Source organism: Somniosus microcephalus, chromosome 18 (assembly GCF_052327205.1).
Source record: "Somniosus microcephalus isolate GS21.2 chromosome 18, FLI_Smic_1.0, whole genome shotgun sequence".
In the NCBI taxonomy this organism is placed as follows: domain Eukaryota; kingdom Metazoa; phylum Chordata; class Chondrichthyes; order Squaliformes; family Somniosidae; genus Somniosus; species Somniosus microcephalus.
Window position 1 is genome coordinate 32,735,758 of NC_141004.1, and position 72,089 is coordinate 32,807,846.

A 72,089-nucleotide genomic window follows, 5' to 3' on the forward strand; every position below is an offset into this window, starting at 1 on the left:
ATCAAAGAACAATTAGGTGGGGTCACATGTTGCAGATGCTGGGGTCTGTATGAAAAACAAAAAACAAAGAACAATTAAAAAAAAAATTTTTTTTTGCTGGAAATCACAGCAGGTCCGGCCGCATCGGTGTAGAGAACAAGCCAACGATGACTCGAGTCTGGATGACTCTACGTCAGGTGGGGTTACATGTAGCGTGACATGAACCCAAGATCCCGGTTGAGCGCGGAACTTGGCTATCAGTTTCTGCTCGACGATTTTGCGTCACGCTACATGTAACCCCACCTGACGTAGAGTCATCCAGACTCGAGTCATCGATGGCTTGTTCTCTCTACACAGATGCGGCCGGACCTGCTGTGATTTCCAGCAAAAAATTTTTTTTTTTTTTATTGTTCTTTGTTTTTCATACAGACCCCAGCATCTGCAACATTTGACCCCTGGTGACCCCACCTCATTGCTCTTTGATGTAATGTTTTCCTGACTGACCTGTTTGGACACCCTCCACACCTTTGATTGCTGTGATTATCTCTCTGCCGAGGTGGGATAAAGGACAGTTAGAAAGATTACCTGTAATCATCTGGAAGTGTTCTCTGACTATATGCTGTGCCTATATGCATCTCTTCACTTCACCTGACGAAGGAGCAGCGCTCCGAAAGCTTGTGATTTCAAATAAAGCTGTTGGACTATAACACTGAAACAGACTCAGGGTTGTCACTAGATGAACAAAGGAGGAAGCTGTTTTTCCTCACAATCATAATCATAATCAACTTTATTGTCATTGTTAGTGCACAAGTGCAGTACAACGAAATGTAGGCTTGCGGCTCCCGAGAGTGTACATTTAGATTAAGACATTTAAACATTCAACATTCATTTGGCTTGTAATACATTAACATAAACATAACCATAATAAAGTGCATTGGCAGATGTGCAGGCTTTAGAGTTTATTTGTGGAGTTCAGTAGGATGACAGCCCTGGGAAAGAAGCTGTTCCTAAATCTGGTCGTTCGGGTGCGAATGCATCTGTAGCGTCTCCCAGATGGCAGGAGGGCGAACAGACTGTGGCTGGGGTGGGTAGGGTCTTTGATGATGGACTGTGACCTCCGTAAACAGCGTTTCTGGTATATGTGCTCTATGGCTGGTAGCCGGGTGCCGGTGATGCGTTGGGCAGTTTTGACTACCCGCTGCAGGGCTTTCCGGTCATAGTAGCTACAGCTGCCATACCATACTGTGATACAGTTCGTCAGGATGCTCTCTATTGTGCAGCGGTAAAAGTTAGAGAGGATCAGGGGTGACAGGTTACATCCCTTCAGCCTCCTTAGGAAATATAGGCGCTGCTGGGTCTTCTTCACCAGAGAGGAGGTATTGAGGGACCAGGAGGGGTCTTCCGTGATGTGGACTCTGAGGAACTTAAAGCTGTCCACCCTTTCCACCACAGCCCCATGGATGTGGATGGGGGTGTGGCTTCCGCCTTTACTAGAACAAGTAATGCTTCATCAAAGTGGTTAGCAAGGCAGACAACATCCCACAATTTAAAAGGCAACTGGCAAATTTAAGAGGCAGGGAAATGGGATTCAAGTAGATGACTTTAGTTAAAGAGCTCACAGTGGCCTCCTTCTGTGCTGGAATTTGAGTTAATTAAAGCCAGCAATCATTGAGGTGCAAATGTGACTCAAAAATGTGTATGTGTGACAAAGTACAATGAACACAACCATACCAGTAACCACAAATCTTAATCTATAAATATAAAAACTGCACTGAAATTGCTCTATCCATAAATTACTTCTATGATCAAGTGCAAACACCCAATTAACTTAAATAGCATTCACCATCTCTATCCCTCCTCGCAAATTTTATTCCTACCCCTTCTGAAGGGACTGACTCTTCCATGGAAAGTGCCGTCACCCAGTGTGATACCGCACCATACAGACCAAAAACTCCCACATTCCATCTCTGCTCTATGTTAGGTGAACTGTTCATGGTCGGGTCAGGCCGGGTGGGTTTACCGACAGCTGCCTCCTCTTCCCTTCCAGCCAGACCATGATCAGCTCCCTTAGCACGAGCAGAGATTGAATGTGGGATTTTGGGGGGGTCTCTATGGCTCAGTTTCACACTTGTAAGATTGAGTATTTAACGTATAAAGAGGTCACACTTATAAGAAATGTAAAGTAACTAGAAATCATAAAATAGTCAAGTTAGAACCTAACTAGAATGCAGGCAGGTATGGCTAAGAAAGCAGATGAAACAAGTTGCTTACATTACAGTATGTTCAAGGCCTTGGGCAGTTAACGTAAGGGGACATTGAGTAAGTTAAGACCTTAGGCAGTTACCTTAAGAGGCAGAGGAGCAGAAGAATGTGAAAACCAACTCCAGGTAAGGAAAGACGTACATGACAAGGACGAAGATTTTGAGTTTAACGCATGAGTTTTATAGAAAGCAAGACCATCTGAGGGTTATAATCTATCCAAAGTGGGAAGCGGGTAATATTGTTTACTACTTTGTAATGCTATTGCTTATACATGTTTGTGTATTAAGACTTGGTTGAATTTAATAAAGGATTATTTGCAACCAACTGGTGTCAAGTCTAAATTAATGTTACACACTGGGTGACACATAGCACTTTTAACCTAATTAAATAGTAATTACAACCAACATCACTAAAACAGATTATCTGGTTATTTCTCTCATTGCTTTATGTGGAACCTTGCTATGCACAATTGTCCCTACATTACACCAGTGACTACACTTCAAAAGTACTTCTTTGGCTGTGAAGCGCTTTAGGACTGCCTGAGGCCATGAAAGGCGCTATAGAAATGCAAGTTCTTTCTTACTGGCAGCCCATGAGCATCAATTGACCATTCTTAATGTATGAACCTAGACCGAAATATCAGCAGGATATACAAAGGACTGGATGTTCATTGAGGTGTCGGGTAGGAGGCGGGACTACAACTTTCGGGGTTGTAGTCCCGCCTCCATCGAGTTCTAGCCAACCCACGCGATTTTGACTTGATCGACCTTGTTGAGCCCGCCCAGCGGGCTCAGCAGGCCAATTAAGGGCCACCCGGCAACAGGTGACGTCACAGATTGATATTTAATCTGTCAAGACCTTTTGACAGATGAAATATCAGCGTTTCACAGCTGCTTGAAGCTGTCAAACACTGACATCTGTACTCCAAGTTTATTCCTTCCTGTCAGGATGATTTAGAGATATCCCCGGAACAGAATGCTGAATGCTGCAACTTTTGACAGCTCGCGGCCATTCTGCTTTCTGTGCCGGTGCGATGAGGGACTCCCGAGACCTGAGGGAAGGAAGGCTGTAAAGGTATGTAAATGTAAGTAAAACTTCTTTAAACACACCAAACACACTTACCTCTGCACTCATGCACCCATCACTCACCTGAAAACCGGACATCTCGACCCCTTCAAGCCCTTCATCCCGACGGCCCGCCTCGCTAACTTGGCGTGGTTTGGAGCCGCCGGGAATCCCACATTTCACCAATGAAAATAGGGATTAGGCTAAAAACTGCCTGTTAACTAGTGCGGGTCGAGTACCCGCCTCCTTTGAAACTGGCATGGGGGCGGGATGGGTTCGTGCCCCCCGATTTCTGGATTTTAACCCCCCACACGCTTCCATGGCCCAATGAAAATTCTGCCCAAAGTGTTCATGTGATGTGATAGAGCATTACAAAGTTTCTGCCTCATGTTCACAGGCACTTTCCAACTGGAGTCATTAAATAGTTACCAGGAACAGAGAAACTAGCTGATTTTCCTAGTCATATGTAACAAACCAACACTGCCCTACCCACCTGACCATGATCAGGTCACTCAACATACACTGTGGTATTATTTGGTCGGTATCGTTTTGGGAGGCACATGGCACTTTGACCTTATTAAATAGTAGTTACATAATGAGAGAGAGAACGACAACTATTTGCTATAAAATGCATTTACTGAAACTTTTCTTTAAAAAAACAAATTTGGCGTGAATAAAAGATGCTAGTACACAATGAAATACAATTTGTGTTGCTTAAAAATATAGGTAAGAAAATAGAAGCAAAAAGTTTAACTAGAACCGTATCCAAACTATACAAGGACCATTCTCACATTTATGTTTTTGCATCATACAGATGTAGATCTTAATTTTTTCAGAATATAGCAAGATTCACATTCTTAATTTTTTTTATGTGCTCATGAGATAACTAAGCCACTTAATTTGGGCAGTAAGAGTCAACCACATAGGCCAGACCAAGTGGGGGTAGCAGGTTCCTGTTCTGAAGAACATCAGTGAACCTGGTGAGTTTCAATTGAGCAGCTTTCATGGTCAGTTTTTCTGGCACTAGCCCACAAATTTCAAAATTTACTGAATTCAATTTTCAACTTGCTATGATGGGATTTGCTAGTCCAGTACCTTAACCACTATATTACCATATACCTGGCAATATTATTTAATTTTAACTTTGTAAAATGTACATTTTATGGACTATTTCAAAAACTTAAAAGATATTTAGTGGTAAATCAAAGATGGATAATATGCATTGTACTACTAAAAGTTACATTTCTGGCACCAGTAATTTTTATGTTAATTATTGAACATTAATAAAAAGATTTCTGCATCTCTTGTAAATACTCAAGTGAAATATATATTGGATGGAGAAGGTTAAGAGGCAGAAACCCATATGTGCACTAGTCTCAGACTTTACAAATACATTTCCTCTGGCCGTTAAAACTTACACATTAGAAAATTGCACTATCCAAACAATCAAGGCTAATATTACTTCTCTTGGCTTGATCTAAAGGAGGAGAAATTTCCCTAGAGGGCCATTTTGGGCGCTAAGTCAAAAATGTTTGAAAAGTTAGCGCCAGGCGCTAACCTTTTAAAACATTTGAGAAATTCCCATTTTATGCTCCAAGAGGGAAGTGGATATAAAATTGTGTAAGATGCATATTGGATGTATCTTGTATCAAAAACGCCAATAAGTGCTTTTCTTATGTCAATAAACTGTCAGTATTGTAAGAGTAAAAAAAATGAGGGAAGTGGAGCGCTAAATCAAGCAGCGTGCCAGACTGACCGATCGAGGCACTCAGCGCGGGTCCGGTGCTCAGAAATTATTATTTTTTTTCCAATCGCTGATTTTTTTCATGTTGGCCGGTCACCGCGCCTTTAAATGGTGCCCCGCGAGCGGCCGGCCTCACTGTTTGCGACCCCTGCAGCAGTCAGTAACATCACCCGGCACTGCTGCGAGGCACGAGGGGGAATTTTTCTGACGTTATGATCTCCAGGCGCAGAAGAGCGGGGGCAATACCTGGTAGCGCCGCCACTAACCTCCCGTGGAATTTCGCGGGAGGCGCGGTTATCACCTCGGGGGGGGGGGGCGAAAAGCCGTTTGCGCCCCCAAAGTATATAACACATAGACTAGAGAGAATTTTGAAAACGAGTCCCATAATCACTTGAAATTTTGTGTATTTTAAATTTACCACCCCTGTAAACTGATATCAAGTATTCTCAGTACTTTCCAGGTACAATTCTCCTCCCTTATGAGGAGACCACAACAGTCCAAAATAAAGTTTTGATGAATTATGATGTACACAGGTTTGTTTAGAACTGCAAGAAAAAACATCATCTCCTCAGCTTTGGTATTCGTTGAACCTCTAAAAATCGATCATCTGAAAAAGAAAGCAATACTTATATTTAGACACTACACAGAGACAAAGATAATAACATAGGATTATATTTAAAGGGGTAATATCCTGTTTCACCAAGTGTGAAAACCGCAATGCTGCATGTACCTAAAACATTCAATAAATAAGTGGCAGTAATACAAAACAAGCTTTGCTAACATTTCAGTCTAGTCTGCAGAATGTTTCTTTATCAGAATTATTTAGTATATATATGAAGCAGAAAAATTCCTTCTAATACAACAGTTACATACTTTTAAGATGAACATTACAATCAGCTTCAATACCTTTTACTTTGCACCATTCCTACGTTTAGGGTACATGATGCATAGCACGTGAAAAGAGCAAACACATCCAATATGAAGGTTTATAAATTGAGGTGGTAGTTAGCTTAAAGCAGTCATTGAATCTCTTTTTTTATTTATTCACGGGATGTGGGAATCGCTGGCGAGGCCAGCATTTATTGCCGATCCCTAATTGCCCTTGAGGTGGTGAGCCTCCACCTTAAACCGCTGCAGTCCGTGTGATGAAGGAACTCCCACAGTGGTATTCAGGCGGGAGCTCCACAATTTTGACCCAGTGACAATGAAGTAACGGCGATATATTTCCAAGTCAGGATGGTGTGTGACTTGGAGGTGATGGGGTTCCCATGCGCCTGCTGCCCTTGTCCTTCTCAACGGTAGAGGTCACGGGTTTGGAGGTGTTATTGAAGAAATACTTCCTTCACTTAATTTTTCTGTTTAAAATGTCACCGTAACTATTTTAACGAGTTTCATCCAATGTATGTCATTTCAATATGGAGAAGATTAAAAAGAAATAGTCTTAGTAACTTCCCGAGACTAATTCTGTTAGAGAGCTAAATTTGTCGTATATATTCTCTTAACTATAGGTCCTGCCATGGGCAGTTCAGACTATACCAGATCAAGGAACAGGTCATGTTTTACATTTAACATTCCACTTGTAATGTGTTTTATATTTCTTTCTATTACTAATAGCTCTGAACCAATTACTTGGATATATCCAAACACTCTACCCACACCAGTATAAAGAGCAGCTTCTGCTCCTACGGGAAAGGGCTGGATATATTGTCGAGTTTATTTTTATTTATAAAGCTTGTCCATGTAATGGTATCACTGCTTATTTCTAAAATGTGTATGAAAATTCATTTGTAAAATGATACAATCCAAAAGAACAAACTTGTATTTATATAGCACCTTTCATGTCCCACAAAGCTTCGCAGCCAATGGTATACAGGAAACTTTCGATTAACCGGCCCCTAAATAACCGGAAATGTCGGTTAACCGGCAAAATTCAGGAGTAGGTTCAGGTAACTTTTATTACTTTTTTTACTCCATTTGTTGCTGTGCAAGGGTGTGGCTGCAGCTGTTGCTAAGCTACAGAGACGCTTGCAACTTGTGCCGATTGTTCTGAAGCGCAACAGGGTTTGTTGCTTTATATGGAGCTCTCAGCTCCGTATCTTTTACTATAGCGTTCGGTTAGCCGTAATTTTTGATGAACCGGCACCACGTCGGTCCCGTCCGTGCCGGATACCAGAAAGTTTCCTGTACTTTTCGATTGTCGTAACTGCTGTAATGTAAGGAAATTAGTCAGCCAATTTGCACAGAACAAGACCCACAAACAGCCCCTCAGTACTGCATTGAAGCATCAGCTTAAATCAGTGGTTCTCAAACTGGGGTCTGTGGAGACCTTCCAAGGGGTCTGCGAAAAAAAAACCCAATCTGTGATGGAGAGTGAGCTGGTGCAGAGCAGCCAGGTGCTGCTGAACAGGGTGGTAAATGCGGCTGCGCGCTGCAGGAAGACGAGAAGGAGGGAGGGCAAAAGACTGCTGCTGCTGTGGATTATTGCCAGTCTCGGCTGGTGACTGTCCAGATTTGACGGTTTCACTGCTGCAATGTTCGCTTGTGCTATAAAGTGTTATTGGCCGCAGCAGCGGTTCACAAGGGCTCTGGAGCTCTTTGTAGACCTCTTTCTGTGAAGTCATGTTCACACCGGAGTCTCGGTCATCCAGTTCCACTGAGCCTTGCACCATCTGCAAGTGGGTGACCGACTATCAGTCCTCACTGTTGCTGCTGTGAGCTACACAAATAGGATGAGGGAAACACAGCACTTCTGAGAAGGACCCAGGGCAAGAATTCATTTACTCAAGAAGTGCTCAGAAGTCCAGGCCAGCGCTACAAGGCAGGGCATTGACACCGCTGCAAAATTTATTGGTGCTGGAGCTGTCATAGTAGGAGGGGCTGGTTCTGGTGCTGTTAGTGGAAGAGTTTTTGGAGGCCTTATTTATGGCAATGCTAGAAATCCTTCTCTGAAAGAGTTGTCCTTGTATGCGATCCTTGGATTCGCCCTGGATGAAGCTATGGGATGCTTCTGTTTAATGGTCGCTTTCCTGGTTTTGTTTTCTACGCAAAATTTGCTGAACAGAACAGCTTAACCACGTACAAATGTAATGAATGTTTCACTGGATCGCACAAATATTGATGTTGGTGTCATGGAAATGTACATTTCTTAAGTCTGTTGTATTAGGATTTATTGGGAGTACGGGCCAGCAGTGGCTGGAATGCCACCGTCAACAACGGGTGTCAGAGGCAGGAAAGCGCAGGGCCAGCTGTTCAGAGGGGAACCGGCCGTCTGTAAACAAAGATCCCATCCCGACTACCAGCAGCGCTGGGCTACAGCCAAGAACAACATCTTTTATAATGGACTCTAGCATTTTCCCCACTACCGATGTCAGGCTTACCGGTCTATAATTCCCTGTTTTCTCTCTACCACCTTTTTTGAATAGTGGGGTAACATTAGCTACCCTCCAATCCATGGGAACTGTTCGAGTCTATAGAATTTTGGAAGATGACCAGCAATGCATCTACTATTTCTAGGGCCACTTCCTTAAGTACCCTAGGATGTAGATTATCAGGCCCCGGGGATTTATTGGCCTCCAATCCCATCAATTTCCCTACAAATACTGATTTCATTCAGTTTCTCCCTCTCATTAGACCCTATGTTCCACGACATCTCTGGGAGGTTACTTGTGTCCTCCTTTGGGAAGACAGAACCAAAGTATATATTTAATTGGTGGCAAAAACAGGAAGACAGATTATTATCTGACCGGCAATAGATTGGGAAAAGGGGAAGTGCAACGAGACCTGGGTGTCCTTGTGCACCAGTCGCTGAAGGTAAGCATGCAGGTGCAGCAGGCGGTTAAGCCGCCAAATGGTATGTTGGTCTTCATAGCGAGAGGATTAGAGTACAGGAACAAGGATGTCTTGCTGCAGTTGTACAGGGCCTTGGTGAGACCACACCTTGATTATTGTGTGCAGTTTTGGTCGCTTTATCTGAGGAAGGATGTTCTTGCCATGGAGGGAGTGCAGTGAAGATTCACCAGATTGATACCTGGGATGGCAGGAATGATGTATGAAGAGAGATTGGGTCGATTAGGCTTATATTCGCTAGAGTTTAGAAGAATGAGAGGGAATCTCATTGAAACTTATAAAATTCTAACAGGACTAGACAGACTAGATGCAGGAAGGATGTTCCCAATGGCGGGGGAGTCCAGAACCAGGGGTCACAGTCTAAGGATAAGGGGTAAGCCATTTAGGACTGAGATCAGGAATTTCTTCACCCAGAGAGGGGTGAACCTGTGGAATTCTCTACCACAGAAGGCAGTTGAGGCCAATTCATTAAATATATTCAAGAAGGAGTTAGATATATTTCTTAAGGCTAAAGGGATATGGGGAAAAAGCAGGGACAGGGTACTGAATTTGGATGATCAGCCATGATCTCATTAAATGGCGGAACAGGCTCAAGGGGCCGAATGACCTGCTCCTGCTCCTATCTTCTATGTTTCACAGGCCCTGTAAGTCAGACATACATTACATTAGATCTGTCTGTCCAAGGTTCAAATCTGCCATCATAATCTGGTACATTGAATAAAACAATGCTTTAAAATCACTATCATTTTATACATACACTAGCTGGCGTGCCAGGTAGTGCCGAGGGCATGTTGTTATGAAAAAAGTAGAATTAATTTTTATCCATATATATCTCAATGAGTCTGTCTGTCTGTGTGGGGGAAGGAGAGAGAGCGAGAGAGGGGGGAAGGAGAGAGAGAGAGAGAGGGAAGGAGAGAGGGGGGAAGGAGAGTGAAATTCCTGAATCAATACTAATGAATCAACAATTTCCTCACCTCCATGACCATTTTTTTTAGCTTCAGGCCCGGCCGGTCTTTAATGGCCGCCACTCACCTCAGCTCAGCTCCCGCACTAACGGTAGTTTGAAGGATTAGGCCCCGCCCACAAACCCCCCCCCCGTAGGATTGGTCAACCATCACGTCACTCAATGCTAATGAGCGGTATGATTGGTCAACCGCTAATGAGCGGATTTTGTCCGTTTTTTTGTATACTGTCCGAACAATGTTTGTCTGACCAAAAAGTAAATACGCCTATGACCTATGACATGCTCTATAATAGATAGATCGAACGGTATCACTACAAGGGGGAAATAATAATTTAGATGGGGTGTCTGTGATTACTAATCCATTTGAAAAGGGGTCCTTCAGCCAAAAAAGTTTGAGAACCGCCGGCTTAGATTATGTGGTCAAGTCTCTGGAGTAGGGTGTGAGATGAGAGTGCTACCAGTGAGCCTAGGCTGACACCAAGCCATTCAGTACATTACAATGCAGATACAGTTAGGACCCACCATCTGGACATGAAGGATGATTCCAAAAATTATGCAATATCCATACATGCAAGTGGCAAGTTAGAGCTAATCAATACTTTAACATGAAATGTAATCATAGTGCAGAAAAACCATACGACAAAAATGTGATGGATACAATAATTTCATTGCAAACAGAAAATGTCAATGGCAAGTGAAAGAAGTCTGTATTGTGAATATAGTTCAGTAAAATTTGTGCAACTTCAAACTTAAAATACATCAAAATGGGGATCTGGCTGCAAATCTAGCCCAGAATGGTGGAATGAAAATCTCCCCAGCACTCTGGCTCTCGTTGCTGTTGGGTATGAGCCTATCAAGCAAAACTAACCCTAATTTTCAGAAAGGCCACAGAAAGACTGCAGAAAATGGAAGAAAAGAGTGTCACACTGTGTAATGGGGGTTGGAAATGAGACATGTTATTTTGATAGGAGACAGAGATTTACTCTGCACCGGACAAGGAAGTGCTTAATGCAGCAACTGAGCCCCTGAAATGAGAGGTACTCAATCTTTCACCTTAACCAGAAAGATATTTTTTTTTAAATTGCTGATTATTTGATTTTCCAGTATATAACTAATAGAACTGTGACCAAGTCAAAATGTCTCTTCCCCCACTCCTTCATTTACTTAATCAGCGATGGGAATATCTTCAATCCTCCAACATTTCCCTCACGACAATGCCCTAACATTTCCCTCCAGATAAGCTTTTAATTTAATGCATGAAAGACAAAATGGAGAAATCCCAACATAGTATTGACTAACATCAACTGGAGATCAAATGTTACACTAATAGTGCCATGCAATATTCTAAAAAACATTCTACAATGTAGTCCTGTCTCTACACACCCCATACAAACTTATCCAAAATTTGCAGAGATCTCTCTAGCTCTGGATGTCCTGACACTTGACCATACATTCCTCACATGAATTTTATTGGCTGGACACCCATCTTCATTGATTGGAGCTTCCTCAGGTGCTATAATCTCCTCCTGTTCAATCATAAAGGCATCTTACTGTGTTCACCTTGAGAACGTGGAAAACTGGTGACACAAGATAAAATTGACTGCTGAAATTACAAAAAAAAAGTACCCGATTAAAATGCATAGAACTGTTCATGTCCATAAAGGGTTTGGGGATTATTGAAATTCAGTTTATAATAGAGCATTATATGAAATAAAGATTTGATAAAATAAGTTGTCACTCACCAGATTTACTGGAGTCGGAGCAAGCATCAGATCGGTATTGCACAATGTGGAATGTCACGGTTTCTTTTCTTGTTTTAGCCATATTGGTTATCTTGTTCTTTTACAAAGAATTTTGATCCAGTGACTCGTCACAGTTCACTTACATGCGCGGTGTCAAACTGTATGTGCACTTGATGTTTTGCTTATTTCTAAAACACTTACTGATAGAAGTAAACATAACTTGAAAACTTGGAGCCAACATGTAGCTGTTCTGGAGAATCTGAGTTTCTACCTTTTGTCTTGATTGTGTGCTTTTCCCGGTTTGCCTGTGCAGTGGATGAACAGTCATTTACATAGGTCAGGTGACACATTTACAATTGATGGCAGTGACCAGGAATAATTCTAACTGGCAAGCTGATTGAATGTCTTATTTTTCTGCTAGCAGATTTTATTGGGGTTTTGTAGATGACATCACTCTGGATTGTTTTTTTCCTCCTCATAATGTACTGATTTAACCAGTGTGAATAATTATGCACTGAGCAACTACTGTAATACCTCTTCTATAAATTAAACAAAAAACTTTTTTGAAAATAAATTCTCCTACATTTTGTTTCACACTGGGTATCTATTCAAACCAAGATGCCCAACTCGTGTCTGTAATGCTAAACCTTAAAGATCCTGGAAAATAATTACTAAATAGTAAAAGTTAATGAGCAGGACTGATTAAGCCAGAATAAAACTTTTAGAACTTGGAACTCAATTTACATTTTCATAAAGTAGTGTAATGTCACTCACAGGTAGCAGTGATCTACCAGGAGCATGGTTGTGATATTTAGCTTTTTATCTGGCTGTCACTTTTAGGCCAATGCTCAAGTACTCCCTGTGGAAATCCAGGTAAATTGTCAAGGCTTGTTAATTTTTCAGTAGATTTCAGGCTCCGGGATAAAATGGCTACCTCTGATTATTTTGTACCTGTAACAAGAGTATGATGATACATGCTAGACACATGCAGTTCATACTTTTTATTAAGTTTAAAACTTGGATTTTCTACATTGAAAATTGCAGTTACTGTGGAAAGAAATGGCAGATGATAAGGATAAGTGCTCTAGCAAATTTATACATGAACGAATCTCAATAAAGTTTGTACATTACCAAAAATAAAGCAATTAGCGTTCAGTTCACAATAGCACAGATACGATCAGTAATTCATTATTTGGAACATCACGGCAACCTTGCATCCTCCCATTTTGAGCTTCAATAAACTGGAGCCACAACATACTGCGACTTTCCTTTCCTTTTTTAATTCCCAATTGGGGAACTGCTAATCTGATCCTACTGTTTAAATATAACAAACATGGCCTGCAGTACTTCAATAAGAAACTATTCCCACTCTTACTCAATGCTGTCTTGAAAGTCATAGGAAACCAATGAAAACATTTCGCTTCTTTACAATTGAACTACGAGATAAAAAATTATGCGGTCAACAGAAGCAGTTGGTTTGAATGAGACAACTGAAATAATAGATTGCATGCAGCATACGGCACAAATTTACAAATTCATCTTCCCAATAGCATATCACTGAACAGTTAAGTAGTCAGCTTGGCTCAGTTGGTTGCACTTTCATCTCTGTCAAAAGGTTGTAGGTTCAAATCCCACTCGAGTTTTTGCCTACAAAGTCTAAGTGGACAGAACGGAGGTCATCCTTCAGACGAGGCATTAAACTGAGGCCCTAGCCACCTTTTAGGTAGATGTTAAGGTTCCCATAGAACTAGTTACAGAAGAGCATGGTCAATACTCATCTCTCAAAAAACACCACCAAAACAGATTAACTAGTCGTTTTGTTCAATACTTTCTGTGGTACCTTGCCGTGTGCAAATTGGCTTCCATGTGTGCATACAGAACAGCAGACTTCAATTTATGCAAAGCAAAGCGCTTTCAGATGTTTCTCAGACAAAAAGAGGCATAAAATTAACAGTACATTATTGACAAACAAATGAGGAAACACTTACCTACAACATTACTGGAAGTCACTTTCTTGGGCTGAGGCCTATTTTGGATTGCTGAAGCAGTTACAGTTGAATTCAGAGGCTTAGTTGAAGTAACTAAAAGAAATAGAAAAGCAATTTACAATAAGATGTGGCAAAATGACTGCCTCATGTACAGCAGAAGTAGTCACAGCAACTACAGGATTTTCCCCTCTTCCCCCATATTGAGGTCACTAATACGATAGCAAAATACTGCGGATGTTGGAAATCCAAAATAACAACAGAAAATGCTGGAAAAACTCAGCAGGTCAGGCAACATCCGTGGACAGAAATTTGAGTTGACGTTTCGGGTCGAACCCTTCTTCAAAACTTTTGAAGAAGGGTTCGATCCGAAACGTCAACTCAAATTACTGTCCACGGATGTTGCCTGACCTGCTGAGTTTTTCCAGCATTTTCTGTTGTTATTTTGAGGTCACTAATGCTCATTACCCAACAAGATGTACACTGTTTTAGAGCATTACATTTTTAATACACCCCTTTCACCCGAACGTTCATCCAGAAATTGAGAAAATGTATTACAATGGCAGCTGGCAATATATCGTGAAGCAAAATTCTCAAAACACTATGCTACTAGATAAGCTCGCCCAATTCAATGTCTAAAATAGCTTTGTGGGAAAAATTGTAGAAATGTTTCCAAACCTTTACTTGTGACTTTGAGTTGCTTTTCTGATCCCTTCCGTTTAAGCACTTCTGAATTGACTCTTTCATTTTTGATCCCAGCACGAATAAATGAGACCGATCCAGGTCTCAAACGATTTCCAGGAGGAATCAGCTTGCTTGGTGGTTGTACTCGACTGCTGACCTCGGTGCTAGCAGCTCTGCCAGCACTTGGAAGTAGTTTAATGCTTGTGTCAGTGGAGAGTTTAAAAGAGATTGATGGACTCGGCATCTTGCTCTCAGATATCATTGGTGCTTTTCCTTTACTTTGTTTGTCGTGCAAGACAGTACTCCTTCCAGAATCTCCAGAGGGATTTACTGGGTTGTTTAATGATGCACCTGTTACAAAAATAAAAACCCATGACATTTTCCTCCCTCCTCCATTTGCCTGGGTGCAAGTCAGGCGGCGTGCATTTACAATTTAATTCAGTTTGAAAGCCTTTTGTTACCACACAACAAACCTGCTACTGCAAAGTCAAGACGACCAGAGACAGCAAAAGGAACTGATACACAGACACAACAACTTAATGGCAATAATGAATGAAGCTACACCAATATGACCGAGTAGTGTAAACTGCTTCATGGGTGTGCTTGAAAGCTAAAATGCTGATATGAATATCAACTACAGGAAACTCTCTTTTAACCGGCACCTAAATAACCAGAAACCTCTGTTAACCGGCAAAATTCAGGAGTAGGTTCAGGTAAGTTTTACTTCATATTAGTGGCAGTTCCTGGATCCGTGGCTGTGTAACTGGGGTTCGTGCACTTGTTGCTAAGCAACAGGGACACTTGGTCTGTGGCCAGAGTTCCTGCACATGCTGCTAAGCAACAGGGAAGCCTGTGTACGGAGCTCTCGTACCTTTTAACTATACCTCTCTGTAATCCGGACTTTTTGATAAACCGGCACCACGCCAGTCCCGTTGGTGCCGGATGATAAAGAGTTTCCTGTATTACTTAGACAAAGTAACATAGGGTTAGTCACTTTTTCTGTACGTATAATGTAAAGCACTGAAATTGCTTCATGGGTACCTACCTCTGGTTTGCTTTCGGGTCCCCGTTGAGGACAAGGGTGAAAGCAGTGAATCCTTTTTAGAAAGATACTGGTAGGGCTTGGATGGAGCTAATGAATGCATGTTTCCTTTCCTGTTAAAACCAGATGGAAGCTTCAAACCAGATGGTCTGGAAAGCACTAACTGTTACAAACAAAAGATAAATTTAATTTAAGTCTTTTTGTATGAACACAGAGGAGAGAAAAGAGAAAATGCCTTATTTTCCAGCACAGAATTGATATTGTGGTAAAACAAGTAACAAGACAGCAGCGACCAGTGGGATCAGAACAAATGTTTAGTAAGTAGTAGCCAGTTTGCTGTTATGGGAAATGAATGAGTTAAAGTGCAAACCATTTTTCCCACTGCAAGACACAGCGTGATTTAGGTGAAAAATTTGACAATAGTACTGGTTATTTTAGTAATTCTACTACATAAATAGTATTTCTATATCTGTCTAATTATAAGCTATTGTACCGCTCAAAACTAAGAGAGTGAAATATAGCACCTTCTTAACAGCAGCTTGCTTGCTTTCTGTAGATAGGTTACCTTCCTTTGTTCGTATTGGTTTGTCAGAGCTTATTTGTTCAGACTCACTGGTCAACTCTATTCTGCAGTTAGTGGTTTCAGCTCCATCATTAGGATGTGCTTGCCCAGTGTTACTGTTTGGACTGTTTTCATTTACAAGCTGAAGGTCCACAGAAGGAAGAAGAGCTTTATTTGGACTGTCCAACACAAAAAATGTATCTCTCCTTGGACTGCGAGGGCTTTTTTTACATGTTCTTTCATCCTGTAAAAGTCTGACTTTGGCTTTGGATTCTTTTTGGTCACCGCCACTTTGGCCCTCTCTCCCTTGTCTTTTTGCATTTTCCTTTTCCTTCAAAGCACATTTCTCAAATTGATTTGCCAGCCGGTTTGCTTCCTTCACGATTTCTACCAGCTTTTCTGCACTTAGGGGGCTCCACTTCAGCACACTTTCATTGGCTTTCTGCTGGTTTCCATTATTACTGTTCACATCGATTCCCATAGCAACACACCTCTCAGAGTGTCTGACTGGGCCAATGAAGACTTCTTCAGCATCATTTTCAAGCAATGATTCTTGGCTGTAGAAGCAGAAAAATTTGAATTGAATACAGGTTAAACCACATCACCCCGACAAATTATCTGGTCAACAACTGCAGAGTCCTCCATCCTCACAAAAAAAAATGCTAAATACCCTACGAACCTTTAAGGGGAAAAATACATTAGAGAGAAGGAATGCATATACAAGTACTAACGGAATAAAAAGAAAAAATTGCAAGTGCTAGAAATCTAAAACAAAAACAAAAGATACTGGAAAGACACAGCAAGTTAGGCAGCGTCTGAGAGGAGAAAAGACAGGTTAATGGTTCAGGTGTGCAGTGACAAAGGAAAGACACCTGAAACACTAACCTGCCTTTTCCATTAGCAGACTGACCTGTAGTGTACTGGTTACAAATATTAACTTTTTCTCTGCACATTTGATCACACTGTCCTTTAAGGTGGCCTACAATTGGCCTCAGTGCACAAGCCAGGAATGGAAAAAAAAATAAGAGTCCCATTCCTGATCAGCATCCGGTGACCCTTGCTGTCTGGATATACACGTGATGACTAGCCACTTTTTTCAGGGGACTGGTGCTGTTGAACTGCATCACAATACAAGTCAGTTCATGAAACGAAGGAAAAGTAGGAGAGAGAGAGAGAAAAATATAAGCAGTCCTCCCATGTCATTGCTGAGTCAGATGAGTATGATGGGGAAAAGTGCGACACTTACAGAAAGTGCAAGCTATAGGCAAGACTTGCAACTCCAAAATTAAAAAAAATTGACCCAACAGGAATTTTCATGTGCATGTATGCTCTGCTGATTTTCAATTAGAAAGGAAAGTACAGTGTCACCTGCCCATTACATAGTAAGTAAATGTGTCCCTTTCCCACTGAAAATAAATTACACACAGAAATACACAGGTAGAGTACAGCAGACCTACAAAACTTACCTGTGGTTCATAGCCAGTGAGTTTTTGTTTATTCACAATTTTGCCATGACATACAGGGACAGAGAAAAATATTGCAGTGTTTTCACAACGGATGCAGCTTGGGCACCACAATGCTTGGTTCAGATGCTGGCAATTTGCACTTGGTCCCAAAACTTACTCTACTACTAACAGGCAAAACTCCCAAAATGATCACTTCCGGACTCAATATCGAGTTCAACAATTTCAGATCATAACCTCGGCCCCTATTTCATTTTTCCTGTAATTTTTCCACTCCTTTTGCCCCCCCCCCTTTCCTTTTGTTTCTCTCTCACACCTGGCAGCTATCTCTTGCCCTGCCAGTACACTTTACACCTAATCTCAGCCTATTACCATCTCGTCTAGCTTCGAATACCTTTTATTGTCTCTTTTATTTCTTTTATTCTTTTGTTCGATCGCAGCCCTGCCTTCGATCTATTTTCTTTTCTTTCCAGTTTTGAAGAAGGGTTCGACCCGAAACGTCAACTCAAATTTCTCTCCACGGATGTTGCCTGACCTGCTGAGTTTTTCCAGCATTTTCTGTTGTTATTTCGGATTTCCAACATCTGCAGTATTTTGCTATCACACTATAATATGCTTGAAAACAAGAAACAATTCCTTGCCTCTTTAACAAGATTACACTTACTTGACAAAGCCCTCCTTACCTTTCTGCTGCAAAACCAATTCCAAAATCAAATGTTTCTTCAGTTATAAAGTTAACATCTGGCAGGGAAAAAAAAGTTTAATTATTTTTTTAAGTTACAAAAATTACTCACAATAACTTAAACAGATACTGGAGTTTCAGAATTTACACAACAGTCTACACATTTCAAGAAGTAATTCATTGCGTGAAGCATTTTGATATTTCATTGTGAAAAAGCACTAAACAACTGTTAGTACACTGGAACGAGTTTGCATTTATATATCCTTGTCATTCTTAGGATGTCACAAAGCAGTTTAAAGTGCAGTCGCTGCGATGTAGGCAATCTATACAACCGAATTGTACACAGCAAGGTTCCGCAAACAGCAAATGAATGAATTGACCAGATAATCAGTTACTGGTGGTGAGAGTTGAAGTTGGCACCTGGAGAATTCCCTGTTTTTTCCCAGTAATGTCATGGATCTTTTGTCTACTTGAGTAGGCAGTCAGGTCCTCAGTTTAGTGTCTCATCAAAAGGCAGCACCTTTGACAATTCAGCACTCCCTTAATACAGGTAGACTATCCTTTATCCGAAAACCTCGGGACCAGCCGTGTTTCGGTTTTCGGAAAATTTCGGATGGTATTTTATAAGGCTGGGAAATTTGTCGGGGGTGGGTCGTCGGGAGTTGGGGTCGGCAGGGGGTCGTCGGCGGGGGTTGGGGTCGTGCGCACGACTTACGCTGACCCTCTGCTCAGCGTAAGTCGTGCGCCACTCTGGTCATGTCATGCGCACGACTTACGCTGAACGAAAAAAACGTCGGTTTTTAGAGGTTTTCGGAAGTTCGGATAAAAGGTAGTCTACCTGTACTGCACTGAAGTGGTGGCCTAGATGACGTACTTAAAATCGGTAGTGAGACTTCAATCCACAATCTTCTGCCTCAGAGGAGAGCGCAGCCAACTAAGCTAAATTCACACTCAACATAGGATGTTGCAGATAACGGAGTTTTATAAAATTTATCTGCGTGATATGGATGTCGCTGGCAAGGCCAGTACTTATTGCCCATTCCTAGTTGCCCTTAGAAAGGTGGTGGGGGGCTGCCTTCTTGAACCACTGCAGTCCATGTAGTGAAGATATTCCCACAACACTGTTAGATAGGGAATCCACAGATTCTTGAGTGCACTTTGAATGATTCCATGGAGAGCATCAGGGTTAAAATTGCTTGAATAACTTCAACTCTACAGAAACTCCAGAGTCCTTCAATTCGCTATTGCTACACGCACAGCTGTTTATCTGTCGTCACCTGATATTCTTAAACCCACCAAAGAATGTAAATGGAGCCGATTATCAGGAGCTAAGACTTGCTACTTTAATTCCATGATAATTCATTAGTATCATGAGCACACCAGACTTTTAAATAATAAATGGTGTTGGAGGTGCAAAGAACTAAACACATGGCAGTTTGCATTGACCGTGTTCCCATATTACCATAATTTCTGCCATCACATAGAAAAAAATATTGATGGTAGTGTATTAAATGGCCAGACATCTACCTAACCCACCATTATTTAGTTCCACAACATGGTGAATCCAAACAAGACAAACTGCTGTAGATTGGAACCCAAGGTCTCAAGTGCTCCAGTCAAATAATTCATAAATAAAGGATGCTATGTATGAGCTTAGAACCTCTGACGGGTGGCTCTCCTGTGAGCTCTGGGGTACCCACTGTGGTAAACCACTGTTAACTCTGTACAGGTCCGGGCATGTCTCCGCCCCTGGCTCCACCCCTAAGCCCGGGTATAAAGGTGACTCACCACCCTTCCCCCGGGAGCTCTTAGGATGGATCCACTAGCAGAGGCATGCTCCAGTTCTTAGTCAATAAAAGCCTACTTCGTATAAATTCAACTCGTAGTCTTTGGTGTTGTTGATAGTGCATCAATTTTATTGACTAAATTTTCGACATGGAGCAAATCTTGAAGCCGGAACGTTTAGACCTGGATCCTCAAGCAGCAGATGCAGCCAATAACTTTGAACACTGGCTGAGCTGTTTCGAAGCCTTCCTGGAGGCTTCCAGCACTACCGTCACTACAGATGACGCGAAACGGCCTGTCTTGAACTCACGGGTGAGCCACCGAGTCTACTCGATCATCCGAGACGCCACAACTTACGCGGCCACCATCGCGACGCTAAAGGAACAATATGTGAGGCCTGTTAACGAGGTCTCCTGGCTACCCGAAAACAGCGCCCCGGGGAATCGGGCGCCGAATATTTACTGGCACTGAGAGTCCTCGGCCGGGCCTGTAATTGCAAAGCGGTGACGGAAGACCTGATCCGAGACGCCTACGTAGCCGGCATCAGGTCCAACTATACTCGGCAGAGGCTGCTGGAACAGAGGGGACTCGACCTGCAGAAGACGGTGGCCCTCCAGAACATGGACGCCTACCCCCCTGACCGGATGGCCACGTGGATGTCACAGGAGCAGCCATCTTGGGACCCGGTAAGGCCACAAGCCGCCAGCAGCCCAACTACAGCTGCAATGACCAGAGGCCAGAAATGCTACTTCTGCGGCCAGGCCAAGCACCCCAGACAGCAATGCCCAGCAAAGGACGCGACCTGCTCCAAATGCGGCAAGAAAGGCCACTACGCGAGAGTGTGCAGGGCGAAATCGACCCCCAATTCCAGCAGCGCCGCGTGTGAACCGTGCAGGCTGCCATTTTGGACCCCACCAACCACGTGTGAGCTGTGCGGGCCACCATTTTGGGCACCACCAGCCGCGGGGGAGCCGCCATCTTGGACACCATTTCGAGACCAGGCCCCCGGCGCGGGCGAATACTACAGCGACCCACCGACCTCGACGATGGCCTCCATCACCCTGGACCAATCTAGGCCCCATCAACTAGCCAGGTCCATGATGAACGTAAAGGTAAATGGCCATGCCACAAATTGCCTTTTCGACTGAGGAAGCACGGAGAGCTTCATCCACCCCGACACGGTGCGACGCTACTCTCTATCGGTTATGCCCACACGCCACCAGGTCTTTATGGCCTCAAAGTCCCATACGGCGGATGTTGGCAGCTACTGTGTAGCGACTCTGACAGTGAACGGCGTGGAGTACAGAGATTTTAAATTCCTCGTCCTGCCACAGCTCTGCGCTCCCGTACTGCTAGGATTAGACTTCCAGTGCCATCTGGAGAGCGTCACGGTGGCATATGGCGGGCCCCTGCCCCCACTTACAGTCTGTAGCCGGCAGAATTTAAACACGGCGCCGCGCAAAGTATGCAGCCTGTCCACCCTGAAGGTCAACCCCCCCCCGTTGTTCGCTAACCTCGCCAAAGACTGCAAGCCAATTGCTACTAAAAGCAGGTGGTACAGTGTCGGGGATAGGAGCTTTATTAAATCAGAAGTAGAAAGACTCCTGAGGGAAGGGATTATCGAGGGCAGCACCAGCCCATGGCGAGCCCAAGTGGTGGTAGTGAAGACCAGCGAAAAACAGCGCCTGGTTATTGATTACAGCCAGACGATCAATCGATACACGCAATTAGACGCATACCCACTTCCCCGCATATCTGACATGGTCAACCAGATAGCACAATACCGGGTATTCTCGACGATTGATCTGAAGTCGGCATACCACCAGCTCCCCATCAGGCCTGAGGACCGCTAGTACACGGCCTTCGAGGCCGACGGTCGCCTCTACCACTTCCTCCGAGACCCCTTCGGCGTCACCAACGGGGTCTCGGTCTTCCAAAGGGAGATGGACCGGATGGTTGACCAGAACGCGCTGCAGGCCACCTTCCCCTATCTAGACAACGTCACCATCTGCGGCCATGACCGGCATGACCACGACGCCAACCTAGAAAAATTCCTCCGTACGGCCCAACGGCTGAATCTGACATACAACAGAGAAAAATGTATGTTCCGCACCACGCGCCTCGCTATTCTTGGCTGCGTGGTGGAAAATGGAGTCATTGGCCCCGACCCCGACCGAATGCGCCCCCTCCTGGAACTACCCCTCCCCCACTGCCTAAAAGCCCTGAAGAGATGCCTAGGGTTCTTCTCTTACTACGCCCAGTGGGTGCCCAACTATGCGGACAAAGCCCGGCCCCTCATCAAGTCAACCTCCTTCCCCCTGACGGCAGAGGCCCGTGCGGCCTTCACCCTCATAAAAGAGGACATTGCGAAGGCCACAATGCACGCAGTGGATGAGTCCATCCCTTTCCAAGTGGAGAGCGATGCATCCGACTTCGCCCTAGCCGCAACCCTTAACCAGGCAGGGAGACCCGTGGCCTTCTTTTCACGGACCCTCCAGGGCCCCGAAATTCGACACTCCTCAGTCGAGAAGGAGGCCCAGGCGATAGTGGAGGCTGTACGGCACTGGAGGCATTACCTGGCCGGTAAACGTTTCACCCTGCTCACTGACCAACGGTCAGTAGCATTTATGTTTAACAACAGACAAAGGGGGAAAATCAAAAATGATAAGATATTGCGGTGGAGGATCGAGTTATCCACCTAAAACTACGATATCTTATACCGGCCCGGGAAACTTAATGAGCCCCCAGACGCCCTATCCCGTGGGACATGTGCCAACGCACAAGTCGATAGGCTACGGACCCTCCACAATGATCTCTGCCACCCGGGGGTCACCAGGTTCTTCCATTTTGTTAAAGCTCACAACCTGCCTTACTCCATCGAGGAGGTCAGGACCATGACCAGGAACTGCCAGGTCTGCGCCGAATGCAAACCGCATTTTTATAGGCCAGACAGGGCACACCTGATTAAAACCACCCGCCCCTTCGAACGTCTCAGCGTCGATTTCAAGGGGCCCCTTCCCTCCTCTGACCGCAACACGTACTTCCTCAATATTATTGACGAGTACTCCCGTTTCCCCTTCGCCATCCCCTGCCCGGACATGACCAGCGCCACAGTCATCAGGTGCCTCAACGACCCGTTCGCCATATTTGGCTTCCCCAATTACATCCACAGCGACAGGGGCTCGTCGTTCATGAGCGACGAGCTGCGCCAGTACCTGCTCGAGAAGGGCATAGCCACGAGCAGGACTACCAGCTACAACCCCCGGGGTAACGGACAGGTAGAGAGGGAGAACGCAACGGTGTGGAAGACCGCCATGCTCGCCCTAAAATCCAAGGGCCTCCCAATCTCCCGCTGGCAAGATGTCCTCCCCGATGCGCTCCACTCCATACGATCACTGCTCTGTACTGCCACAAACGCCACCCCTCACGAGAAGATGTTCGTCTTCCCCAGGAAATCCACCTCGGGGACATCACTACCGCCATGGCTGACATCTCCGGGACCCGTCCTGCTCAGGAAACACGTGAGGAGCCATAAGACGGACCCCCTGGTCGAAAAGGTTCATCTCCTCCACGCCAACCCACAGTACGCCTACGTGGCGTAACCTGACGGGCGGGAGGACACAGTCTCAATTCAAGACCTCGCACCCTCAGGTACCACCCGAAACACCATCGATCACCATCCACTACCTCCACCCACCACCACTACCCACGATGCACCACCGGGGTGTCTACCACGAACTGATGACATGCCGGTGCCATCCCTACCCCGAGAGGACGACACGCCAGTGCTCCGTCCCACGTGAGAAGCGGCCGCGGGCAAAGAACCGCCGCAACCGGCACCACGAAGATCATTACGGCAGACAAGACCCCCGGAGAGACTTTCGTATACGAACTTTTGAAACACTTCACCCTGCCGGACTCTTTTTTAAACGAGGGGTGAATGTGGTAAACCACTGTTAACTCTGTACAGGTCCGGGCATGTCTCCGCCCCTGGCTCCACCCCTAAGCCCGGGTATAAAGGTGACTCACCACCCTTCCCCCGGGAGCTCTTAGGATGGATCCACTAGCAGAGGCATGCTCCAGTTCTTAGTCAATAAAAGCCTACTTCGTATAAGTTCAACTCGTAGTCTTTGGTGTTGTTGATAGTGCATCACCCACACTGTCCACTTTTATAAAGTTAGTAAACTAAATGAGGTATCAAACAGAATAGAAGTTATAAAATTAACAATACATAGCAACTGAGACATTTAGTCAAGTTTACGCCCTCATATTTCTCCCAAGTTATATAAAACCACCACAATTCACACAGCACCTTTAACGTAGAAAAACATCCTACGGCATAATATTACAAAAGTGGATGGCGAGACAAAGAAGGGGAGATTAGGAGGGGTGACCGAAAACTTGGTCAAAGGGGTGGGCTTCAAGGAGGGCCAAAAAGGAAGAGAGGGGTGTGGAAAGGCAGAGCAGTTTAGGGAGGGTATTCCGGAGGGTGGGGCTTCGACTGCTGCCAATGGTGGTGCAAAAGGGATGGGAGGGGGTGCACTAAAGGCCAGAGTCAGAAGAACAGAGAGTTTGCGGGCCATCGTTGAGCTGGAAGAGGTTACATAGATAGGTTGAGGTGATGCCATGAAGGGATTTAAACACAAGGATGAACATTTTAAATTTGAGGTGTTTGGGGGTGCGACCAAGAGCCAATGTCTGTCAGCATGGACAGGGTTGATGGGCGGGTGGGAATTGGTGTCTGATAGTATACAGGCAGTAGAGTCTTGGATGAGCTGAAGTTTATGTAGGGTGGAGGATGGCCAGGAGAGCATTGCAATAGTCAAATCAATGAGGTGACAAAGGCATTGATGAGGGTTTCAGCAGCAGATGGGCGAGGCACAAACGGAGGCGACGATGCAATGGAGGTGGAAAAAAGTGGCCTTTGTAACGAACAGTATATGGAATCGGAAACCCAGCTCAGAACTGAATAGGATGCTGTGATTGCAAACAGTCTGGTTCAGCCCGATACAGGAAACTTTCTTTTATCCGGCACGGACGGGACTGACATGGTGCCGGTTCATCAAAAATTCCGGATAACCAAACGCTATAGTGAAAGATAGGGAGAGCTGACAGCTCCGTATAAAGCAACAAACCCTGTTGCTTAGCAACAACTGTAGAACAATGGCCTCAAGTTTCAAGCATCTCTGTAGCTTAGCAACAGCTGTAGCCACACCCTTGCACAGCACAGATGGAAGAAGGCAAATACAATATGAAGTAAAACCTACTCCTGAATTTTGCCAGTTAACCGACATTTCTGGTTATTTAGGTGCCGGTAAATCGAAAGTTTCCTGTACAATAAACATGCATCAAATGTTGCAGTTACCGTCATCAGTTGGCAGATTCATTCTTGTCTTCAAACGGAGTTTCCAGTTAGCTCAATAAATGTTTTATCTGATAAAGAAAGAAATCTATTAAGTTAATGCAAGTAAAACAGCCTCTACGATTGACTTAAAGCTTTTGAGCCGCTTATTCCATAAATCACTAATGCTACTGTTTTCATGGATTTGTTTTCTAAAAAGATCTCAAGTGAAACATTAGTATTTTGCAGAAGTAAAAACCAACATATATTTTTATTTCATTCTATTTGGTTCATTTTTTGGTGCCTCTCTCTGTCCCCGATTTCAAATCCAAGGTTGGAAGCAGTGCACTCACCAAATCGACTACACCAAGCCAGTGCAGTTCAAACTGCAGTCATACTGCCACTTCTGTATCGAAAGTGGCAATGTAACTAGTCAGATCAGACTCCACAGCACAGCAGTGGCAGCTTCACACCATAAATCACATTTTCAAGCCACAGTATAGCTGATTTCTCAGCGCTCAGGTGTATAGCAAGAATTAATGCATCATGACATCAAGATTAAAAGCGGTTTGATGGATGTTCAGCAAGATCTTAAGCTTTCATTATCACTTTAAAAACACGCCTTTGATTCATTCACGCGTGAACACAAGATCCATAATAAGTACAAGTTTGGGGACGGAGACAACAACAAAAAATGCTGGAAACACTCAGCAGGTCAGGCAGCATCGAGGAGAGAGAAACAGGGTCAACATTTCGAGTCAGGGACCCGTCGTCAGAACTGGAAAAGATTAAAGAGAAGAGAGATTTTTAAGCAGGGGCGGGGAGGAGGGGAGGAAGGAACAAAGGGAAGGTCTGTGATAGGATGGAAGGCAGGAGAGATTGACTGACAAAAGGGATGATGGTGCGAGGCAAAAGGAGAGGTAATGGGTCAAGTTAAGAAACAAAAGATGACTCTAGAACAAGGTGTGAATGATGATGGCAGCAACATTAACAGTTACCATGTGAGAAAACAAGAGGAAAAAAAATTAGGTTGTAAAGTGCCTAATAAAGAGGTGCTGTTCCTCGAGCTTACCTCTACTTTTGCCTTGCACCATCATCCCTTTTGTCAGTCAATCTCTCCTGCCTTCCATCCCATCAGAGCTTCCCTTTGTTCGTTCCTCCCCTCCTCCCTGCCTAAAAATCTCTCTTCTCCAACCTTTTCCAGTTCTGACAAAGGGTCGCTGACTCGAAACGTCGACTGTTTCTCTCTCCTCAATGCTGCCTGACCTGCCGAGTGTTTCCAGCATTTTCTGTTATTATTTCAGATTTCCAGCATCCGCAGTATTTTGCTATTGTTTTAGCGACTGAGAAATGGCTTCAGAATCATTGAAAATTTTAAATGTGAGAGATAGTATAACCTGGGTCAAAGCAACCCTTGCACAGTCAGACAAACTGGTCTAACGTCACAATATGCAAAATGCACAATCAATTCACCCCAACACTATCGAGGATCAGAAATTCAGACTCGCCAGGTGCCAAAGACTGGCACAGTTCTAAGCACAGGAAACTTTCGATTTACCGGCACCTAAATAACCGGAAATCTCGGTTAACCGGCAAAATTCAGGAGTAGGTTCAGGTAAGTTTTATTACTTGCCTTCCTCGATCTGTTGCTGTGCAAGGGTGTGGCTGCAGCTGTTGCTAAGCTACAGAGACGCTTGGAACTTGTGGCCATTGTTCTGAACCTGTTGCTAAGCAACAGGGTTTGTTGCTTTATACGGAGCTCTCAGCTCTCCGTATCTTTTACTATAGCGTTTGGTTATCCGGAATTTTTGATGAACCGGCACCACGTCGGTGCCGGATAAAAAAAAGTTTCCTGCAGCATAGTTTTTTTAGTGGCATAGTTCAAAAGGAATCTTTAGAATGATGTAAAGTAGGACAATTACTACATTCAGTCACCAGTCAAATGCTATGCCAATACTAAATGTCAGGCGATCAGAAGGGGCTTCATTATCTCCTGGAAAACGATTTGGTGCCCGGACCACGTGTGGCACGATTGCAGTAGAGGTCTTTCAGTGTGGATTTACACTGCAGAAGTTTTCTAGATAGAAACATAGAAGATAGGAGCAGGAGTAGGCCATTCGGCCCCTCGAGCCTGCTCCGCCATTCAATGAGATCATGGCTGATTATCCAAACTCAGTACCCTGTCCCTGCCTTCTCCCCATATCCCTTGATCCCTTTAGCCTTAAGAAATATATCTAACTCCTTCTTGAATATATTTAATGAACTGGCCTCAACTGCCTTCTGTGGTAGAGAATTCCACAGGTTCACCACTCTCTGGGTGAAGAAATTCCTCATCTCTGTCCTAAATGGCTTACCCCTTATCTTTAGACTGTGACCCCTGGTTTTGGATTCCCCCGTCATCGGGAACATCCTTCCTGCATCCAGTCTGTTTAGTCCTGTTAGAATTTTATAAGTTTCAATGAGATCCCCTCTCATTCTTCTAAACTCCAGCGAGTATAAGCCCAATCGACCCAATCTCTCCTCATACGTCATTTCTGCCATTCCAGGTATCAGTCTGGTGAATCTTCGCTGCACTCCCTCCATGGCAAGAACATCCTTCCTCAGATAAGGCGACCAAAACTGCACACAATACTCAAGGCGTGGTCTCACCAAGGCCCTGTACAACTGCAGCAAGACATCCTTGTTCCTGTACTCAAACCCTCTCGCTTTGAAGGCCAGCATACCATTTACCTTCAGCGACTGGTGCACAAGGACACCCAGGTCTCGTTGCACTTCCCCTTCTCCCAATCTATTGCCGTTCAGATAATAATCTGCCTTCCTGTTTTTGCCACCAAAGTGGATAACCTCGCATTTATCCACATTATACTGCATCTGCCATATCACCCAACCTGTCCAAACATAGCCCATTTCAAGCCATAAAAAAGGAAAATATTGCCGATGCTGGAAATCTGAAATAATAGAAAGAGCAGGCCAGGCAACATCAGTGGAGAGGGAAACACGGGGTTAATGTTTCAGGTCGATGACCTTACATCAGAGTTCATCCCTGTTCCGCCACAGAAAGCTGCTGCGTGTTTCCAGCATCTTTAAGATGGGGGGGGGGAATGAGCAGAGCCACGCAACCAGGGTCTGTAGATAACCGCTCTCTGGAGAGACACCGAGCCGTCCAGTTGTACACAGGAGCACTCTCTGCGGCTTCGGGTGCAGCTACAATGTGCCACTATCCTATCGGTGCGGAGCAATTTTAGAAGCATCGCAACACAAACAGCGGCGGCATAACTCACGAAGCGACCGAGTACTGTACTGCGAAGTTCTGGCCAAGGGCCTCCCTCGAACCGCTCTTCCCTTCACAGATGACCAGCAGCAGCTGGCTTGATTTCACAGATACAAGACACCAACTTAAACTCACAGCATGCGGTGTAACTCCAGACTAGTCCAAAGACCCTGGCCGGCTTCTTTAGATGCTCTATACTTCAAAGCAGATATTTTCCTACCGTCTTAAATCTTTTGGTTTGTTTTCTTTTGCCTCCGGTCATGCCCACAGGAAAAGGGGCGGGGCCATGTTCAAACTGGTCACACGTGACCAGAAAGTGCTCCTCGGATTGGTTGTAATGTCCAACAGTAACAAGCTTTTAGTTTCTAAAATTTTATGAATGATTGATATTTTTCAATAATCTAACACTTCAGGAGTTCTCAACCTTTTTGCTTCTGCCCCCCCCCTCCCGTGTTATAAAATTCCACGGACCCCCTATAACATAAAACAAGTATTTTTTTCTGCATAAAAATTAGTTGTACAATTAAATTTATTTATGATTTTTGTTCTACTTACTTACTGTGAAACATTACACCTTACATAATGAGGAATTATGACATAACCTGAGAACATGTTAATTTCTGCACTTTCAGCATGTAATAAACACACACCAGCTAGGGATGGGCAGAAATGCCAACCATGCCCACACCCCAAAAATCAAAATATATATATATATAAAAAATGACAACCGTCACCCGAGTGGTGAATAAAGCATGATTCCCCAACCTCCTCAAATGGGCGAACATATCAGCAGATATCCCACATGGGTGAGTAAAGCATCAGATACCCCAGGTGGGTGAAAGAAAAAAAAGACTTTACAGCCAATGAAGTACTTTTTATGTGTAGTCACTGTTGTAATGTAGGAAATGTGGCAGCCAATTTTGCACACAGCAAGCTCCCACAAACAGAAATGTGATAATGACCAGATAATCTGTTTCAGTGATGTTGATTGAGGATAAATATTGGCTAAGATTCCCCCGCTCTTCTTCAAAATAGTGCCATGGGATCTTTTACATCCACCTGAGAAAGCAGACGCTCAGTTTAACATCTCATCCAAAAGACAGGACCTCCGACAGTGCAGCACTCCCTCAGTACTACGCTGGGAGTGTCAGCCTAGATTTATGTGCTCAACTCTCTGGAGTGGGACTTGAATCCACAACCAACTGAGCCACAGCTGAGCAAAGGATCAGATACTCCTACACCTACTGAAGAAAATGAAGAGGTTAACTGCCAACATCACTTCCTCTTCCCCCAGAGGGGAACTGGGACTTACCTGGCAGTCGCAGCCTCACTGTCTCTCCAGGTGAGCTGCTGGCACTGCCTCCAGACAAGCTGCTGGCACTGTCTCCAGGTGAGCTGCTGGGATTGTCTCCAGGTGAGCTGCCGGCACTGTCTCCAGGCGAGCTGCTGGGATTGTCTCCAGGTGAGTTGCTGGCACTGTCTCTCCAGGCGAGCTGCTGGGATTGTCTCCAGGTGAGCTGCTGGCACTGTCTCCAGGTGAGCTGCTGACACTGTCTCCAGGTGAGCTGCTGGGATTGTCTCTAGGCGAGTTGCTGGCACTGTCTCCAGGTGAGCTGCTGGGATTGTCTCCAGGCGAGCTGCTGGCACTGTCTCCAGGTGAGCTGCTGGCACTGTTTCCAGGTGAGTTGCTGGCACTGTCTCTCCAGGCGAGCTGCTGGCACTGTCTCTCCAGGTGAGCTGCTGGCACTGTCTCTCCAGGTGAGCTGCTGGGATTGTCTCCAGGTGAGCTGCTGGCACTGTCTCTCCAGGCGGGTTGCTGGCACTGTCTCCGGGTGAGTTGCTGGGATTGTCTCCAGGTGAGCTGCTGGCACTGTCTCCTGGTGAGTTGCTGGGATTGTCTCCGGGTGAGCTGCTGGCACTGTCTCCAGGTGAGCTGCTGGGATTGTCTCCAGGTGAGCTGCTGGCACTGTCTCCTGGTGAGCTGCTGGCACTGTCTCCTGGTGAGTTGCCGGGATTGTCTCCGGGTGAGCTGCCGGCACTGTCTCCAGGCGGGTTGCTAGGGACAATGCCCGCGCGCCGCTCTGTCTCCTGGCCCCTCCGCGCGCGGCCGTGTAACGGCTCGCCTTTTTCAAACCTCGCGCTGCCGCTGACGTCTTCCAATCACCGTCCGCTTTGCAGTGACCTCACTCAGCCGCATGCGCACTGTGGGGGGATGTGCCGATTTGAGAAAATGGGCGCCGCCATATTTGATTAGGGCAACAACAACAAAAAAACACACAATTTGCCTGGACATTGGCAAACCGCCGGGAAATCATGACATAAAGGATAAGTACAAATGGGATGGGGATTACTTCAAAAAATTGAGCAATCATTCAAAAATAAGAGTATGATGCGAAATTCAATGCCCACCCCCGTGAGTCTGCAGGTGGTGAGTAGGCCTCTGCGGCGGGGGTGATGCGCCCGGCCGGGGAGTATTTGCGGTAACACCGAGGCCGGTCGGTGAGAGGCGGCCGCCGGGTGGAGCTGGGAGTCGGAGTGGGCTCACTCACTCTTTCCCTCCCTCTCTCACTGGTGCAGCGGGAGCCCCGAGCCAGCGAGCGAGAGAAAGCACAGCGAGAATGTCGGGGATTCCGCCGGACGCCTGGCAACCCCAGAATGTGACACTGGAAACGACGTAAGCCCGGGCGGGGGGCATGTGGTGGACCGGGAGCTGCTGTGCTGAGCAAGGGACGGGCCACATGGCCTCTCCCGCTTCTTCCAACCCCCTTAGACCACATTGTATCTTATGAAACGTGATTTATAGACGATGCACCATTTTGGGTGACTGCAGAATTGTTTTTAATCTTCCTCTTGCTTCAGCCTCCCTCAGATCACTTTGTCTTGTGAAATGTGATTTTTGTTTGCAGCGTTTTGGGTGACTGCAGAATTTTAATGTTGTAAGCATAGCTTCTTCCTCTTGCTGCAGCCCTCCCTCAGATCACTTTTTGTCTTGTGAAATGTGATTTATAGATAATGCACAGCTTTGGGTGACTGCAGAATTTTAATGTTGCAGGACAGCACGGTGGCATAGTGGTTAGCACTGTTGCCTCACAGCGCCAGGGACCCGGGTTCGAATCCAGCCTTGGGCGACTGTCTGTGTGGAGTTTGCACATTCTCCCCGTGTTTGCGTGGGTTTACTCCGGGTGCTCCGGTTTCCTCCCACAGTCCAAAGATGTGTGGGTTAGGTTGATTGGCTATGATAAATTGACCCTTAGTGTTAGGGGGATTAAATACGTGGGGTTACGGGGATAGGGTGGGATATGTGTTGGTGTAGGGGTTGCGGGGATCGGGTGGGATATGTGTCGGTGCAGGCTCGATGGGCCGAAATGGCCTCTATCTGCACTGTGTGGTTTCTGTGATTTCTGTGACAGAGCTCGCCAATCTCACTTGTTTGCGGGGAACTTAAAAAAAATCCCTCTTTGGGCCAGAAACTTTGATTATTTGACCAGTAGTGAAGGTCACTGCTCCATTTCTTAATGTTGAGACCAACAACTGAAACATTTGGGGAGGGAGATAAAGCACAACGTTTTCCACTTGCTACTTGTGGTTATTTAGTTAGCAACAAAATAGGAAAATACTTCAGAGCCAAAGGAGTGTTTTTTATGCATCCATTTTCATTTATTATTTACAATTTTCAGCCATACAAACTCTTCCAGGTCAGAGCCATTAGCAGGGAACTTCCTGTTCTTGACTCAATACAAAGTTACATCGATATGAATGCAATGCTGGTGATAACATGAAAAGTGGCCAACACAATGCAGGACTCTCCTAATGATGGGCATTGACTCTAATTTCCAAGTGTTTGTCTCGTGTTGCACCTCGTACATTTTGATTCAAGGAGAGAGATACTTAACTGCATTGTAAAGGGGACTCGGGCCGCATCCCAGAAATCGGAACGCAGCCCGGCAACGGGCACAGCGGAGAGGACTCGGGCCGCATCCCAGAAATCGGCACAGCCGAGGAGATCCGGAACGCAGCCCGGCAATCGGCACAGCGGAGAGGACTCGGGCCGCATCGCAGAAATCGGCACAGCCGAGGAGATTCGGAACGCAGCCCGGAAATCCAGCAATCAGCACAGCCGAGGGGACTCGGGCCACAGCCCAACAATCCAGCACGGGAAAGGCCCGAGGAGCCAGGCCAGCAGGCACAGAGACCTCTGAGGAGAAGGAGAGCAACCAGAAGGCTCGCAACCAAGACCGTGAGTACAGGGCCCAGGGAGGGAGGCCCAGGGAAAGGCCCGAGGAGCCAGGCCGAAACAGAGGCCCAGAGACCTCTGAGGGGGAGGGGAACAGCCCGAAGGCACCGGGAAACAGTGGCTCACAGACTCAGACCTGAGAAGGGTGAACCCAGGAGCCGAGGCCCAGGGACCACGGGGTCGGAGAGGGGGACCGGGAAAGTTCGCGAACAGGGAGAGGGTAACACCAAACCCGGGGCCCCAGAAAAGCTTATTCTAAGATCAACAATACTTTACCAAAAATGAGCGAATCAGAAGATCCACAACAGCCCCGCTTCCAGATTCCCCCCAACACCACAAAAAAAGCTATAAAAACGATCAAGCATGCTCAGATGAGAGAAAAACCAGAAACTCTCTTTACTGACTGTTACAACAATGGGACAAAAAGTAACCTCATATTCTACTCAGATCAGCCAGCGGCTTGGATCAGAGCAATAAAATCACACTATACCAGTGTTAAGCTAAAAAATACCGCAAATGGGTCCATAATGAAAATTAACACACCAGGAGACAGTTCAATCACGACTGTCAACGCGTACAATACCGGAACAATATTAGTGCAAGGCAACCTCGACAAATTTGCAACGGCCTTCAGGACACTGAAAAGATCAACTACGAGGGGAATGAACAGCCCCAGAGTGGCCCGCACTCCCCCCAACATTGACAACTTACCAGGAGAAAATCTGCATGGTCAAGGGATGAACGAGCCACACAGTTCAAACCAGACACTAACCCCGGGGAACCACAGCCACACGATACAACTGACAAACCCCAGCATAACTACCACGGAGGAAGCCACACATAGTTCCCCTACCATTCCCAGCCCACCAAGAGAAGAGCAGCATAGCCAGGAAGTGAGTGAGCCTTCCAGGGCCGACCAGCTTAGCCAGGAAGTGAGTGAGCCTTCCAGGGCCGACCAGACACATACCCCGGGATCACACAGCCAGATACAACCAAAAGATAAATTTTATCAATTAGAGATAGAGATGGTTAAACTTAGAGAGGAGGTCCTCAAATTGAATGACAAACAAAAGCAGGAGAGGGAGAGACACAAGAGAGAGCTGAATAGACTTGATAACCAGGTGAATCTACTTAAGAATCAGGTGAAAGAGCTGCAGGAAAAAGAAGAGAGCCATAGAGGAGAGAAAACACCATTAGACCAGCAACCAGAGACTAGAGATAAGACAAGACAGAGCCGGACGGAACGGCTGCACTCCCACACGGAACAAAAGCTACAGACACACAATACAAGGGGTGCCACACAGACCGACCAGCATGCTGACTCGCAATCTTCCCCCACCACCATGGAACCACAAGCGAGCCGCTCACAAGAGGTACGCACACACCAGACACCCCAGCCCAGCACACACACTATGAGTCCAGGCGAAAGCCACCAGACAGTAAACACAAACAAGGCTGACGTCGTAATACTCATAGACTCAAATGGGAAATTTCTATGGGAGAAAAAGCTCTTCCCTAGAAGTAAAGTAGAAAAGATTTGGTGCCCAACAACAGACAGAGCCATGGGATGGCTGACCAAAGCCAGATTAGGCTCCCCCCAACACATAATAATACACACGGGCACAAATGACCTAAAGGCCAAACAGAAAGAGGTAGCAACATCGCTCAGAGCAATGATTAGGAAGGCAAGCAGTACATTTCCAAACACTAGAATCACTGTTTCCACAATATTGCCGAGAACAGACTTCAACAACAACACAATTCATGAGATAAATGCCAGCATAGCAACAGAATGCGAATCAAACCACAACGTACACCTGGCCCAACACCCCACCCTCGATGAAGAATGTCTTTACGACCACGTCCACATCCAAAGGCAAAAAATATCGATCTTTGCTAAAGCCCTGAAGGACGTCGCTTTTAACCGGGTCCATACCCAGACTCCAAGAGGACCCCCCCCCGACCACCAGAGATCAGCGGGGTACATAGGAACACTACAAAGACCACCACCACACCAACCGAGACCGGAGAGGATCCCCATGCAAAACAACATTATCAGACCTGCACCACTCCTGTCCCACAGGGGAATAGGACCGCTACCAGCCAGACAGAGGGAGAGATGCACAGGACGTACGCAATACCTCAGACAGAAACAATCCATTAAGAGACAATAAGCAGATGTGCAGCAGCATCTACTTCCGCCTTATGGATCAAGGACTAATTAATAGAAAGAACTGTAACCAAATTGTATTAACTTTTGTAGACAACTGGGGTGATCATTTTTTTCCCCACACTTAGACACGACAAACACGTACCACTCTTTAACCTATCATAGAAAAAGATAAAACTTAACATGAAATCCTTATATATTTCGACCTGGAATATCCAAGGTCTACGCTCTTCACTGCGAGAAGTGAAGAGTAGGACCCCAGAGTTCATAGAGGAAACTAAAGATCTAGATATTATCATTTTACAGGAAACTTGGTATAAAGGAAAAGGACACACCGGCTGTCCCCAAGGGTACACTGAGCTAGTGGTCCCCTCCAATAAATTACCAAGTGTAACCCAAGGCAGAGACTCCGGAGGCATACTGATCTGGTTTAAAACAGAACTTAAGAATTACATCAAATTTATAAAAAAGGGCGAAAACCATATGTGGCTCAAACTTGAGAGGGAGATTATCTCAAACACCCAAGATGTTTACATTTGCGCACTTTATATCCCTCCAATCGATTCCCCGTACTACAAAGAGGACACCTTCTCCAACATGGAGGGGAAATTATCCAATACCAGGCCCAGGGGAACGTGTTGATCTGTGGGGACCTCAATTCAAGAACGGGCGAAGAACCAGACTTCACCAATAATCAGGGAAACAATTACGTATTCGGGAATAACCACTTTGACATCCCTTCCCTTCCATACAGGCATAACTGCGACAAGCAGTCAAATACCAACGGTAAACAGCTACTACAGCTCTGTCGAAACCTGGGTCTGTACATTGTCAATGGTAGGTTCATAGGAGACCTCCTAGGAAGATCGACCTACTGCTCACCTCTTGGCTGCAGCACAGTAGACTATATGATTACAGACTTGGACCCATCCTCTTTCAGAGCATTCACAGTCAAACCACAAACAACACTGTCAGATCACAGTCAAATTACTATGTTTCTCAAAAAGACAGAAACAAACAACATAGAAACACAACCCAGTAAACTGTACAACACCAAAAAATCGTACAGATGGGCCAAAAACGACACGGAAAAATACCAGAAAACAATTAGCAATGCATCAACTCAAGCTCTCTTAGACACCTTTCTGGATAACATATACACTCACAATAAAGAAGGCGTAAACCGGGCAGTTAGTAAACTAAACAATATTTTTGATAATTTGGCAACAAATGCAAACTTGAAAGCTCGCAAGAACAAACCCAAAACAAAAAACTATGAAAAATGGTTTGACCATGATTGCCATAACATGAGGAAAAAACTTAGAAAACTATCAAACCAAAAACACAGACATCCAGAAAACGAGGAATTACGCCTTACTTATTGTCAGACGCTAACACAATACAGAAACACACTCAGGACCAAAAAAGAGCAATTTATTAAGAATACACTCAGCTCCATGGAGGAATCCATTGAGTCGAATTGTTTCTGGGACAACTTGAAAACACTACACAAAAAACAACACGACGATTTGTCCATTCAAAATGGGGACACATGGGTAAACCACTTTGAAAAATTATACCAGAAAAACACACTAGGACCAGAGCAACACCAAATACGCAAAAAACTTGAAAAGCTTGAAATGGCCATAAAAGATAACCAAAACCCGCTAGACGCCATAATAACAGAAAAAGAACTTCTTGAAAAACTCAAGGACCTGCGACCAGGAAAAGCTTGCGGGACAGACGGCATACTAAACGAGATGATTAAACACGCAGACGACAAACTGAAACTGGCTATCCTAAAACTCTTCAACTTGGTTCTGAGTGTCGGTTATTTCCCTGACATCTGGAACAAAGGACTCATAACACCCATATACAAAAGTGGGGACAAAATCGACCCAAACAACTATCGAGGCATCTGTGTAAACAGTAACCTGGGGAAGGTATTCTGTAGCATCATAAACAAAAGACTTATAAACTTCCTTGAAGAGCACAATGTCTTGAGTAAAAGCCAAATTGGATTCCTGCCAAACTATAGAACATCCGATCATATCTTCACCCTACAGACCCTAATTGACAAACACGTTCACCATAACAAAAGCAAAATCTACGCATGCTTTGTAGATTTCCAGAAGGCTTTCGACTCCATCTGGCATGACGGCTTATTCCTGAAACTTATCGAAAGCGGGGTAGGAGGTAAAACATATGATGTAATTAAATCAATGTATACAAACAATAAATGTGCAGTTAAAATTGGAGACAAACAAACAAAATACTTCCCACAGGGGTGGGGGGTGACGCAGGGCTCGCCAATCTCACCGACACTCTTTAATATTTACATTAATGGATTGGCAAAACTACTTGAACAATCTACAGCACCCGGCCTCACCCTATATGAATCCAAGGTTAAATTCCTCCTCTATGCCGACGACCTGGTTCTGCTGTCACCAACTAAGGAGGGTCTACAGCAGAACCTGGACCTGCTGGAGTCGTACTGCCAGACTTGGGCCCTGACAATAAATCCCCAAAAAACCAAAGTCCTTGTGTTCCAGCAAAGATCCAAACAACATGGACCCACAATAAATTTCACAGTAGGAACAACCAAAATTGAACAAACCACTCACTACACATACTTGGGCTTAAAAATCAGTTCTACGGGAAACTTCAAACTGGCTGTGAATGAACTGAAAGAGAAAGCAAGAAGGGTTTTCTATGCCATCAAAAAATCAATCCAAATAGAAATCCCAATTAGCATTTGGCTCAAAATTTTCAAATCAGTAATTGAACCAATTGCACTCTATGGCAGTGAGGTCTGGGGACCACTAACACAACAAGATTTTGCAAAATGGGACAAACACCCAATTGAGATCCTACATGCGGAATTCTGTAAAAGTATCCTCCGGACTCAAAGGAAAACAGTAAACAACGCATGCAGGGCGGAACTAGGCCAATACCCATTAATAATCACTATCCAAAAAAGAGCCACCAAATTTTGGAATCACCTACAAATGAGCAACCCCCAATGCTATCACTACGACGCCCTGAAATGCCAAGAGCTGACCATAAAGAAGAATACCCTCAGTCAACTAGTCCTGGGACTCAATAAAGTAACTAATAACAATACTAACAATAACCAGCCCCAGGACAGTGACAGGGTAACACAAAGAATTAGACCCAACACAATCGTCGCTAAGCAAAAGGAAAAATATCTGTCATATTGGGCAGAAACAACAAAAACCCAAAGCAAACTCAATTGCTACTTGGCCCTAAACAGACAATACAACATAGCTGATTACCTGACCATGGTAAAGGATAACAAACTGAGAAGAACCTTGACAAGGTACAGACTTAGCGAACATAGCCTAGCGATCGAAAAAGGCAGACACAGGCAGACCAGGCTGCCAAGAGAAGACAGGATATGCTCTCACTGCAGTCAGGGAGTAGTTGAGACAGAGATGCACTTCCTCACAGCCTGTGGAAAATATCAGGGCATCAGAGAGAATTTCTATCAAAAATTCTCACAAATATGCCCTGAATTCAGAAATCTGACTGACAACCAAAAACTCCCATTCCTACTGGGGGAGGAGAGAAGCTGTGTAACACTGGCGGCACACTATGTTACAGCTTGCCATGAACAGAGGGACAACCAGTAAACTAAGACAAGAGTATATATAAACAAGGCGAAAATATATTTATAAACTCAGGGATATACCTGTTTATACACTGTATGAATGGAACCGCGTTTATGTGTTCAACCATAAATGTATTTTGATGCTTTGGCAACATAAGATGTACCTTATCATGCCAATAAAGCGATTTGTATTGTATTGTATTGTATTGTAAAGGAATTTCTGTTAAATATAAAGTTTTTATGTAGTGGATTTCTTTTTCACAAAGTGGATTGATCTTGCATAAATCAGTTTCTTTGGTTGTTTATGATCATATGAGACAAAAGTCTCTGGTTGAATTCAGTTGGAATTAGATTAATAAGCTGTTCTTCTAGCTGCTTGTTAAAACAACTCTTTTTTAAAAATTTTAAAACAGTATGGGAAACATATTACTGGAGTTATATTGGAAGCATGCACCAAAAACCTGCAGAAACTTTGCTGAGCTGGCTCGGAGGGGTTATTACAATGGTACAAAGTTCCACAGAGTCATCAGTGGTTTTGTGATTCAAGGAGGAGATCCAACGGGAACAGGTAAGAACGGAGAAATCTAGAAGGGTGTGCAAGGATTTAGTTTTGGAGACTTTTTGTGCTCAGCAAAACAAGAGGCATTTGTGTGGGGAATGAGGCATGATTTCCCAGTTCAAGTTTGATGCTTCTGTTTCTCACACCAGCAATTCTTTGTGGCTTATCTGAGGGAGATTCCCAATTGGTGCTTTGTGCTATGCACCCTGCCCAATAGGAGCTGGGTGGAAACTGCCCAGTGCCATTTCAGATGGGATTTTTTAAATTGCAACGATAGATGCTGGATTCAACCCAGGTCCAACAGCTGAATGGGCAGTGTTGCAGATCGTTTTTTTTGTGTGCAAATTTTCTCTTTGTCATTATTACCACGTTTCCCAAGAGTGAGCCGAGGTGCTCCTCTTACCCCATTCCCTGTTTAGCACAAGCATTGCAGACTGTAATTTGAGCCGTGTTCTCGCTGACCTGAAAGATGAAAGTATTTATAAGCTGGGCCCACTCTGTAAAGGCTACACTAATCAAGTTTATTGCACTTAAATAATTGCTGAAGCAAAGATAATAGGCAATACTGGGCAGTACATGTATACAATTTTAAAAAGATCTAGGAATAAAACCTTTTCAGACTTTTTCCTGATAACACGGACAGCCCAGTTAAACACTTTCTGTTATACTTTTGGACAAATTGTCTCAAAAAACATTAAATAACAGAAAACTGGATCTCACTTTGCATTTGTTATTGGACAGAAAATTTACTAGTAACCAGTATACATAAACGCGTTATTGGGATAAATGTTATTTTTGTTCCAGGCTGTGCGCTAACCTATTGTGTTACCCAGCCTCCCGTTCAAGGACTAAAAAATTGCTTGTTCTGGTTTGCTGAGCGGTCAGTCTTAATTGGTGTTGCTGACGGTAGAATTGCCAACGTTGTGTTTCTACCATAAATAACTGGTAATTAACCTGGGTACGAGTGGCACTCTTGCTATCCTGTCAGGCTCATCCTTTTCAGTGTGAATGAGTTGAGCAAGTGGTTACTGCGTGTTCCCATCTGTTTGGAGCCTGATGCTGTTTAATAAGCTATGCGAAGGCCAGTAACAATTCTGATGGTCTCGCTGTTGATCTGAGGAAGATGGAACCAATCCTTTAAGGTTTGCTGGAGCAAATCAAATAAAAATCCCGTTTTTTTAAAAGTCTGTGGAAGAATGACGGTGAAATTGGAATTAACAATACAATTGGTTACGGAAAGGGGAGAGAAAAAAATAAATGCATTGATATCATTTTTAAGCACAGTATGTAAACTTTTCATTTCAGGATGGCTGGGGATCAATCAAAGTTGCACTTGCATGCTGTGGGGGGGGGGTGTAAGTGTGGAAATCGGTAGTTATTCAAATTCCATTTATACATTAATCTGAGAAATACAGTTCAGATTCAGATTAGATTTATTTGCCATATGTAACAAGTACAATGGAATGCTTGTTCCCCGTGGGGACGCGTCAGCTATACATACAGCGCCACGTTCAGAGTCAATACAATGGCTTCCCGCGGCAGTGGGAGCACGATGTCCCTCAGCCGCTCCGTCCTCCTCTTCACCGCGGCCTCCTCCTCACTGTTGCTGGCTCCACGTGTGGTGGCCTGCTTCTCCCGCACTGGCCACCATGCCCGGCTCCCCTCCTCCCATCCGGACTGCGAGTTACCCGAAATGGAGCTGCCGGCCGACGTGCTGCAGCGTGTCGTGAGTCTGCTGCTGCTGCTCGTTGCGCTGCGCTCCTCTGCCCGACTCGCCGAACACATCGTCGGGATGTGAATGCTCCAATGCGGCCTCTTCTTCACCGTCACCGGCTCCACGGCCCGGGGCCTACCTCTCTCTTCACGGGTCAGCCTCTGGTCGCCATGCTCGGCTCCCCTCCTCCCAGTCGGAATTCCTTCCCGCCGAGGAGCTGCCGGCCGTTTAAGTATCCTATAGAATCGCTCTTAAAACAACCATGTTCCATTTTGATTTTGTCAGCTCATTACAGAAGGACATTATTAGGTGCTCCTCCTATCAGAATGACACAGCACAGAAGGAGGCCATTCGGCCCATTGTGCCTGTGCCGGCTCTTTGAAAGCTATCCAATTAGTCCCACTCCCCAGCTCTTTCCCTATAGCTGTGCAAATTTTTCCCCTTCAAGTATTTATGCACTCCCCAATTATCTAACATTTGTAACCCGTTTTAAATTGTGATATTTATATTTGTGCTGCAGTTAAGAGATTGTGATTTTTGTTTTGATGTGCCAACTTTTTAAGAAACTGAAATGCATCTGACTGTCGTAAAATGTTTCAAATAACTACAAACTGTTCCTGCTTGTATATACAGGTAGAGGAGGGTCATCAATTTATGGAAAGCAGTTTGAAGATGAATTGCACAAAGATTTAAAATTCACAGGTAGGTAAAGCCCCTGCACGCTTTGAGCTTTGAAGAAAGATTATGCCTTTGTTTAGCAAATCTTGCAGTAAGAGAAATTAATGCTAGATTTTCTGACTGACTTGTATAAATACCCAGTGTAAAGTTGACATTATATATCTCACAGTTTGTGTTATGTTAGATCCATGGTTTGGAGGAAAGAATAATAGGAGTTTCAAGATGTTTTAAGATTTCTCTCTGTTAGTGTTACCCTAAATGACACAATGGTGTTTGCGAACCTGTTTCTTTATATTGCAGTTTTCACCTCCCACTAAATTTTTTTAGAACTTGCTGTATTGCGAGTAAAAGCAGAAAAAGGACAAAATGAGCATTTAGATGGAAGAATGTTCTGTGAACCTTACTTACGATAAATTCTGTTGCTTGTTAATTTGTATCCATTTAACTTCAACAATGCTCTGTTTACCATGACGTAATGGGTCAATTTTATCCGTTTAGTTAACATCATGATATTATTAAGAGTGATTCTAATGTATGATAGCAGTGCAACTTTAGATTCTGTTGTAAAGCTAAATAGAGTGTAAATAGCGACTACCCAACAGTAATTAACCTACTTTTAATTAATGCATAATTGAACAATGTGAATTTAGTGCCTATTATTTGGAATTACACAATATTTCATGTTGAGAAATGTTCATATGCAGTATGGCTACCATTTTTAGCTTTTACATTTTAGAAGCACTCAGTATCATGCTATTGTGCCTGTATGAATTTTGGACAATAAGGTTGGATTGATCTCTCTTATAGCTTGGAAAAGGTTACTAGCACATTCTGACTTTTCCATATCTGACCTCTCAAATCCAAAAGGAAGCTGTCAGTCAAATACAAACCAAACCAATCTCAAAACCTGTATATATTTGAAAACTGCATTAGATTTCCTCTGGAGCCTTTTACCAAGGAGACAACAGCAGATCTTTACACAATGAGTTTTAACGTCATAGCTACCAAAATAATAACCCAGATATTGCGGTCAGCGGCGAACAAACAGCGCCAGCCGTTCATTACACTTACACTTGCCCACAGACTTTCTACGGGCTTTTTCACTGGAACTTGTGGTGATTAGAAAGCCGTTTCAGCACGGCACCTTCTACAGGGGATCTGGGACCTGTGAACAGGGCAAGCAACTGTGTATCTCCTTAACCAGTCAGATTGAAGAATTCTTAATGAGGCGTGCAGATTCTGAACCAGGAAGTGTAAGTTAGAATATTTAATTCAATGCAAGTCATTTACGGAAAGCAGCATAAAGAGAGCAAAAGAAAGATGGGATTAAAAGAGAGAGAGAAAGAAAAAGTAAAAAAAAAAAATTATTAAAAAAAAAATCTCCAACAATAATTAAACTCTGAAGGAATGAGACTCCACACTTGTAAGAGTTAATTTTCAGTGCCAGTGTGTTTTTTTGGCAGTAATTAAGAATTATTGCAGCAAAATTTTACTTGCATTGGAACAGATAAGCCCTAACTTTTTCTGGCGAGTTTAATGGGTATCTATCACATAAGTACCGCAGCTTCACGCCGTTCTGTATTTCAATGCCGAGTCTCTCGTCGAGATACTGGTATAGCACAGCTTCTAGAGGAGCAGCTCAACTTGAACAGCAACTTCCTGAATTCCACATTTAACCGCATGTATGGTCATTGGATGTTGCTGCCCGATTTACTCTTTAATAACAGTGATAGCCTCAGTTATTTTTACCGCAAAATTTACGGGTGTAGCATTTCCCATTGTAACTTCGGCAGATTGGCGGAAACTCTGGAAAAACAATGGGCCAGAAATTCCAGAATGGGGCTTGCAGCGCGTGCAAGCCCCGTATTTGCACTTACCCCGCGCTCCTGCCGATCAGCTTCTGGGACGCCTGAACTTGGAGAAATTGAAAGCACATTCCCGGGCAGCATATGACGTCACGCCGCCCAGGAGTGCAGCCAGCGCGGACCCAGGAGCGTGCAGTGTAAGTGAGACACGCCCCTTGAGGTCTCAGTTTCACTGGACACGCCCCCAATGTTTCTGTCAAGCTGCTTTGCTTTTTTACATGCAAAGCAGCAGTTTAAATAGGTTTTTGGAAGTTTTTTGAAGATTTTGGTAACTTTTATAAACTTTTTAAAATGTTTACATTATTTTGAGTAATCTGAAGTAGTTTTAAAGAGAATTAAAGCAATTTAAAGACTTTTAAAAGCCCTAAAAGAATTTTTTAAATTCCATTTATTTATTTAGCAATGTCGTCGTCATACGTGTCTTCACACTGTTCCCTTTGGGGAACTGTATGAAGTGGTGGAAGGATTTATGGCCGTGATTAACGCTCATTCCGTGACCATCTTTGAACCAGCCATTAGGGCGGTTAGTCCTATGGCGGGAGGGTTTTACGGGCTCCCACAAGCTATACAAGGAGGGGGGGCCACCCACACCCACGGACGCAAATATCCCACTGGATGTCAACCCAGAATTTAGAGCCGGAGCTCCGACTCCACTTGCCGGGACTGTCTGGAGCGGGGTTCGAAACCCTACCCTGATCTGGCCCAGCGGCGGGGATCCTACCGCTATGACAAACGCCCAATCCGATTAGCTACGTGAAATGGCAGCATAGGGCTCCAGTCACGGGGAGGGAAAAGGCGCAGGAAACGTATGGGTGTCACCTTTTGTGCGGAGTGGGCCTTTTGCGTAGCAGTAAGCATCCCCGCCGTTGGGCCAGAAGGAGTAGGGTTTTGAACCCCACTCCAGACAGTCCCGGCAAGTGGAGTCGGAGCTCCAACTTTAAATTCTGGGTGGACATCCAGCGGGATACTTGCGTCCGTGGGTGTTGGTGGCCCCCCCCCCCCCCTCAGATGGGTTGTGGGAGCCCGTAAAACCCTCCCGCCATAGGACTAACCACCCTAATGGCTGGTTCAAATATGGTTACGGTCACGGAATGAGCGTTAATCACGGCCATAAATCCTTCCACCACTTCATACAGTTCCCCAAAGGGAACAGTGTGAGGATACGTCCGATGATGACCTCTTGCGCAATGCACCTCCTTGGACCCTCAGTCGCAGATGCGAGGGGGCAAGTCGTGCAAGTGTTAAATTTTTTATTTTATTGACATGTAAAATGTTGGCCCAATAATTCCCTTCCAAATGCGCTAGTACGGTCGGGGTACTTATGCATCTGGCCGGATGAAATGCCGGTTTTCAGCATGCACAGTGCATGTGGGGGAAACCGGCATTTCCTGTCCTCTGAACGAAGGGGTTCAGAGGCAGAACGCGTGCGACTGCACAGGCAGCGCGTGCACAGTATAATTCGCCGCTTTCAGTGAGGTCCAGTCATTACAACTTACACATGAAAAAAGCATGGGTACAGTTGCTACAGAGGCTGCGGAGGAAGATATTTCTTATCGTGGAGCTTCTGAAAGTATGTATGTCTGTATATATTCCTTTGCGTGTTATGTATATATTCCTTTACTTATGTGTATGAATGTATTATTTAATTATGACTTTCGGAGAAAGTAACTTATTAGAAAATCATAATTAAAAACATACATTCATAGTAAAGGAATATAAAACATACATACATATACGTAAAGGAATATATGTGGACATACATACATAACTCATTCTCACATTCCATTCACACAGCCACAATTGCTCCTTCTACCTACCGTTCTGAAAACCCTTTTTAAAAAAAAAAAATTTAACTTTAAAACTTACTTAAAATTTCTTAAAATAACTTCCCTCCCTTTCCCAAACAAAAATATTGCATTTCAAAAGCTCCACGATAAAATATATCTTCCTCCGCAGCCAATGAACCACTTTACACTTGCTTTTTTTCAGTGTAACTTCTAAGGACTTAACCTCACGGATTTCATGAATGAAATCCACGAAGTTCACTGCGCAAGCGCTGCCTGTGCAGTCGCACGCGCTCGAGGTCTGGAAATGCCGGTGTTCCCCGCATGCGCTGTTCATGCTGAACGCCGGCATTTCCAACGGCCAGAAGCGTGAGTAAGCCGACCGCACTCACGCTTCTGGCCTGGAATTTCTGGCCCAATGGGAATGGCCATTTATGCCATTTCTCCGAAGTTTCCACCAAAGTCACAATGGGATATCTGGCCTTGCCAGCGACGCCCACATCCCATAAACGAATAAAAAAAATTGGAAGAGCCATGTGAAAATTCTATTCCACTTTTGTTTTCCACACTGCTATCTAAATACAATTGTTTATTTATTAGAGTTGTGAAATAAGTTACAAAGAAAGGCGGGACAAGCTTGTTGGCCCAATGGCCCTTCCTTGCTCTTGAAAACTCTTTTGTGTTATTCTGATAATTTTAATAGTTAATAATAGAAAAAAATCTCATCTTTGATACAAAATGCAGCAATGTTTGCTGCATTTGACAGCAGAGAAGGTAAACATTTAGAACTCAGCTGGGATTTGTCCATAATGAATCTCAGTAACTAACGCCAGAATTTTCTGGGGGGTTAGCGGGCAGGATCGGTGGTGGGTCGGGTGGAAAATTTTATTTTATTGACAGCAACACGCCATTCCCAATGGTGCATGTGTGATCTCCAATTGGACCCGCAGAGGCAGGCGACCCAATTAAACCAATTATTAGGTTGTTGACAGATCCTTAATAATGCTTTTAACTTAACCTAACCTTTTAACTTTAACTGCTTGCCCGCGGGGTCCATGCTGCTCGGGGGCCATGTCTATGAACCTGAGGTGGGAGTTGAATGGCCATTGAATCAGCTGATTAGTTGACAACTTGAAATGTGCTATAAAAGCTTCCACCTCTCAGCTGTTCACTTTCCAAGCGCAGAAGCTGTTACTCCATTTGGATCACAGATTGAGCTTTATACAGGCTGCAAGTGTTTGGAGCAAACTCTCCATCCAGTGTCACCTCATTGGAACAACCTCTCTCACCATTGACAGATTGCTTCTGTCATCTCAACCTCAACTGCCATCTAATTCTATCAGCATGAGTACCATTAACATGGAAGATAGGAGCAGGAGTAGGCCATTCGGCCCCTCGAGCCTGCTCCACCATTCAATGTGATCATGGCTGATCATCCAAATTCAGTACCCTGTCCCTGCTTTCTCCCTATATCCCTTGATCCCTTTAGCCTTAAGAAATATATCCAACTCCTTCTTGAATATATTTAATGAATTGGCCTCTACTGCCTTCTGTGGTAGAGAATTCCACAGGTTCACCACTCTCTGGGTGAAGAAATTCCTCCTCATTTCTGTCCTAAATGGCTTACCCCTTATCCTTAGACTGTGACCCCTGGTTCTGGACTCCCTGACCATCGGGAACATCCTTCCTGCATCTAGTCTGTCCAGTCCTGTCAGAATTTTATACGTTTCAATGAGATTCCCTCTCATTCTTCTAAACTCCAGCGAGTATAATCCCAATCGACCCAATCTCTCCTCATACGTCATTCCTGCCAATCCAGGTATCAGCCTGGTGAATCTTCGCTGAACTCCCTCCATGGCAAGAACATCCTTCCTCAGATAAGACGACCAAAACTGCACACAATCTCAAGATGTGGTCTCACCAAGGCCCTGTACAACTGCAGCAAGACATCCTTGTTCCTGTACTCAAACCCTCTTGCTACGAAGGCCAACATACCTTGATCCTCAGAATCTGACCACGATCAGCCCCAACACCAGCAGCGCCAACAACACCAACCTTTTCCGCAATCACCTGATGTTGCACACGATAGATGGCATCAGCACCCAAGCACATTGCTGCCCAGGAGGCCAGGGAATGGCCTCAGCATGGCCAGATTTACTTCACTTGACGCTGTACACCCTTGCTACCACATGATGCGTCAGGTTGGCACCACCCCACACCAGCACCATAAAGCATCCCTACAATGTCCAAGCCATTCTTTTCACACTCATCACCATGGTGGGGTGGGGTGTGGGGGGGGGGGTACCATTACGTCTCACCATTCACTGCAACTCACTGTGCCACTTCCAAAGGTGCACACAAATCTGTCCAAGAACACACAGTGTTGAAAATAAAGGTTTCAATGTTTGCCAACACATTATCAGAAACTTCACATGAACATTGGATAAAACACCCAAGTGGCTACCCTTGTGAGTTGTTAGTTGGTATGATTGCACTAGGATGAGGGTGAGTGTGAGGGATGGCTAGTGAGATGGGGATGTGATAATGCAGATAGAGAGGGATGGGTGGAGGTGCAAGGTAAGTTGGTGTGAGTAAGGATGTGCAGGAGTAGGGTAGGGAAGGCAGAGTGATGGGGATGTGATGAGCGGCACAGGAGGATGAAGGGGAGTGTGGCTTTGTACTAATGTTTCGTGATCTAAAGAGATCATTGAAAGGTTTGCGCCACTGCACCCAAGCCCTCCTGATGACACCCCTGATTGTGACCTCCTGCAGTGTGCAACCAGGCTGTGTTGGTCTCCTGGGGAGGTCTCTTCCACCCATCGGAAGGGAAGAGGACCTCCTTGCGTGTTGCGACTCCCTCTATAAGCATATATGGAGGGAGTCATGGGAGAACCTGAGTGCAGCCCTGCACCTCTGTTCAGTGATTGTCAGTGTTTGCAGCACTTCAATACTGTAGAACACCGACAGCACAAATGTCAAAAGAAAGTTGGCCATGGTTCCATTAAGGAAACTGGCTAATGACATCACCAGACCCGCTTCCTCTAATTGGCTCGGGAAACGCGCTGGGTGGGCTTAACAAGCCCTATCAACATAATTTCATTTTGGGCAGCGGGAAGGAGCCAGCAGTGGGGCTGCGACCCGACACCACCCACACCGGACCCGCCAGGGTGAGCAAAATCCTGGCCTCGGTGTCTGCTAAGGAACATAAATCATGTTGGTGTCATTTGCTAGGGTTATTGATGATTCAGAAATCTGCAGCTCCATAACATTGAGCCATTCTGCTTGTATATTTTTAAAATACTAACTATTCCGTTACTGGTTAGAACAGCAATAATTATATGATAGCAAAATACTGCGGATGCTGGAAATCCGAAATAACAACAGAAAACGCTGGAAAAACTCAGCAGGCCAGGGCAGCATCTGTGGAGCGAGAAACGGAGTTAATGTTTCAGGTCGATGACCGTTCGTCAGAACTGGAAAAAGCAGGAAATGGAAAGCAGGTTTAGGGGCTGGGAAAAGGGGCAGGGGGTGAAGGAACAAAAGGGAAGGTCAGTGATAGGACAGAAAGCAGGAGAGATTAAGAGATATTCAAGGCAAGAGACAGTGGTAATGGGACAGGTTAAGAAACAAGGGATGGCTCTAGATGGGGTGTGAATTGCGCTGGTAGAATGAAGGACAGCTGCCATGTGGGAGGAAAGAAGAAGAAAGAAAAAAAACAGGCAAACAAAAATTGTGGATAAAAAAAACAAGAAAATATATATATGTGATAGGGGCCGAGGTTATGATCTGAAATTGTTGAACTCTATGTTGAGTCCAGAGGGCTGTAGAGTGCCGAATCGAAAGATGAGGTGCTGTTATGCCTAATTATAAAAATAATAATTATATGTCTAGGTAATGCCATAATTACTATATCTAGTGCCAGTAGTATCATGTAGGACCAGATTCTGACAATTAAGATAGCCAGTATTTTGGTGTGCATTGATCAGACTTGGTGTCGTTTTACTTTTGAGTGAACAGTGCTAAACCGCTTTTTCTTTTAAATGGAATAGCTGTCATCTGCACACTTAATACAAATTCACAAGTAATGAAAACAAATGTTTCTATTTAATAAGATTTATCATGCATAACCATAAACTAAAAATCAACCATCTACACAACATATCTTTGATCATAACCAATTTGATTATATCTGCCCTTTCTTTTCATAGGTGCGGGGATCCTTGCCATGGCAAATGCAGGGCCAGATACGAATGGCAGCCAGTTCTTTGTAACTTTGGGACCCACACCACTGTTGGATGGCAAACACACAATCTTTGGCCGTGTGTGCCAAGGGTTGTCAGTAGCTAAACGCATTGAAATAGTGGAGACCAATCGTGAAGACCGACCTACAGATGATGTAATCATCCTGAAAACTACTGTAAATGGAGTGAATTAAGGCTATAATCCTGTAATTATGGTATTCATGTAATGATTCAGAATAAGTCCTGGGTAGTGGTGTTTGTTTTTAAATAACCTTCCTGTCTACAAATTTTGTGAATTTGCAATGGTGGTATCATTCGTAAAGCAGTGCCGCAGCACGCGCCTTCACCATGACGTTTAAATTCATTTGCTTGCCTTTGGTAACCGCCCCAAGCTATTTCTTCATTGTGCCTGGTGGTACATGTCCGCCTACAACTCGTAAATAATACGTGAAAATGTCAAATTAAGCAGAAGTTTCATAATACAATTTGTGTAATATTTATTACAAAGGAATCATTTTTAATGTTATATAAACAAAATACAGCCATAAAATGACACTGGGAGGAGATACAGAATCCTGAGAGCAGCATGATCTCAGTCTTACCGTAGTGGACTTAAAGCCTGACATAAAACCAAATACATCATCTTACCACAAGCATTGACTGGGGGCCCTTCAACCTTTTTGCTGGAAGAACATAATGGAGAATGAGAATGGAAGACCATTTAGTTTCTTAAACTGATATTGAAATAATCTGCTATGCCTATCCTGTTCCAATATATGTGTCTTTCTCAAGAGATTGTGCATATTTTGTTTTCATTGCACTTGGCAACTGAGTGAGGAAAGGAAGGTTCTGCTTAAGTCACATCTTTAGTTTCCTAATTTGAATAAATTGTTCTCATACTGTTTAAACGTAGGGACGTAATGGTGACTGGTGTAGAAAATAAAATTCACTTTACGTTGGTGCAGTAGAGGTTGTTCTGAGGCTCGAGATATATTCTGGTGGCAGAGTACAGGGAGCTTAACTTTGCAACTGCTGTCTACTATACTTGACTTTCTCATACTGATACTAAAAATGAAAACAAATAGCAGATTTTGATAATGACAAAAAATTAAATGGGGGAGGAAGAGAAAAAAAGCAAAACCACTGATGTCTGCAGTTGCAACTATTTGCTAACTGGATTGCAAGGGTTTCCTTTTGGCACTTAATCTGCCAGTCTTATTCTTCCCAGCCTTTTCCTACCTCATCTGAGTGCGCAAGCCTTTCTGTTGGCAAGCGCTGTCCTAACTTTCCCAGCTTGGCCTTCGCACCAGGCTTCCCTACTCTTCTGGATGCAACACCTGTGCTCTACTGGACAGTTGGCGGAAGCAGGGAGCTTTGGTGACTTTTCCCCTCTCGAGCATCAGCAACCTTTACTGCTATCCTGGGCGACAGCAGCAAACTCAGCATAGACTGGAAATTGGACACGAGATGCATGGCTCGGGTACACAGTGCCTTTACCAACTGACCATTGTGGGAGTTCATTTGAACAAACACCAAGGTTAGACAACAACACGCACAGTATCGGAGTGAAATCTCACCTACTCACTGAACGTTTTTGCTAGATTATAGGAGACATTTAGTTCCTACAGTTCTTTTTCAATAAATGCATATGCTGATACTTTAACGAGCAACAACCCACAACTAAACATACTTGATGTTTACAAGCTAACAAAATCCACTGTTTCCTACCACAGTAGTATAATTGAAAAAGGGGAACTTTTTTTTCTTCCCCCGAGCTAGAACAAATTGAGCTGTGTGGGTCTTCGGCCTAGACTTTGCGATTGTGAACGCTTCCCTGCTGGTTGGGACTTCTGCCCAGCACAGAAATGTCCCCCTGAGCCCAGATGACTTTCTGGTCTTGGGGTCAATTGCATGCTGAAGGCAGGCACTCCATCCTTCGCTGGTGAGTTGTGCTAAACTGAGGCTGGGAACCTGCTACAACAGGCTTTGGAGGAAGAACGCAGCCTCCAAGCTGCCTGAAAATGTTAGAAAAAATTTCCCCCAAATTCTGGCTGCTGTTCCTGGGGTCTGTACAGCAGTGCTCTGAACGCCAGTGCTTAGGCCTCCAGTGAGTAAACCTCTTGAGACTCCCTTTATCAACTTTTAAATGTTGGATGTCAAGGCAGAACCCATGGCCCTGGCATTTAACATTAAAATAGGGTAAGTGGCGGGAACTACAGTGGATGCTGTGCTTCCCTCATTGTAATCTGATTAGCATACTGGAGGGAACCAGAACGCCTAGAACTTTGTGTTTAAGCCCAAAAAACATTCACGTTACTCTTTGAAAGCATATAGTACACCTGTTTCTTTTTGAATTCAATGACTAAGACTGGCTGGAATGATCTTAAATGTAGTGTCAGTAATAACTACAGAATCTGTATCAGTTTGATTTTGTAATAATTGTACATCCTGTTTACCTCCATATGCAAATATTTTCAATGAGTCGACCAAGAAACCCAAAGGTTGCTTCTGCTCATCTAGTCACTGCATTCATGAATAGTCCCTTTTTCTATTTGTAGCTTCATTTTTACATAATTTTTATCAATTTACCAATACTGAACATCACTCATTCCTCATCAACCTCATTACTCATCTCTAAGTCCTGTAGGATGATATACTTCTTAACACATCTTTCCTCGCACAGTTTGGTATGACAGGAAGATCTATGTTCTAAATGTCTTCGGCAAGGTTGTTATGTCCAGTGAGATTTCTGGAGTGAACTCAGTTTGAAATTTGTTCTGTCTTTGTTACTTGAACCTACATACATCTTGATAAAAACTGAATTCCTACTGATCCTTCAAAAAATGATTTACCACCACTTTTTCAACAAAACAATGACTGCCCATTGCTCCCGCATGAAAATGTTTATCCAGCGCTCTTGCTGCATAAAATCGAGTTCCAACAAGTCATGTTTATTTATGCAGTTGAACTCAGCTGCATACTTAATAATTGCTGATCTAATTCTTGTACCAATTTGCAATTTGGAAACTTAATAGCTGGGTGTACAGTCATTACTTTGAAATAGCATGGTGCAAATGATTATCTCTGCCTCCAGACCATTCCCTTCCATGGGTGGGGAAGGTGCAAGCCAGTCACAGGAGGAAGAGATGGGAGTGAAGCAATAATTATATTTTTGCCAACCTGCTGAGTCGGAAACTGCACAGAATAAATGATTTTTTTGGCGCTGGCAGCTATAAAGATGTTGAATTTGAAGGAGAATCTGACATTTTAGTACGAAAGAGCAAGGCATACACTTCAGGACAATTCTGCTACTCTACCATCTGCACAATGTTCAGTCAATGTAATGTTCCCTTTGAGGCTTTACAGTTTCTATTATCCATACAACCATAGATGTTTACAGCACAGAAGAAGGACATTCAGCCTATCATGTCTGTGCTGGCTCTTTGCTAGCAGTACAAACTGAATCCCACTGCCCTGTTCTCCCTGGCCTAGCCAGTTTGTGTTAATTTACCCCTATTTATATACCCCTATTTATACAACCCAATATATTGTTGGCCTTTTTATGGCTTTATCTATGCACTCACATGCAGGGAATTGTGCACTTCCAACCCCTAGAGTAATGACCAGCCTCAGACAATTGCAATAAGAAATAGGAGCAGGAGTAGGCCACACAGCCCCTCAAGCCTGCGCCGCCATTCAATAAGATCATGGCTGATCTTTGACTTCAAATCCACTTTCCCCCCCAATCCCCATATCCTTTGAGTCCAAAAATCTATCGATCTCAGCCTTGAACATACTCAACGACTAAGCATCCACAGCCCTCTGGGGTAGAGAATTCCAAAGATTCACAACCACAGAATCACAGAAACCCCACAGTGCAGATAGAGGCCATTTCGGCCCATCGAGCCTGCACCGACACATATCCCACCCGATCCCCGTAACCCCTACACCATCACATATCCCACCCTATCCCTGTAACCCCACGTATTTAATCCCCCGAACACTAAGGGTCAATTTATCATAGCCAATCAACCTAACCCGCACATCTTTGGACCCTCTGAAGAAATTTCTCCTTGTCTCAGTCCTAAATGGCCGACCCCTTATCCTGAGACTATGCCCCCGAGTTCGAGACTCTCCAGCCAGGGGAAACAGCCTCTCAGCATTTACCCTGTCAAGCCCTCTCAGAATCTTGTATGTTTCAATGAGATCACCTCTCAATCTTCTAAACTTGAGAGTATAGTCCCATTCTACTGAATCTTTCCTCATAGGACAACTTTCTCATCCCAGGAATCAATCTAGTGAATCTTGGTTGCACCCACTCTAAGGCAAGTATATCCTTCCTTAGGTACGGAGACCAAAACTACACAGTACTCCAGGCGTTTCCTACAATACAACAGTGACTACACTTCAAAAAGTACTTCATTGACTAAAGTGCTTTGGGATGTCCGGTGGTCATGAAAGGCATTATACAAATGCAACTCTTTTAGGTGTGACCTCACCAAAGCCCTCTACAATTGCAGCTCTTGTACTCCAACCCCCTTGCAATAAAGGCCAACATACCATTTGCCTTCCTAACTGCATGTTAACTTTCTGTGTTTTGTGTACACCCTGATCCCTCTGAACACCAACATTTAATAGTTTCTCATTTAAAAAAAAGATTCTGTTTTTCTATTGCTACCAGGTACATGCATCCTACATAAACATTCCTAGCAATAGGACTGCCATAAAATGACATGTAACTACCAGGGGGAATAAAATGGTATAGTGCTTTTGTTAGGTGAGTGAGTTGGAGTCGAGGTATTTTTTAACTCACCTGTGGAATAACAAGAAGGAGTTGAAGTAATTTGGCCCTGAAATTCCTCAGGGGTTCTGATCTCCCACCATGACTCCAGAGGGAGACCGGCAGAACCCCCAGGAAAATGGGGGAGACCCAGTTGCGCCAGGACTCTGGTGTTTCTGGGAACTTCCCAGTTCCATTGTAAGTGGCAGAACCTCCATCCACTCTTTACAAGACAAATGATGGGAATGGGACAGAGCCCGGTGCAGAGATTCCCTGCGTTGGGAGTTCCCGCTCCTTAGGCACAGTGAGGATTCACATCGGTGAAGACTGGCACTCCGATTGAGGTGAGGAAGACTGGTCTCTACAAGGGCAGATATGGGCCTCACTAGTGGGGTCAAAGCCAGGGAAGCTGCATGGACCCCCTGAAAAACCCTGAAGGTATTTCATGGTAAAAAAAAATAAGCAGGATTAATCCCCTTGCTCATGGCACAAGGGGAACGTGGCCAAGGGGGTTTTGCAAGCCTCCCCCGGTGGCTGGCGGTGTAGTGTATGTGCCTTTAAGTCAGAACTACTTTTACAGCTCCTGTATACTGTAGCACTGGCAGTGACCACACCTGTATATAAGCTTTGCGCATGCCTCTGTACCCCCAGTCTTGAGACTACCCTCCTCCAGTAAAGACCTGTTTATTGTTAATGTACGGCATCCATGTGATTATTTAATAACAGCATATCCACTGAACCACGGATCCAACAGTGGCGACGAGTGTCGATTCGAATCTACCTGCAACATAAAAAAAAAACAGTCGAGGCCAGGAACACGGGCGTCGACCACGAGCAACCGCCCAGCAGTCAGGCAGAGATTGAACTTCGCAGGGGAGGCTGTGGAGAGCCGGGCTTGGTTCCCCAGCCACGATGAGCAGCAAGAGACCGACGACAGGTCCAGCGCAGACCCTTCCTGAGCAGCGGCGGCTGGAGCCGACCAACGGCGGAGAGAAAGCCGAGCAGCGTCGACGGGGTAAGACAGAGGGTGAAGAGCGCAGGACGCAGCCGGGGGTTGAACACCGAGTGCCGTCGAGAAAAAGAAAACAAACCGGAGAGAGAGGGTAGAGAAACAGCCGGGTTCTAGACTGAGCGGCATGGAAAAATTTAAAAAGAAGAACGCGCAGAGCACAGCCAGGGCTCACGGGCTGAACAGGGTCCGCGGGGCGAAGAAAGGGGAGCGTAGGAGATGCCATTGAGCCACGAAGAAGAAAGAGCGTGGGAGACGCCATTTTTAGAAGCCGCAGTGGAGAAGAAGGGCGAGCGCGGGAAGGAAGGAAAGCGCGGGAGACGCCATTTTGTGCCAGTGGAGAAGAAGGGGAAGCGCGGGAGGCGCCATTTTTGACAGTTAACTCACACCCAAGGATGCCGAAGAGTGGCAGTATCTCTACATTCGACAATTAAGTCGAAGATTGGGCGACATGTGGAACGTATTGAGGTGTACTGCAGGGCGAATGAAGTGCCAGATGCTAATAAAGCACTGGTTCTGTTAAATTCCATGGGTGCAAAAACTTATGGGTTACTGTGAAATCTAATAACCCCAGAGAAGCCGGTAAACAAGAATTTCGAAAGCATAGTAGAAATCCTACAGGACCACTTAAACCCCACACCGCCGCTGATAGCAGAACGATTTAAGTTCCATAAAAGGAACCAACACAAAGACGAAAGCAATGCTGAGTACCTAACGGAACTGCGCAAGCTATCGAAACACTGCCAGTTTGGAGTGGGACTAGCAGATACGTTAAGGGACAAGTTTGTGTGTGGGCTATAAAGTGAAGGAACCCAGAAATGGCTTCTATCAGAAAAGGACCTTACGCTTTCAGTATGGCAGTATCACACGAAGCAGCCGCAAGGGGCGCTGCAGAGATACAACGGAGACCGCAGGAATATGGCACCAATGAAATGTCCTATGGAACAGGGAAGTGCTATCGCTGCGGCAGAACAACACATGACCAGAAAGATTGTTGGTTCAAGGACCAAGTGTGCAGACAGTGTGGGAAAGCAGGACACATAGCAAGAGTCTGCAGGTCTGGGAAGAAAACCAACAGTAAGAAATCTCCACAGGAGAAGTACAAAAAGGTACACCAGGTGATGGACAGTGGTTCAGATGAACAGAAAAGCGACACAGACTCCGGAATCAAGGAGCTGGGTTGTCTGAAACTACATAAGGTAACAGAAATGGAGGATCACCAGACTATCTGGGTTACACTCAAGATAGACGGAGTCCAAGTGAAAATGGAATTGGACACAGGGTCAGCGCTAACAGTCATAAATCAAAGAGACTACAAGCGGCTATTTTCACACATACCCTTGAAAGCTACAGAGATTGTCTTGAAGATGTATACGGGGCAAAAAGTCTACCCCAAAGGAAAAATAAGGGTGAAAGTGACATAAAGGCCAGGAAATACCTAAAATGGATATATATGTATTGCCAGATGGAGGACCACCACTGCTAGGATGTGAATGGATCCGGAAGATACAATTAGATTGGCATTCCATACAGGCACTGAAGGTTGAGGCCAAAACGGATGACGACGTCACACCTGGACGACTGTCAAAAATGCTAACTGACGCAAAAGAAGTGTTCCAGGAGGGACTAGGAACACAAAGGAATAACAGCAACGATTAAAATAGAGGAAAATGCAAGCCCAAAGTTTCTGAAGGCCAGACCAGTGCCTTATGCGATCAGACCAGCTGTTGAAGCAGAGCTGGAAGGGTTGGAACATTCAGGAGTACTGTCCAAAGTGGACTGGAGCGAGTGGGCTATACCCATCGTTCCTGTAATGAAGAGGTCGTTGAGTAATACGCCTGGGGAACCAAAGAAGGTCCGCATCTGTGGGGATTTTAAGGTGACAGTGAACCCAGTCCTTCACACGGTACAATATCCGCTTCCACGAATTGAGGATATTTTTGCCTCGCTATCTGGAGGTAAATGATTCACCAAAACTGATCTAGCCCAGGCGTACTTGCAAATGGAGGTAGAAGAAGCTTCAAAACAATACCTTACGATCAACACTCATAAAGGTCTCTATCAATACAACCGGCTGGTGTTTGGAGTAGCCTCGGCTCCGGCTATCTGGCAAAGGGCGATGGATCAGGTCCTGCAAGGGATTCCAGGGACCCAGTGTTATTTGGACGACATCTTGGTCACGGGCGAAAATGACGGTGATCACCTCGCCAACTTGGAGAAGGTGCTCACCAGATTAAAGGAGTATGGGCTACGAGCTAATCGCCACAAGTGCGAGTTTTTCCAGAAACAGATCTCATATTGTGGCCACGTCATCGATGAAGAGGGGTTACATAAGTCCCCTGACAAGATTGAGGCAGTAGTCAAGGCTCCAGCACCGGAAAATGTGTCACAACTGAGGTCGTTCCTCGGGCTGGTAAACTACTACCACAAGTTCTTACCAAATTTGTCTACGGTATTACACCCACTGAACACCCTACTGCAAACAGGGGTACCATGGAAGTGGGATGACGAACGTAGACGAGCCTTCCAGAAGTGTAAAGAATTGATCACATCAAAAGAGGTGTTGGCCCATTTCAACCCAGCACTACCAATTTGTTTGGCATGTGATGCATCACCCTATGGTATTGGAGCGGTGCTGTCGCACAAATTCCCTGACGGGTTGGAGAGGCCGTCTCAGTCACTAACCTCAGCCGAGCGCAACTACGCCCAGATTGACAGGGAGGCCCTCAGCCTAGTATGGGGAGTAAAAAAATTCAACCACTATCTGCATGGGCAGAAGTTCACCTTGCTGACTGACCACCAACCACTTGTCTCCATCTTTAATCCTAAGAAGGGCATTCCAGTGATGACTGCACAGCGGTTACAAAGATGGTCCCTGTTTCTAGGGGCGAATCAATATGAAATAGAATATAAAGGCACGAAACAGCATGGGAACGCTGATGGGCTATCGCGCCTGCCACTGCCTACTGTGGAGGAAGCACCAGCAGTGGACCCTATCGAGATATTTTATTCGTCAATAATTCAACGATTGCCAGTAACGAACGCGGATATAGAGAAGGAGACCCGCAATGATCCGACGCTGTCTCGGGTATATGAATTGACGGTGAGGGGATGGCCAACTCATGACGACTCACTGTTGCCAGCATTCTCATCCAGAAGAGAACAGCTGTCAGTATGCCAGGGGACAGTGATGTGTGGATCCAGAGTGGTGATTCCACCCAAGTTAAGGGAGAGAGTGCTAAATGAGCTACATGAAGGTCATCTGGGGGGAGTGAAAATGAAAAGCCTAGCTAGGGCTTATGTGTGGTGGCCGGGAATCGATCAACAAATCGAAGACCTAACTAAGAGCTGCTCAGGATGCCAGAAGGTCCAAAATGCACCACCACATGCCCCTCTACACCCATGGAAGTGGCCCTCCTCTCCATGGCAATGGGTGCACATTGATTTCGCTGGTCCATTCATGGATTCAATGTTCTTAATAGCAGTGGATGCTCATTCAAAGTGGCCTGAGGTGATAAAAACGTCTTCAACCATTACAGAGAAAACGATTGCAGTCCTACGGACCATATTTGCCAGAAATGGGTTGCCAGAGCAGATTTGCTCTGATAATGGACCACAGTTTGTGTCCGACGAGTTCCAAAAATTTATGAGAAGGAATGGGGTAAGGCATTACACATCCGCCCCGTATCATCCAGTCACAAATGGATTGGCTGAGAGGTTTGTACAAACCTTTAAGAAGGCGCTAAAGGCCATGTGCGACGATGAAATTCCACTACAGCATAAGATGGACAATTTCTTATTAGCCTACCGAAACGCGACACATGCAGTTACCAAGCAGACCCCGGCCATGATGTTCTTTAACCGAAGGTTGAGATCTCGCCTGGACTTGCTCAGAAGAAATGTGTGAAGAAATGTTGAGGACAAACAATTCCAGCACATCAATGAGAAGCCGACAAGGAGCTTCAATGTAGGGCAACCAGTCTTGGCCCGTGACTATCGAACAGAGAAATGGCAACCCAGAACGATATGTACAAGGCAGGGGCCATTAATGTACACAGTGGATGTCAGGGAGAACATTGTGAGACGCCACGTCGATCAGATCTTAGCGTCACAGGAACGCGTCAACCCCATGTCTCGAGTACCTGGGGATGAACCCGACATACTGGTAGCATCTACCTCAGACCCAGTAGCAGTGGAACCCGATGAACTACCCGATGAAAAGGGGTCAGAATCGCCTCTGCACCAAGAACAAGAACCTCCGGAAAGGCGCTATCCCAAAAGGGTCAGGAAGCCGCCCCAAAGACTGAATCTATAAATGGACTTTTGTTGTTTAATGTACATGTTGAAATGTTAATTGTTATTTGAATATTAGGGGTACTACTAATCTAAAAGGGGAGGAATTGTAGTGTATGTGCCTTTAAGTCAGAACTACTTTTACAGCTCCTGTATACTGTAGTAACGGCAGTGACCACACCTGTATATAAGCTTTGCGCATGCCTCTGTACCCCCAGTCTTGAGACTACCCTCCTCCAGTAAAGACCTGTTTATTGTTAATGTACAGCATCCGTGTGATTATTTAATAACAGCATATCCACTGAACCACGGATCCAACAGGCGGTGGCTGGAATTTCTGGTTGCGTGGGGTATATGGGCCCCAGCGATACACCTGTAGTGGCACTTGCACCTGCCTGCCACATGCTAATGAGGTGCCCGCTCACTGGCACTGCAAACTCTGGTTCCAATATCACACCACTCAATGCATTTATCCATTTGGCCTCCAGGGAGTAAATAACCACCTTAAAAGTTTGACTATCTCTATTTTTGAAAACTCTCTGACTAGTCTTAACGTTATTTTCTTTAATCCTTTCTTATCTGGCCACATATCAAACACTGATGTGATAGAACTGGGATTTACTGTCTGGAGTCAATGTTCCAGTGTGGCAGTAATGTAGTAGTATTGTTTTTCCTCAAAGCAGGAAATAACTTTCTAGATATATTATGGGAGCTCTGCTTTCATTTTCCACACATTGTTTTCTTCACTTGTTTCCAGTTCCTTGTTTCCCATGTTAACCATTTCGTGTGAGGCAGCCTTAATTTAGCTGGAGTATGACATTGGCTTTGGTGGGGAAGCAGGGAGGGGAGGGTGAATCAGCCAGAGTACCTGTTATCCAATGATGCTGTCTGAAAAATGTGTGGAATTTGGGCGAGGATAGGATTGCATTTTATTAGCTGAGATGCTTGACAGGCCCAATAGATGTATGTGTTGAGAATGAAAATAATTTTTTTTTGGCGTTATATCTGTTCACTTGAAAAATGCTAATAAGTGTTGGGCCCAAAAGTACATTGTGCCTGTGATCCTGGCACATTACTCAGGGATTGCGCCTGCCTAGAACCCCCGCCACTGGCCTCAACAGATTTTCTGGGGACAGTAGGAGGTTCCCTAGCTCATGTCCCGATAGCAGGTGGCTGTGTTATTGGAATGCCTGCCGTTGCCTTGGCACTGGAAGGTCTGGTTTGGTCTGGCCTGGGGGAGAGAATTGTTGGGCCTTCCCCAAGAAAGAAAAAATAGCTGTTCCCAGGCTTCCCTTTGAAAACAAACAAAATTATTCAAAAATAATCTTTAGGGTTTCTTGCTCAGATTGCCCCCCCGCCCCCCCAGGTGGGCCCCACTCCTGCCCCTGGTTTCTGAGGTATGCTTGGTAAAACCAGACTACCTTCATCAACTACACCTGGGTCCCGTTGAAGGCCAAGGGAGCTGGAATTCCCAATGTAGGGAGTTCCCATCCTTGGCCCCATCCCCTTCTATGCGGATGACCATGCTTGGAGTGGAGCAAGGCTCCGGCTCCAACAAACCATCATGGAATCCCCAATCAAAAGCAAAATACTGCGGATCCTGGAAATAGGAAATAAAAGCAGAAAATGCTGGAAATACTCAGCAAGTCAGGCAGCCTCCGTGGAGAGGGGAACAGATTTAACATTTCAGGTCGTTGACCTTTTGTCAGAACTGGCAAAAGCTGGAGATGTAACTGGTTTTAAGCAAATACAGAGGCAGGAAAAGGTGAGAGGGGAGGAAAGAACAAAAGGGAAGGTCTGTGATAGGGTGGAAGGCAGGAGGGATTGAATAACAAGAGGGATGATGGTGCGAGCAAAAGGGAGTGGTAACGGGACAAGTAAAGAAACAAAAGATGGGTCGAGAGAAGCTTTAAATGGCAATATTATCAGCACCTGCTGTCCGAAAAAATGGGGGCGGTGGTTATGATCCAAAATTGTTGAACTCAACGGAAGGCTGTAAAGTGCCTAATCGAAAGATGAGGTGCTGTTCCTCGAGCTTCCGTTGAGCTTCATTAGAACAGTGTAGGAGGCTGAGGACAGAGAGGTGGGAGTGGGACGGAGAATTAAAATGACAAGCGACCGGAAGCTCAGGGTCACACTTGTGGATTGAACTAAATGGAATCTACAATGCAAGGCTGGGACCTGGTGTATCTGGGTCCTGGCCTAGTTTCTGGCTATTCTGCCAAACTCACGCTTATGTTATGGCAGGTGTGTGCCAGCCATACCTGATTGCAAATTTTCAGGGTCTTTTTGAGGTAGCAAGGATTGTGAAGGACTGCAGGAGAACATAGATAGACTAACAGGATAGTTAAATAGCTAGCGGCTACAATTCAGTGCAGAAAAATATGAAGTTACACATTTTAGAAGTTAGAATAGGGAGTGGAAATACAGGAAAAAATGGTAACTTTTAGTGGAATAGAGGGACCTTAGTGTGCAGATAAACAGGTCATTAAAGTTGGCAACATGAGTAGATAAGGTAATAAAAAAGACAAACTGAGTCTTTGGTTTTATACTTAGAGGCAAAAAAACAAAAGCAAGAGGGTAATGTTGAACTTGTACAAGATCTTAAGCCGGTTGCAGTTGGAGTACCGTGAACAGTTTTGGACACCCACTTTAGGAAAGCTATAAGGGCAACAGAAAAAGTGCAGCATAGTATTACTAGGATATATCAGGGATAAGGAATTACAGTTAACAAGAGAGACTTGAGAAGATTAAAGGGTGATCTGATAGAAGTCTTCAAGATTATGACGGGTTATGATCGGCTGAAAGATTGTTTCCACTGGTCAGTGTGATGGCACACATTTAAGATAATCACAGAATGAGGTTAGAAAAAAAATTTTTACACAAAGTTTGGTTAGAATGTGGAATTCTCTGCTACAAGTTGTTGAATCAAAGTCAGTAAATTCTTTAAAATGGTAAGGTGTTTGAAAATGAAAAATATTAAAGGATATTGGGGTGAGCAGGAGCATGGGGTTAGACTAGGTGGTTTATGTGGAGAAGAATACTGGTGCAGACTTGATGGCCAAATGGCTTGTTTCTATGTTGTAACATTCTGTGATTCTATGAAATGTCCACTTAATATTCTGTTGTTTGCGCAAATAAAAAAGTAACACAAAGCATGCTTGGAAATGCAGTTTATCACCACTCATACAGAATCTCATTCAAATACTCTTAATCTTTCTGGGTTCATTTTCATACCCAGAATTTCTTCTCCCCTCCATTCATTTTGCCCCCATCCCCTCTGAGCTGTAAAGCACCATGAATACTAACAACATTGCCCTTCCTTTTGACTGAGCTAATGAATACAGCAGCAAACAATGTGCACACAATCACATCCCACAAACAGCAAAGGCCGATGACCTTTCGTCAGATGAGTCCCGACGAAGGGTCATCGACCTGAAACGTTAACTCTGTTTCTCTCTCCACAGATGCTGCCTGACCTGCCGAGTATTTCCAGCATTTTTGTTTTTATTTCAGATTTCCAGCGTCCGCAGTATTTTGCTTTTGTATAAAAATAGTTAGGTGTGTTAATCTTCAAAACTAAGGGGTAATTTCCCAATTTTGCGCTCCCAGTGGGAGTACATATCAGAAATGTAGGTGCAGACTGTGGCTAACCATTGATTTAAACATAATGAGGTATTGAATTTCACAAACATTATGTTGTGTGATAATACTGGAGTATAGAAACAATTATTGCTTGAAGCATAGACTGTCATCCCATAATATATTGTGATCCATTTAAATTAAATGGGATAGTGCCTCTGATAAAATAAGGGAATTTCCAAGGAGGTCATTAAATATTTGTACCCCAGTATAATTTCAAGGCTGAGGCTTTTTATTAAGCTCATTTGTCCACTTAGAGAATGAAAGGGAACATAGAAAATATTTAGGAACTGAGGTGAAATATAAAATACGAGTATAAAATGAAGATACATTTAAAATAATAGCTATTCACCTGGGGTAGATACAATTATTGGATTAGTCAGAACTATCTAGCAACAGGTAGGAAATCTTAAAATTTGCCTGCAAACAAAATATTCCCTTCACACACCTTTCTGCTTTGCAAAGTTTCCTTGCATTCAAACCATATCACCACTGGAGGGCAGTATACATCTATATAATATGGCATTGACTGATACTTAGATTTAAAAGTTACCAATATTGTAATTACTTGAAATTAATGCCGCACTGAGATATTTGGTAATTGGCACTGGAAGTGGAGACAGAATTAAATATCTAATTTTCTTTTACAGTTTTTATTTTTCCTCGTTTGAATATCTTCTATCCTTTACCAGATGTTATTCTGCTTTTATAAATGCACAATTTATATTTCCCAATGGCCTAGAAGATAAAGGCACCACCTGATATAGCACAATGCTGTCTAGACCAAAGGACCCAGATTCAGTTCTCAGTCTGTGCCTAGTCTAATCTCTGAGGGCATCAGTTAGGGCACTAAATTGACCTCAACACTTCATGGCTGGGGGGGTTGGGGGAAGGAATTAACTAGAGTTTCTACTCTGAGTTGCTAGTGTTGTCTTAAAACAGTGTTCAGTTTGTTCACTTGAGTAATAACAAATTCAATCTTCTGGATATAATCATTTTATTCTTGAACTAAAGCATAAAAAGCAATTTTCAAGTGGAGTATAGTCACAGATAGAACACGCGAACCTAGGCATGGTTTTTTTTGTGCTGCTTGAACTAATGAAAAAGCTGATATTTATACACTGTTTTCTTATCAAACTGGAAAATGCATTGCCTAATATGGTAGTATCTGGCTACTGCATAGCCCAGAGACACAAGTCTACATTTTCTTCAACATACATCAACAATGTTAGATGCACTTAAAAAATAGCGTGGCCTTGCTGTGGTAAGCATAACCCCTCTAGTCTCTAGACATTCTTATCATAATGTAACATTTCTAATCTAAACATTCTATTATGAAAATATCCAAGGCTGGTTGGTTGCGAACACCGGCTATTGCTAAGTAAAATCCGTATCTCTCCCTCTCTCTCCCTAATGGTGCCAACCACATTTTTCCCTATATCGAATGAACTAAACATGAACACCTTTCAGAAGCTGAATTAACCGAGTTCCATATGCCAACAGCTAGTCATTGACTCCTGCTAAAAAATGCATGTGTGAATGTTATCTGAAAACAGGACTGGGTTCAGCTATGATACCTTCCATAGTTGAATAGACTTCTGACACTCTGATGTAGATTACCAATCAGGCCTCCGACTGGGCATTGGTACCTCCAAGAGCATATTGGACCTGCAGTTGCGAGCTAGCTGGATGGAAGGGGTCAAAGGCTTCTGACCCGGCTACCGACCATAGAGAACATCTACCAGAAACGTTGTTTACGGAGGTCACTGACCATCATCAAAGACCTTACCCACCCCAGCCACAGTTTGTTCACCCCCCCTGCCATCTGGGAGACGCTACAGATGCATTTGCACCCGAACGACCAGATTTAGGAACAGCTTCTTTCCCAGGGCTGTCATCCTACTGAACTCTACAAATAAACTCTAAAGCCTGCACATCTGCCAATGCACTTTATTATGTTTATGTTTATGTATTACAAGCCAAATGAATGTTGAATGTTAAATGTTTTAATCAAAATGTACACTCTCGGGAGCCGCAAGCCTACATTTCGTTGTACTGCACTTGTGCACTAACAATGACAATAAAGTTGATTATTATTATTATTATTAATACTTTTAATGTCTATTTTAGCCTTTGAAAACGCCGATGAGTAACAAAAGTGGCTGGCAAAATATAGTGAGAAATATGGAGGCAGGAAACCAAGTGTTTGACCAAGGGATGGAGTGGCGCAGCATTCAAACCCTCTGTTTGATATTTGGCAAAGGTGGTACTCTCGTCACTATCTCCCATTGTGTCACTACTTCCCCTGGGGCTTCCCATTGGGGCTACACTCGTGTCACTGCCTCCTGTGGGTAAGTCATTGTGGCAATTTTGTGAACATTCTAAAATTAAATGTGTCAAAGTCTCCTGAGTAACTAAGTGGTGACAGACAACAACAACAAAAAAGGTTGAAAAATAGCCTCAAAATACTGCATTAAATCTGGTTACAGTCCTACTAAATACTGCCCCTAGCAACCTTGGATGTTCATTTTATAGAGGTGGCTTTATGACTGAGTGCTGCAAACTCTTGGAAAATTGTACGGAGATTAGAATTGCATTTAAATATTGAAATGGGAAATTGGCAAGCACTTCAGCACCACTTAAAACTTTGGCCAGAAAGTTAAGCGGGCTGCTAAATGGGCTGAGCAATTCCCCTTCCTATTTTGTGCCCATTTATCAGGCAAAACTGATCAGAAATACCCTTCATGCTCTTGACTCAAACATGAAAAGAATTGGGCCTAGAAATTCAGTATAGCCACGTTTGGGGCGCTACAGCATGGCGTTCGCTAACTTTTGCGCCCGGCGCAACTTAGCACCACCTTCGCCGATATTCAGTTGCATCGCCCCAAGAGGTTGCTGCTGCGCTAAAGCAGGCGATGCACGACTATCATTAGGCGCTAAGCCGGCGATCCGGGGCGCAAACACCGAAGGCGGGCGCAGCGCAGGTGCGGCGAGTTGCTCATTGAGGCCAGACAGTCAGGCGCCGGTCAGCACTTAAAGGGGGAGGGTGGAATTGCTTGGCTGCCACGCCCTGCACACTGCAGCCCTAAGGCAAGGCCTGAACACTGCTTCTGGAACAGCTCCACGCCCAGGAGAATGGAGAAGGCCAGGGAGAGAGCGCAGCGCTTCGGCGAGGGTGGCCTGAGGCTGCTGGTTGGTGCAGTGGACCGCAGGCGCCATATCCTCTTCCCTGAGGGTGGCAGGAGGCCTCTGCCCGCCGAATATCGGAAAGCATGGAGGGATGTGGCAAACAGGGTCACATCCAACAGTGTGGTTGGCAGGACACCAACCCAGTGCTGGAAAAAATTCAACGACCTCACTCGGGTTGTCAGGGTGAGTACCCTTTCCAGTATCCTCCTCATCCCTGCATGTGCACCTCACTTTATGGCCAAACAGGTCTGAAAGCCCTAATGGCCAGCCCTCATCCAGCAGCTATGGGACTGTCATGAAAAGCACTTGCACAATCAGGACTTTAGACACTGTCGGGGCTATTCGACCATGGGAGGCAGTGCGGGCAAGATCAGGGCTTGACACTGTCAGGGCTAATCGAACATGGGAGGCAGTGCGGGCAAGATCAGGGCTTGACACTGTACTTAGAGGCGGTCCTTTCTCTTGCAGGCCAAGCTGGCGCATAACAGAAGACAGCAGCGACAGACCGGGGGAGGCCGTCCTGACCTGAAACAGCTGAGCGACTTCGAGCAGCGAGTGGAGCGGATCATGGCAGGCCGGCTGAGTGGCCCCGTCGCCACTGGAGATGCTGACCCTGTTCTGGGCACCAATGGTAAGGTCATCACCTTTTTGACCTCTCCCTTTCCACTTGCGCCTCACGCCAGCATCCTTTGCCACTATCGAACCAATGCAGTGCACAGCAGCACTCATGCCTCCCTCGCTGCCGCCCTGTCCTCACTCTAAAGCAACTCTTGTGCCTCCCTGCTTTCAGATGGTGACTCGCCAGGTGAGGAGGCGGCCCCTCAAGCTGGCACTGTGTCCGAGTCAGACATAGAGGAGGAGGAAGAGGAAGCCAGCCCATCAGGGACACCCTGAGCCGAGGCAGCCCATGGCCATGATGGTGACACGTCTTCCCTGGAGGGGAGCAGGGGGGAAGGGTCGGAGGATAGTGAAGCTCCGGGGACCAGTGGGCTGCAGCAACGCGGGAGGGGTGGGGAAGCTCGGCGGCCTTCTCCCCGGAGGGTGAGTGCGGCCTCCAGTCCTGCTATGGTGAGCGCAGAGGAGGTGCGGCTCCTAGCGGAAATGGGTGCCCAGGCTGAGCGCAGGCACACTGAGCTCATGGCTGCAGTGGCAAGGATGCCTGACTCCACAGAGTCACTGGCAAGGAGTGTGCAGGAATTCGGGGCAGCACAGGCCAGGAGTCTGCAACAATTCAGTGCAGCACAGGCCAGGAGTCTGCAACAATTCAGTGCAGCACAGGCCAGGAGTCTGCAGGACATCGCGGCAGCACAGGCTAGGAGTCAGCAGGACTTCGCTGCTTCACAGGCGGCTTCTAGCCAAGTGCTCAGTCGTGCCGTGCATTCACTGGCTGCTGTCATGCAGACACAGACCAGGGCCACATGGGCACTAACTGCTGCCACACTCGCTGGATCGGCCAGGCATCGCCGGGGCACTCGCTGTGCCGCAGCAGCCCAGCAGTCTGTGCCTCAGCAGATTGCTGCGCATGCTGCAGTGCTGGCCCGTGCGCGTGCCAATGTCTCAGCCGACCAGGGAGTGCCTGTGATCTGTCAGGTTGGCAGCATTCCTGCAGCCAACACTGTCACTCCTCCATTGCAGCTGCCACCAGCTGTTGGACAGACTGCTGCCGGCCAAGCAGAGTTGGAGCAGTCAGCAGCCGGCCCCTCCAGGCCCAGAGCTGGTCCAGGCTGACCCCCAAGGGCATCTGCCGCCTCACCATCTGACCCTCAGCAGCCTTCCCCCAGCCTTGCTGCAGCCATTGGTGTCCCATTGAGGAGGAGCTGCAGGGCGGGTAGGGGCCAGTCACGGAAGCGAAACGGATCACCCTCGCAGGGGAAAAAGTAGAAGGTGTGGCCAAATGTTTTGTTTTACTTATAAAAGCCGAGACTGGTGTATTTGTTTCATATATAAAAGCCGAGACTGGTGTATTTGTTTCATATTTAAAGGCCGAGACTGGTGTATTTGTTTCATATTTAAAGGCCGAGACTGGTATATTTGTTTTACTTGTAAAGGCCGAGACTGGTGTATTTGTGTTTTTGGGGGGGGTTTCTCTCCATTAGTTTGTCATGTGAGAAGGGCACAGAGGTATCATAGTAAAAAATTTTCTTAAATTGCACTGTCCATGCTTTCTTTTGGAAGTCCTGGTTGCCCTGCTCGGCTGAGGGCTTGTGGAGCGGCTACATTCATCTTCTGCCATTGGCACAAGCCATTCCCTGAGAGGGGGCCTAGAACCGACTTGCAATAAGCCGCCGATGGGCGGCCCTTGCACTTTCTGCCTCCCTCCTGTGCTGGTCCTCCTCCTCCTCCTCCTCCTCCTCTGGAGTTCCTCCAATGTCTGCTGGCAGTGGCTGAGTCCTGCGGATAGCCAGGTTGTGCAGCATGCAGCACACGACAACGAAATGGGAGACTCGCTCAGGCGAGTACTGTAGGGCTCCCCCGGAACGATCCAGACAGCAGAACCGTTGCTTCAGCACGCCGATTGTTTGCTCAGTGATGTTCCTGGTTGCTTGATGGCTCTCATTGTATCCCTCTTCAGCAGGGGTGCTGGGCGCACGGAGCGGGGTCATCAGCCAGGTGCACAAAGGATAGCCTTTGTCCCCGAGAAGCCATCCTCGTGGGTGAGGCTGGGCCTCAAACATGTCTGCCACAGAAGTCTGGCGCAGGATGAAGGCATCGTGGCTGCTGCCTGGAAAGCGGGCATTGACAGCTAGGATGAGCTGCCTGTGGTCACACACCAACTGCACGTTGAGCGAATGGTAGCCCTTCCGGTTGCGGTAATCCTCGGCATTCTCTAGAGGTGCCCGCAAAGCCACATGCGTGCAGTCAATGGTGCCCTGCACCATGGGGAAGCCCGCTAATGCTGCAAAGCCCATTGCACGCTGTTGCTGCTTGTCAACGGTCAAGGGGAAGGAGATGAACTGACGTCTCCTTCTGAAAAGGGCATTGGTCACCTGGTGGATACAGCAATGTACCGCAAACTGGGAGATGTTGGAAATGTCCCCAGTAGCGGATTGGAAGGAGCCGGTGGCATAGAAGTTGAGAGCCACCGTCACCTTCACTGCCACCGACAGAGACGTCCTGCTCCTCAGCTGTGGCTGCAGATCTCCGCGAAGCAGGTGGCAGATCTCAGTGACCACCGCCCTTCTGAATCGCAGCCTCCGAACACACTGCTCCTCAGACATGTTCAGATATGAGAACTGCTGGCGGTATACCCTGGGTGGGTAAGGCCTCCTTTGCCGACGCCTGTTGCCCCTTCTCCATCTGGCCATGACTGGCACTCTCTCACGGCGTCTCTGAGCCTTTTGAATGCAATGGAGAAGCCCAACGTTTCCACCCATTGCAGCCCCCATTATATGTTTCCAATCAATGCTATGACTCTGAAGTTAAAGACAAGTGCAAAGCTGTGGCCTGAAGCCACAAGTACCTGTGCGAGTGTTGAGCCAAACCAGAAAGCTCTCTACCTTTGTCTCTCTCCAAAGATCCGTCTCTCACAAAGAAGGAGTGGTGCAAAATGGCTGCCATTTATACTGCAGGAGGAGTCCCCTTTAATTAGCACGCCCCGCAGCGACTGGGAACCGTTCCCCTCTACCAGTCGCTAGGGGCGCCAGGCGCACAATAGGCCGGCGCCACTGAATTTCCGGTTTGGGGCGCACAAAGGGCGTTGCACCATGAAATGACGTCAGGATCAGCGCGCGCAGCTGAGCGCGCGCAAAGGTTTTGCGCCGCCACTAAATCTTAACTGAAGTTCGCGAGAGGCGCAGATCGCGCTGCGCCCGGGCGCTAGCCGCTTAGCACCCCACTTCTCCTCCTCCTAAGGTGCTAGCGGCTGGCGCAAACAACTGAACTTCTAGGCCTTACAGTACTAAGCTGCCAGGATCGGTGTGCATTGCAACAGAGACTTTTGCAATGTATTGTTTTTAATATATCAAAGGCAGGGATAATAAAAGATAAAATCATATCATCACATAACTGATTACTTAATTCTACAAATCTGTCTTGCAAGATACTTTATTATTGATTTTTCGGTTGTCTACCTCAGAGTACTTGACACTTCAAATAACCTGTTTAAATTTTATTGTTTAGACTACAGCCAAAACTTGCAAAATAGTCTCCACGGTATAGCTGCATTTTTGATTTTCTGATGTAACTTATATGAAAATCAATAATGTGATTTACTTGAAGGGTTATTGAAACCAACTCCAAGTTGGTTTCGTTGCAAACCAGTTTTTCTGCAAAATGCAATTGAAAACCTGCTTCACAGGTTGCATACATACACCAGATTGAATACATTTTTACTTTCTAATGTTGCATTGTGTCAAATTATTTGACATATCAAATGATTCAAGCAGACGATACAGCATCCAATATCCAATCATTCTTTGTACAGGTCTTGTTGCGATATATAGTGAATCCTTCATCTTTCACTATCAGTCCAGATTGTATTGTCCTTTGTATATAATGTTCTGCATCGATTAACAACTATTTGTAATATTGTCTTAAATAATTTCACATTCAGCAGCTGTGAGTTTACAACCTTCGTCCTGCTGACTGACCAAATTAATTTCCTTGTCGCTCCAGGATGGAGCAGGAATCCCTGCTACAATGGAGCCCCTACCCTCTCCCGATCACGGAGATCCCCACGAGATGGGCTAGCAACCGATCTCTGTAACATCACCCACCTCCAGCCTTACCTTATTATTCCCATTGCCATGGAAACCCTCATCCATGCTTTCATCACCTCCTGGCTCAACATCTCCTCACTGCCTCCCAAGTTCTACTGTATATAATTTCTGACTTGTTCAAAAAGCCTTTGTCTGCACCTTATCCTTTATTAAGTCCCACTATCCTATCACCCCTCCTCTAGCTCCCAAAACTTGAAAATCTTTGTCCTCATTTACTGATCCCTTCATGACCTTACCCCACCCTACTTCTGCAATCTCTAGTCCTAAGTCACAGCTCACAACCTCTGTTCTTCAGACTGGCGTACTGCCTATTGTTCCCCTCTACTTCCCTGTCAGTAGTGGAGCCTACAGCCACCAAGCTTCTGCACTCTTTCTAAGCCCCTCTTGCCTTGCTGTATCTCCCCACATAACTCCTTTTACTTCAAGTGTACAAGACAGCTAACCTGCTGAAGTTTATTTTGCTCCAGGCATAATATTCTTCAGTAAATTTTTATTCCCATTTTCTCCTCTCTTTTCCAATAATGCAGAATCTTGTCATGCATGGTTTTACTCAGAAAAGGTAGCCCTCAGGAACCACTCCCAAGTGGCCTTTCTTCATTGAGAGACTAGACAGTGAGTGTTGGCAGGTTATTGGACCATGAAGGGCATTGCATTTGAGAGTATTTTTATCCAGTACCTACACATAGTCACCTTCCAGCAGGAGTCACGAAATAGTGATCCGCAATGGCTGATTTCCTCTCCTAGCTCTCGGGGTGCTGAGGGCCAAATCTAAGCTCCCAAACTGCTGTCCAGACTCAGATCAATGAACTCAGCAAAAACTTGACAGGAACCTGGGATCTTTTGGTCAGTGTGGCTCAGTATTAGACCAGGCCTTACAGTTATCCACCAGGATAATGGGGGAGAACATTTGAAAAGGATTTGTTGTAAAAATAAATTCTCTCTCAAGAAGCAGTCCAGTGATGTCATCAGTTGGTGTACACCTTGGTGTGATAAAATATGCGTTCCTATCTTCTGTTCCCCACAAAACGACTCTCTTATAGCATCCATTTTTTTTGGGGGGTGATGTGCCTCAATAATTCCGAGACTCGATGTTAGCGAAACAAAACAAGGCTTTTATTAACTTAGAAGGTAACACGCAGTGGAGAGAGGTATCTTCCATCTGGAG

At 45.1% G+C, this 72,089-nt stretch overlaps 2 protein-coding genes across 8 annotated transcripts; one reads left to right on the forward strand and one right to left on the reverse strand.

Moving 5' to 3' along the window:
* Window positions 1–3,923: 3,923 nt before the first annotated feature.
* On the reverse strand, window positions 3,924–28,742 carry LOC147105203 (uncharacterized). Of its 5 annotated transcripts, XR_015081708.1 has the most exons (9): window positions 28,638–28,742; window positions 25,171–25,238; window positions 18,022–18,079; window positions 15,838–16,432; window positions 15,317–15,476; window positions 14,266–14,622; window positions 13,591–13,683; window positions 11,603–11,907; window positions 3,924–11,463 (listed from the first exon to the last, which is right to left on the reverse strand). XR_015081708.1 is itself a non-coding variant. In XM_086011328.1 (8 exons), exons 2-8 carry the CDS (start codon window positions 25,190–25,192, stop codon window positions 5,611–5,613), a joined length of 1,332 nt encoding a protein of 443 aa, XP_085867454.1. In that variant the 5' UTR covers window positions 25,193–25,238; window positions 28,638–28,742; the 3' UTR covers window positions 3,924–5,610. The 5 variants fall into 5 exon arrangements, 4 of the variants coding, with proteins under 4 accessions (XP_085867454.1, XP_085867456.1, XP_085867455.1 ...); XM_086011328.1 differs by lacking the exon at window positions 11,603–11,907 and having other exon boundaries at window positions 3,924–5,657; XM_086011330.1 differs by having other exon boundaries at window positions 3,924–11,907.
* Window positions 28,743–30,684: 1,942 nt separating this feature from the next.
* ppil1 (peptidylprolyl isomerase (cyclophilin)-like 1) lies at window positions 30,685–54,767 on the forward strand. 3 transcript variants are annotated; one of them, XM_086011334.1, is made up of 4 exons: window positions 30,685–30,845; window positions 38,866–39,020; window positions 41,359–41,427; window positions 49,261–54,767. In XM_086011334.1, exons 2-4 carry the CDS (start codon window positions 38,867–38,869, stop codon window positions 49,485–49,487), a joined length of 450 nt encoding a protein of 149 aa, XP_085867460.1. In that variant the 5' UTR covers window positions 30,685–30,845; window position 38,866; the 3' UTR covers window positions 49,488–54,767. The 3 variants fall into 3 exon arrangements, with proteins under 3 accessions (XP_085867460.1, XP_085867458.1, XP_085867459.1); XM_086011332.1 differs by lacking the exon at window positions 30,685–30,845 and adding an exon at window positions 30,859–31,091; XM_086011333.1 differs by lacking the exon at window positions 30,685–30,845 and adding an exon at window positions 31,123–31,237.
* Window positions 54,768–72,089: the final 17,322 nt, after the last annotated feature.

What these genes read in the sequence shown, in the direction of transcription:
- LOC147105203 (XM_086011328.1), bottom strand. Translation starts at nt 25,192, where the DNA reads ATGAATCTGCCAACTGATGACG. An exon ending in ATTGGTTTTGCAGCAGAAAG is followed by an intron (nt 16,433 to 18,021) that starts GTAAGGAGGGCT and finishes CTGCTTCTACAG; the next exon opens with CCAAGAATCATTGCTTGAAA. An exon ending in AGCAAGCTGCTGTTAAGAAG is followed by an intron (nt 15,477 to 15,837) that starts GTGCTATATTTC and finishes TGTTTGTAACAG; the next exon opens with TTAGTGCTTTCCAGACCATC.
- ppil1 (XM_086011332.1), top strand. Translation starts at nt 31,036, where the DNA reads ATGTCGGGGATTCCGCCGGACGCCTGGCAACCCCAGAATGTGACACTG. An exon ending in AATGTGACACTGGAAACGAC is followed by an intron (nt 31,092 to 38,865) that starts GTAAGCCCGGGC and finishes ATTTTAAAACAG; the next exon opens with TATGGGAAACATATTACTGG. An exon ending in AGGAGATCCAACGGGAACAG is followed by an intron (nt 39,021 to 41,358) that starts GTAAGAACGGAG and finishes TTGTATATACAG; the next exon opens with GTAGAGGAGGGTCATCAATT.